Source organism: Rutidosis leptorrhynchoides, chromosome 1 (assembly GCF_046630445.1).
Source record: "Rutidosis leptorrhynchoides isolate AG116_Rl617_1_P2 chromosome 1, CSIRO_AGI_Rlap_v1, whole genome shotgun sequence".
Taxonomy (NCBI): Eukaryota; Viridiplantae; Streptophyta; class Magnoliopsida; order Asterales; family Asteraceae; genus Rutidosis; species Rutidosis leptorrhynchoides.
The window spans coordinates 198164171-198236259 of record NC_092333.1 but is presented as its reverse complement, the minus strand read 5'-3'; the positions used below and the strand labels follow the sequence as shown (position 1 = coordinate 198236259).

Sequence of the window (72089 nt, the reverse complement as noted above, 5' to 3'; positions counted from 1 at the left end):
GTTGCGTACATAAAGTACCGTGTTGTCAAATGACTTGTTGCGTACAATCATGAGGTCTTATGATTAATCTTCTCGTGTTGTCTACGGGTGGTCCTGAAATATATAAAATCAAATCATAAGTAATTATATATAAAATATCATATTAATTAGAAAAGATATGATTAATTTACTTTATCTCCAAATATTTTCGTAGCTAAACTAGCTTCGGATACCCAATCTTGTTTTAGTCGTAGTTTCTTCATTACAACTCCGTTTTTGTTGGTTCAACTTGCCACTTCCTTGGATCGAGTCAAATTTTAAGAATATGAACTGAAAATACCTTAGTTTGTATTCGAAATCACAGGTTATAGGTCAAACTTTGGTAAAACTTATGAAAGTGATCATTTTCCATCATAAAAATAACATTTAATGATCATTTTTCTAAAAATACTTACACTTTGAGTTAAACCATGAAATTTTTATGTGTTAACATATTCATAAGAAATATCATTTTTCCAGAACATGAACTTCCAATTCAAAGTTCAAGATGGTTTTAAATTATCCAACCCAAAACAGCCCCCGGTTGCACTCCGACGACGTAGATTCAGTTTTTAAGGTGTTCTTTGTAAAACCAAGTTATATCTTGTTAAGTTAGCATATCATTATGATATATTACAGGTCTTGAAGTGTTTTAAAAGTTAATTTAGAAGGATCTATTTAGTTTGCAAACAAGTTTGAAATCATTCAAACTATGTTCTTGTTGTTAAAATTTTACAACATAAAATAAGATAGCTATATAATTATGAATCGAACGAGATTATGAACAAGGTTACTACCTAAAGTTACTTGGACAAAGTTACTGTAAGAGATAAGAAAAAATCTTGGAATCAAAGAGTGGTGGAGTTAGATCAAAAGGTTGGAAGTATACTTCTTCAAATGGGTGGTTATTTTGATATGTTCTTGAAAGAGTTTTCTTATGGTGTTTAAGGCTTGTAATTGAAGCTAAATGATGGGGAAAATGCTTGGAGATGATCAAGTATGAAGTTAGGAGTTTTTTGAGAGATAAATGAGGGTGTAGGTATGAGAAAATGGAGTGAAGAAATGGTGTTCATTCATAAAAACGTTTTTAGTTTATAAAGAAAGAAAAGGATTCCTAATTTTGTTTTCTTACTAATAATTCATGCTACTTGACAAATCCTAGTTACCTCATATCTAGGGCAGTAATAATGTTGATTAGGATGTTGATTTGATGTGTATATACCAATAGTAAATACATATAGAAGCTGGGTATGATACGGGTACATATACCCTAGATATACGTATAGAAATCTTGAGGAAACGGAATGAGAATTCAAATATAGCTATCTTTTGTGAATATACTTATATTGTTTTATGTATTTAAGTCCTTAAAAAGTGATTAAATACATTATATATACGATACATGTATAAGCATTAGAGGTTATAAGTATATATATCAAAGAATGTTACGTATAGTTATCGTTTTGAAAACTTAAGTTAGTAGTTTAAAAATATACTTATAACTCATTGTCATTAGTACACAATGAGATGTTAAACCATCCTTAGATCATGTTAAATATATATAAATATATATATATACACAAACGTATAATTATCGTATGTTATATAGTTCGTGATATCATCGGTTAAATTGGACGGTCAAACGTTGTGTAAAACTCTTTTCAAAAACACAAGTCTCAACAATTTGGATTGCTTATCATGTTGGTAAGGTTTAATTTATGTAAATATTAATCTCATAAGTATAAAACGATTGGAAAAATCTGGGTCGTTACAGTACCTACCCCTTAAATAAATTTCGTCCCGAAATTTGAATGGGATGGTCATGGCTGACAATAAGTATGTTTTCATGACGTATACGAGTTGGAAATTAGAGTTTTATTATCATCAAGTAATATTGATAAAGCAATTTGATTTTTTGTGAAGAGTACGAGTGAGGCTATCACCAAAGGGTGAAATGAGTAGGTATAGATTCGTCATATCTTTTGACGTAGATAGGATTGATTTCCAAGTTCAAGAGATTTGGAGTAAAATCCTCATAATGAGATTTGATTCTTCGATAATCAAGGAAATTAGAATCCGCTTTAAATGCGATCATCTATTTTGATTGCTCTGTCGGATCTTTTACTATAAATCCACCTCCCTTCATTTCCTTACAACTCATACCTTCTATTCTTCCTCCCTCAATTCATACTTTAAAACATTTATCAGTATGCTTCATCCAGTACTGATCCTGGATATACTCTTAACTTTCATCTCTGTCATTCTTCTTTTTCATCTACCTCCGGAGGATTTTATTTATTTCTTCTATTACCTTGGGGTTATAGTATTGTTAATTCTCCCGTGCCTTTACGTTGCAATACGTATTGATATACACGGTTTGTAATTTATTTGTTGTTGTCGAGCTTTATATTTTATTTTATATTCAACAGTTCCATACTTTTGTTTCCTCTTCCCGACTTCGAGTCAAGCGAATAATGGTCCGGAATTCATAGGTATGGATTTTGAAATAAACATAGTTAATGTTCTAAGAAGTAAATAGTAATTGCTCGATCTTGATTTGGTAAGTTACCAGAATGTCCGAAAAGATAGAATTATCAAGGAGATATGTTCTTAATATGTTTGGAGATTGGGTAGAATGTAAGAGTTGTGTAACATGGCACATGATGATGTTATGATCTGTGAATCATTATGTTCCATTTAGAAACTCAGCATGAATTACTATAATATAATCAAGTTGATCAAGTGTCATTATATTATACTAATTCATGCTTCAGTTTCCAACACTACTTCAAAACATTCATATTTTAAACTTGAATTTTTTTTCAGAATTTAGAAACTAACACAGTTTCTTTTATGTTGTAACGCAAATATTGTGAAGAGATAAATGAATTTTGATGAGGATAGTTGGGAATATATCTTCAGGAATATCGGAGATATTTATAATGAAAAATACGATGATATCTTAGAATATCTAAGATCAGGGAATGACGCGGAAAATCTGTCTGTGAAGGTTTAGAATAAGGAGTAAGGTTTACTAACGGTTTCAGCAGACACTGAATCATTTGAATCCTTTGAAGGTAGATTTTGTCATTGTGATTTGCCCACGACCTCCTTTATACTTTGCTCAATCCGTTTTCCAGTACCAAATTTTTCGTTCGAGCTTTTCCAATCTATTATTCTTTATTGTCAAACTTCTGACCGTAATTGTTGTCTACTGTCTTTACCACTTTATCAGTCTTTTCAAAAAACTTAATAGCACTAATTCGTAGACTGGAGCATTTTTCAGAAACTTCACATTTGAAATATGTAATTTTTGGGGATAGACGTTGTATATATATATATAACTGCCGAAATAGAAATGCTGCGAGATTTCAAAATACCAATTGTTGATTCCGCCAAAGGGGTAACGAGTTGCTGGTACATCTGCTGATAATGTCGTGGAATATAAAAGGTTCTCTCGTAACAAAAAGGTAATCGTATGTATTACAGGTTATAATAAGGCTACTTCGAATGGAAAGTCGAGGTTGACTTGCTGAAACTGTGACAAAATTTGCTATTTTGAAAAGGAATCGCAAAGTTATTTTTGCTAATAAATGCTAAAAGATTTAACACTTATACGTGTTAAATTATGTCCTTGGTTTCGAGAGCTTTTCAGGTGCAAGACTGCGGGTAATGTGTGGTTGGATCATCATCTCGATTGTCCATTATTGGAAGTGTCTTCAGGAATTTCGAAGGGTTTGATCATAGATTGTAATCATTAATATACATATGATGTTTTAGGACTTTGAATGATACAAATATTTTTCTGGGTTCCAAGAATCGAATGATGTTCTAGCATAGTTTTGAAGTCAAAGTATAGTTTTGAAAGATGTAAGAGTCCTAAGAGTGATGCCTTCTGTTAAGTCTTGACTTGGATTTCATTTTGTCGTAATCCAATTTGGATGAGAATGGTTGTTTTGATTTCTATGAAAGAATGTATATTATTGTGAAGGTAGTGAGTATAGTTGATGATTGTTGAATCAGAGTCGAAGAATATAATCATATTAATTGTGAATTTATATATCTCTCGGGTATTACCTACCCGTTAAAAAAAAAATTTCACAAGTAATGTTTTGTACCAGAGAATTTTATTACAATCTTTATGAAAATATATGTACATATATATCTTCTTCAGATGTAATCATGAATTTAATAAGTCAATATAATATTAGACTCATTTGATTTTCGGTTTGAGCTAGAATAAGTAATCTCTAAAACGATTAGGAACCACATATTCTTCACAGAATATTAATGAAGTTATGGATCAATACTTCATTATTTATTCTTATATATATTTCCTTATTGAATCATGCTGATACTTATTGAACTCTTGCTAACTTCGCAAGATATGAATGTTGTTTCCCAGTAAGCTTCGAGTACATTGAAGATGAAAGTGTAAAATCAAACATATTATTGAATAATACACTTGGTTTATTATAAAACGAAATTCATTGAATTGAAACAGGGATTGTAGTTAACGATGATTAAGTTGGTGACGAAGGATGTACATCATTGCATATTTGTAATATGAATTTAAACGAGTAGTATCTACCTTTTTTTAATTCATACTTAATAGCTTAGTACGAAAAGATTTATTTTGGTTTCCGAATTCATATATATAAAATATTTATATAAATTATTCAGAAGAATGAGTTAATACTTCATAACTCGTTGATGCAATATACGCGTTATTGATGATGTCCACGGTGATTCTTGAACTGGTGGAGCTTGTGATGTTAAAGTTGCTGACGATTCTAACGATGTTGACAGCACTGACTGTGTTGGTGAGGCTAAGGGTACTGCTGATGCTGTTGGTAAAACAAGTCTAGCTTGTACCTTATGCGTCATTCTTGTCAGGGTTTCTACTCTTCCTTTTATCATTTCTGTCCACTCATCTGATTTATGGTTAAGGCAGAAATAGGTAATCTCTATGTCTTTAGAGATTACATTATCACCATAGAATGTTTCTCCGATGAAGTTATGAATCAATACTTCATCGTTTGTTGTTGTTGGTACTTCTTGGTATCTATGGTGCGTGTGACGTTGATATCCGAGGTACGGATGGTGATATTGAAGCGTGTGATGCGGATGTGATTGTTGGTGGTGGTAATGATCCTGTTGATGTTGATGATGGTGATAACGTTGATGCTGGTGATGATGCTGGTGCTTAAGGTATTGAGGCTTGCGATGTTGATGTTATTGACGGTACTGGTTATGCTGCTGATGCTACTGATGGTGTTTGTAACCTTCGTACCGTATTCTCCAAAGCCACTACTCGAGTGCAAAGCTCGTTGACTTCTTCTATTACACCGGGGTGATTGTCGGTTCGGACGAGCGGATAAATAAAATCTAGAATTTGATGTAGTATATAATCGTGATGAGATACTCTGGAAATGAGAGAGAAAATGGTTTCTCGAACAGGTTCGCCGGTAAGTGCTTCAGGTTCATCGTCAAGAGGGCAATTTGGTGGATGGAAGGGATCACCTTCTTCTTGTCTCCAATGATTGAGGAGGCTACGAACCCATCCCCAATCCATCCAACATAGATGATGACTGATTGGTTGATCCATTCCGGTCACACTGCTTTCGGAGCTTGAGTGGTATTCCATATCGGAATCCGAGGGACTTCAACTAGTGACGAGTTCCATTTCGTATGATTGAATAAAGGATTTTTCGATATGAAATAATTTTCCGGCTATCGGGTGGTATTCTAATTATATAGAATATCCACATATATAGAACAAAAGATCTCATAGATTACGGAGGGATTTACGGAATATGTCAGACAAAGTTTACAGTAACAGATACGCGTAGATATGAATTAGCAAATATGCTAAGATATGAATTTTGTCTATACACCATTCATGCAATGAATGCAGTAAGACGCGTTTAGACTTAAGATGATAAGCAGGTAATTTCCAACAGATGATAAGTAGATGATTTTTGACACAAAATGATAAGCAAAATTTTGACATACAGACACGGTCGAAGTCCAGACTCACTAATGCAACCTAACGACTTATTAGTTAGACACACTAATGCAGACCTGGTTCGCTAAGACCACCGCTCTGATATCACATGAAACGACCCGACCCAATCCATAGGGACGAATACAATAACATATGATTACATCGCGAGGCATTTGACCTCTATATGATACGTTTTATAAACATTGCATTCTTTTGAAAAGATATACCATAAATGAATATTTAAAATTCAATGTTTTTGACATCTGATAATTTCTACATGTAGACAATCACCGTAAATAACAGTTTACAAGAATACTTCCGTTGACAATGCAGTCAAAATAAATACACGGTGATGATTTTGTGAATGCAATGCTTCCTCGAATAAAACATGTATGACTCCATGCACATGGTTTCTCTAACATATATTCAAACAGTGGAAGACTTCTAGGAACCTGAGAATAAACATGCTTTAAACGTCAACATGAAGTTGGTGAGATATAGGTTTAATGCTAGCAGCGTTATAAATATAGACCACAAGATTTCATATACATAAACGTTTTAATAAAAATATTATAAGTTGTTGAGCACTTGATAACCATACTTAACATTTAATCAACGTCGCATATTCCCTTTATTAGGAAATCTCACTACACTGTACCAAGTGTAGTCACTGAAATGAAGTACTGTGCAACCGTTGAATACTGGTCGTCCAGTCCGGTTGGGGTTGTCAGGCCCGATAGATCTATCAACAGGATTCGCGTTTACAATACCACATGTAAATTGTAGTTACCAAGCTACAGGGAAGTATGCCAGTGGTACAACTCAATGTAGAATATATTTTTTATCACTTGTGTCCATAACGTAAATCATAAAATGCATGTATTCTCATCCCGAAATATTTAGAGTTTAAAAGTGGGACTATATACTCACCTTTGCCTTGAAGGTATTTAACTCGACTTGGTCTCCGATAGATATCACGAACCTAACCATATATATATAATATATCAACATATTTTCTTTTCAAGTAATCGTTATATATATATATATATATATATATATATATATATATATATATATATATATATATATATATATATATATATATATATATATATATATATATATATATATATATATATATATACTTATAATACTTTTAATATTTTCTTAGTCCGTAGTTAGCAGTCCGATGTTAGTGGTCCACAATTAGTTGATCAATAAAATAAATAAAGACTCCATCGCATTCGTATTGATCAGAATTAATCTTGACCCATGGTACCATGTTGTCAAATGACGTGTTGCGTACATAAAGTACCGTGTTGTCAAATGACGTGTTGCGTACAATCATGAGGTCTTATGATTAATCTTCTCGTGTTGTTTACTGGTGGTCCTGAAATATATAAAATCAAATCATAAGTAATTATATATAAAATATCATATTAATTAGAAAAGATATGATTAATTTACTTTATCTCCAAATATTTTCGTAGCTAAACTAGCTTCGGATACCCAATCTTGTTTTAGTCGTAGTTTCTTCATTACAACTCCGTTTTTGTTGGTTCAACTTGCCACTTCCTTGGATCGAGTCAAATTTTAAGAATATGAACTAAAAATACCTTAGTTTGTATTCGAAATCACAGGTTATAGGTCAAACTTTGCTAAAACTTATGAAACTGATCATTTTCCATCATAAAAACAACATTTAATGATCATTTTTCTAAAAATACTTACACTTTGAGTTAAATCATGAAATTTTTATGTGTTAACATATTCATAAGAAATATCATTTTTCCAGAACATGAACTTCCAATTCAAAGTTCAAGATAGTTTTTAATTATCCAACCCAAAACAGCCCCCGGTTGCACTCCGACGACGTAGATTCAGTTTTTAAGGTGTTCTTTGTAAAACCAAGTTATATCTTGTTAAGTTAGCATATCATTATGATATATTACAGGTCTTGAAGTGTTTTAAAAGTTAAGTTAGAAGGATCTATTTAGTTTGCAAACAAGTTTGAAATCATTCAAACTATGTTCTTGTTGTTAAAATTTTACAACATAAAATAAGATATCTATATAATTATGAATCGAACAAGATTATGAACAAGGTTACTACCTCAAGTTACTTGAACAAAGTTACTGTAAGAGATAAGAAAAAATCTTGGAATCAAAGAGTGGTGGAGTTAGATCAAAAGGCTGGATGTATACTTCTTCAAATGGGTGGTTATTTTGATATGTTCTTGAAAGAGTTTTCTTATGGTGTTTAAGGCTTGTAATTGAAGCTAAATGATGGGGAAAATGCTTGGAGATGATCAAGTATGAAGTTAGGAGTATTTTGAGAGAGAAATGAGGGTGTAGTTATGAGAAAATGGAGTGAAGAAATGGTGTTCATTCATAAAAACGTTTTTAGTTTATAAAGAAAGAAAAGGATTCCTAATTTTGTTTTCTTACTAATAATTCATGCTACTTGACAAATCCTAGTTACTTCATATCTAGGGTAGTAATAATGTTGATTAGGATGTTGATTTGATGTGTATATACCAATAGTAAATACATATAGAAGCTGGGTATGATACGGGTACATATACCCTAGATATACGTATAGAAATCTTGAGGAAACGGAATGAGAATTCAAATATAGCTATCTTTTGTGAATATACTTATATTGTTTTATGTATTTAAGTCCTTAAAAAGTGATTAAATACATTATATATACGATACATGTATAAGCATTATAGGTTTTAAGTATATATATCAAAGAATGTTACGTATAGTTATCGTTTTGAAAACTTAAGTTAGTAGTTTCAAAATATACTTATAACTCATTGTCATTAGTACACAATGAGATGTTAAACCATCCTTAGATCATGTTAAATATATATAAATACATATATATACACAAACGTATAATTATCGTATGTTATATAGTTCGTGATATCATCGGTTAAATTGGACGGTCAAACGTTGTGTAAAACTCTTTTCGAAAACACAAGTCTCAACAATTTGGATTGCTTATCATGTTGGTAAGGTTTAATTTATGTAAATATTAATCTCATAAGTATAAAACGATTGGAAAAAATCCGGGTCGTTACAGGTGCATTTACTAATTATCCTATTAGTTATAAAAATATTAAAACTTATATAAGTTGTCCAATTAATAGACTTTTCTGCATTTGCCCACGTTTCGAATAGCCAAAAGATACAGCAGGGAGCCAGAACCCTTTAAATCGGAAGCTCACAACTCAGCCACTAACAAATCCAACTATTACTACGAAGCAGAAAATTGTCAACGTCCATTAATTTAACCACTTAAATAATTTTTCTTTCCGTTTGAGATAGTAGATAAGAAATAGAGAAAATTTCTAAGTCCTAAAAACTAAAGCGTCGAGAAATAAGAAAGAAAAAGAATGCGCGTCGAAAAACGTCGAAAAATAAAAATAAGAAAGTAGCGAGTCGTGACTTAAAAGGCACTAAAATTTTAAAATCGTCGCAAAATTCTAAAGCACCTAAATCTTAGTCTAAAGAAATAGCACTTAAGGGATTTAACGGCAAAGCCTAAAAATCTAAAAATAAAAATAAGCTACGGCAAAATACTAGAACTTAAAACTAGCTACGAACAATAAAGATACAAATATTACACTAAAAAAAAATACAAAATATAAAAATAAACTTAAAGTTGTAAAAAATACAATTTTTATAAAAATATTATTTTTATATTTTTATTTTATAAAAGTATTAATTTTTATATATAATAAAACTAATTAAAGTAATTATTACAAATTTAATTAAAACTAAAAATTAAATATTAAATTAATTAAACCTAATTAGGGTTTTAAAATAATAATAATTAATATTATTCCGTAATAAATGCGAAGTAGGGTTCCTGGGTGCGCCTGTCAGGGTGGCTCCGCGAGTCGTGGAGTTTTAAGCCTGCAAACTCCGCGAGTCGTGGAGTTTGAAAAACGTGTTTTTTTTTTAATTTTATATTGTTTTTCTAAAAATATATATAAATATATTTATACAAAAATAAATTAAAAATATAGCGTTTCGCCGAGTCCCTGGCAGCGGCGCCAAAAACGTGATGTTAAAGCTAAGGGGTACGTGATAGTACTATATTTTACTACGAAATACGTTACAAATTATTACACAAGTTTTAATTATTTATTTACAAATGGGATATACCTAAGCCTTGCTACAACACTTATAGGCAGTGTACCTAATCGTAGAGTAGTATAGATTTTTGTAAGTCCGGTTCGTTCCACAGGGAGCTGGCTTATTTTACACTATATTTTAAATAACTATATTTGTACAAAATATATATAATTATATATAATAATATATAAAAGGGGGTTTACCGTTTAATGACCGGTTTGTCGATTTTATATTTTAAGCGAAGCGTAAATTAAATGACGATATTTAACCAATATAAAATAAATAACAATAATTAAAATGACAATAAATAAAAGTACGAGGAAATATGAAATAAAATATATTATGCTTATTTAAACTTCCGTAACTATGATGTTTGACGTTTTGATTTTAATTTATTGTCCTGGGTTAATTGTCCTTTGTCCTGGATGTATTTGAAACCTATCTGGTTTTTGTCCACAATAGTTCATCGATCATAATTATAAAATGCTCGGCAAATTTAACCTTATGCCCGAAGTCAAATATTCCAACTAACTGGGGATTCGAACTATAACAAGGTCTTAATACTTTGTTTAATGAATACACCAGGTTATCGACTGTGTGTAATCCAAGGTTTTAATACTTTGTTAACAATTACACCAATTACCCTTGAATGTAATCCACCCCTGTTTTAATGAGTCCATTGACTATTAATCCATCCCCGTGTCCGGTCAAATGAACAATTATTAGTATTTATAAATATCCCGCCCATCGTGTCCGATCGAGCATATGTGGTTATTTATATCTACGTCAAATTGTAAATCTCTATATTAATTTAATGAGGTATCATTTAGTTAATATAAATCCCATTAATAGCCCATAGTCTAATTTCCACAAGTGTCGTTCTTTTGTCCAAACCCCAATTATGGTACAAAGCCCAATAACCCCATCTTTAATATTTAGCCCAACATCATAATTACTTCGGCTCAAATAAGCATAATAATAACTTAGTTACGAGACATTAATTTAAAAAGGAGAACATAACTTACATTGAGTATTTATCGCGTAGTGTTACACGGACAGAATTTCGACTTCAAAAACCCGTAAAATAACCTTTACATAACCCGAACTAATCTAATATAAAACTACCCTATACTATATATATATATATATATATATATATATATATATATATATATATATATATATATATATATATATATATATATATATATATATATATTTATATATATATATATATATATATATTATATATATATATTTTTATTTATTATTTATTACAGAGTATTATTATTATTTTTTATCTTTTTACTCGGCAGAATGCATGGCCTTTTATAGGCGTTTTGATTTCTGACAACTCCGCGAGTCGTGGAGTTTGAAAATCCAGCTCACATAATTCTGGAACCTTGCTTGTCGACATAATTTATATATAAATATAAAATATAAATAATTAATATAATTATTTATATATTATATTATATTCTTGTGCATAGTAGACTTGTAATTTTTAGTCCGTTGCGTCGGGCGTTGATAGTTGACTCATGTCCCGATTTCGGATTTTCGAACGTCCTTGCGTACTATTTTATATCGTGTACTTTGCGTTTTGTAACTTGTACTCTTGTCATTTTTAGACGTTTCTCATCAATAAATTGAACCTTTTGAATTGTATCTTGTACATTTGAGCTTTTTGGACGTTTGTGTCTTCAAATCTTCGTTTTCGCCTTTTGTCTTCGCACTTATTTAATATAAACGATTAAAACTTACAATAGGAAAATTACAACTAAATAATTTACATATTGGGAGGATATTGCTACTAAATATATGTTCATTTGGAGCACTATCATCCCACCTGATGGACATCATTTACCCACCTTCACCCTAGGACTATTACATTAGATTTCCTTATGTATTCCATTTGTAGTTTCCTAATTTTCATTAATGTAATGTACGAACCTCATGCCATTGTATACAACTTTCTTATTATGAATGGAATTATTGTTGCTTAATTGTTGTACAGCGTTTTATTACATGTTGGCTTTTGTGCTACCTGCTGCTTGTTGCCATACTTAGTTATCGTGTGTTGTGTGGTTTCCGTACTGTTTACCTTCTGCTATGACGTTACCGATTGTGGGATTTTGACTTAAGTCGAAAGCTTTGTTTGCAAGATCGATAGCTAACGGAAGAGGTCCGCGAGAAATCCCCACCGCAGCTCAGATCGAGGAGATGATAGCTACTCGAGTCGCTGCGGCTATAGCAAATGCCAACCCTGCTCCAGCTCCACCGGCTAACCCAGCTTTTCATAACGGGTGTACTTGCAAAGAGTTCCAGAGCTGCAAGCCCCACAATTTCAGTGGAGCAGAAGGGCCAGTTGGGCTGACGAGATGGTTTGAGAAGTTGAAATCTGTGTTCCGTGTGAGTAACTGCTCTGAGGGGAATAAGACTAAGTTCGCATCCTACACTTTGTCGGATGGCGCTTTGACTATATGGAATACGCTCGCTGTAATACCCCGTCAGAATCCACTAACGGAATATTAACTCCTGGTCCCACAGTTAGCGGTCACGCCCTCTATATGAGACGTTTCCGAAAAGTATTCGCATTAATCATGAAAATAAGTCATTTATTTAAGAAAATGTAACTAGAAACATTTGACATCAATGACTAAAGTATATGAACCCAAAACATCAGAGAAAACTGTTTAAATGCAAATATTTATTCTTGAAATAAAAATATAAATCATGCTGGACGCCATCCAGTTCTAGCAGCAAACAGCACATAACTTCAAATAAAGCGGAAGCACTAGCTCTATGTACCTGAGATGAAACATGCAAAACGTCAACGAAAAACGTTGAGTGAAACTACAGGTTTAGTAAATCATTTGGTAAGTTAGGCCACAAGATTTTCTTGAAAAACATCATAGAAAAAGTATACTTTATCATGAGCACTTGATTATAAAACTTTAACCTTTGCGTAGGCCGAGCCCACGTCTTTCGTTTACCCTATACTGGCAATACACCGATCAAGTGTGCGTGTAACAACTACCTAAGCACCTGTTTAACGTTGCGGTGAGGTTTGTCAAACTTAACGGTACCGTCCCTATATGTCGAGCTTACAAAGTAATTAATATGATCAAGCTAAGGGATTTTTGATCTGAACTCATATGTATAATCTTAGTAAGTTACTTGTGCCAAACACGTAAAACATTTGTAAAAAGCATGCAACTCATCCCTGTAAAAAGGTAGTAGGGGCTGTAGACTCACCTTAGCAAAAGCACTCGCAAAGATCTTAGCAAACTGTACCGTAGTCGAACACTCTCGACTGAACAACGCAACCTAAATAAGTAAATCATCTTAAGTATACACTAATAGGTCAAACTTGGTCAATCCATAGTGTACATAAAGTTCTAGTGCTCAGACTGACTCAACACACATGTAAAAGTCAACTAATCCAAGCAAGTCAACGAAAGTCAACCAAAGTCAAACCAAAAGTCAACTCGGTCAAATAGGTCAACTAAAGTCAAACATCTCAGTAAGTCACACAAACATAGTCAATGAATCATACTTAAGTCATATAACATGTTATCGCTCGTAATTTAGTAAATCGCATTTTCCACATCTTAAAGTAAACCTTAGAAAATCATACGTCGTAAAGAAATACACTCATAGCGCATATCACATAATTCATAAAATTATGATCAACTCCAGATCCTAACTAGACTTCAAATCAATTCCAAAAAGTACAGCCAGGGCCTTATACGATAAATAAAAGTCCAATATCAGAAAGGCTCAAATTCAGGTTCATTACAGAAAATTCTGCTCGCAAGTCAGTTTTTAAACATTTTTCATAAAATATAGAAAATAGATTTTAATGAACGTCCAATTGGTGTCATCTCAAGACATCTCAAAATTTTAGTGATAAAATAATCAGATGCATTGCTTTAGCCAATTCCTACAGATTTGCAAAATATTACAGACTCATCAGTTTTTGAATATCAACCGGACACATCACAAAGATTAGCATTTATCTCATGGCAAATCACGTTCTCGCAAGTTCGCTAAAAATGAAACATGTCAAGGAATATCTAAAGTAACATATTCGAGAATCTCAAAGTCTAATACAATTTCTAGTTCATTCTAGCAATTTTTATGTAAACTTAAAAACAGATTCAGCATTCTTTACGAACCAAAACTTCGTTTAATCATATCGAAAGCATTACACAACCTTTTAACGCAAATATTGAGTCTAAATTGCATAACTTTTCACAAAGAATACAGTAGCACAACTTTCATAAGCTAAAACACAAAGCATGCAACTCAGAAAATTCGGATTTCATGCAAACCCTAACGTAAACTTCGATTACGCATATCTTGAGCATACGATAACGAAATCACGCAAAATTGGAGTCTAAAATTAATAACTTTTCGATATCTTTCTAATTAAACATATTAAAAAGTCAGTTCTCATATCAATTTAAACAGATCATCAATAAACAAATTCGTTTTTCAATCATACAACGTTAATTTCGCAATCAACCAACAATTAGCAATACTAGACACCATTAATTGAGCACTAGACTCTAATACACCATGTAATTGATCAAAAAACTGAATTAATGAAATTAGGGTTAACAATTAATAACTTTTCGATATCTTTCTAATTAAACATATTAAAAAGTCAGTTCTCATATCAATTTAAACAGATCATCAATAAACAAATTCGTTTTTCAATCATACAACGTTAATTTCGCAATCAACCAACAATTAGCAATACTAGAAACCATTAATTGAGCACTAGACTCTAATACACCATGTAATTGATCAAAAAACCGAATTAATGAAATTAGGGTTAACAATTATACCTCAAACAATCAAATTGCTTATACTATGCGTAGAGAACGATGCGTAGAACAACGTTCGTGTATGGGGTTTCTTCAAATTTCAACTTTTGAAGGTGGTATGGTGGTGGTGATGGCCGACGGCTTCAAGGGGGGAGGGAGAGGGAGATGTCGATTGATTTAGGAGAATTATGAGGCTCATAGCTTTCTAATTTTCCTTTTATACCTAGGTTATTGTCTAATTACACTAAAGGGCCACTAGTAACAAATCATAGGTCCAAAATAAGTCCAACAAGGGGTGTTGGGGAAGGGTTCGGCCGAATGGCCCTTTTATGCGTGTTCGGGCTCATTTTTGCTTAACTCTTGGAACGCGCGTGGTTCGTTTCAAGTGCCGTTAACCGTACCGGGTCTCCGGAACGTTAACTAGTCGTTGAAACGCAATCACCGAGTTTATTTCATTAACTAAATAATAAATTAAAAATAATTTTCTTAAAGTCAATAATTATCGAAAATAATTATTGTGTTGTTTTTCTGAGTTCCGTAAACTGAAAAGTCTCCTAGACGATAAACTTAATCATAACGTTTTCTTGTTCTTTCACTATCTGAAATAAATCGTAAATTAATATAACATATTAATTTAAACATTTCACTATTAAGTATGTATTTAATTTAATTAAACACACAAGTCTAAGTAACCACCGTTAAATACTTAATGGACAACTAATGATAGTAAACGGAAAAAGTTGGGTTGTTACATTACCCACCTGTTATAAAAAAATTTCGTCCCGAAATTTTTAGTGGTCATCCGCCGTAGTCGTCTCTTCGGGAAGCAGTTGCGGATACTTAAGCCTCATCTGATCTTCACGCTCCCACGTGAATTCTGGTCCTCTTCGGGCATTCCATCTAACCTTAACCAATGGAATTCTGCTTTGCTTTAGTTGCTTAATCTCGCGATCCATAATCTCAGCAGGTTCTTCAATGAAATTAAGCTTAGGATCTACTTGCACTTCATCTAATGGAATCACTAATCTTTCATCTGATAAGCATCTCTTCAAATTGAAAACATGAAAAGTATCGTGAACCTCGCTAAGTTCCTGCGGTAGTTTCAATCTATACGCTACCGGTCCAATTCGTTCGGTAATCTCAAACGGTCCAATATACCTCGGACTTAACTTTTCTCTTTTTCCAAAGCGCACTACACCTTTCCAGCGTGACACTTTAAGCATAACCTTGTCTCCAACCTGAAATTCCAAATCTTTCCTTTTAAGATCTGCATAGCTCTTTTGACGATCTCGTGCTATTTTCATTCTTTCTCGAATCTACACGATTTTCTCAGTCGTTTCATGTACAATCTCCGGACCAGTTAACTGACTATCTCCTAACTCAGTCTAACATAAAGGCGATCTACACTTTCTGCCATACAGTGCTTCAAAAGGCGCTGCCTTTATACTCGCATGATAACTATTGTTATAGGAAAACTCTACTAACGGTAGATGTCTATCCCATCCAATTCCAAAGTCAATCACACAAGCTCTTAACATGTCCTCTAGTGTCTGAATCACTCTCTCACTTTGACCATCAGTCTGAGGATGGTATGCAGTACTCATGTCTAAACGAGTTCCCATAGCTTCTTGCAAAGATTGCCAAAATCTGGACGTAAATCTACTGTCTCTCTTGGAAATAATAGATAGCGGCACTCCATGTCGTGAAACTACATCCTTTATGTAAATCAGTGCCAACCTCTCCATCTTATCCGTTTCCTTAATCGGTAGAAAATAAGCAGACTTCGTAAGACGATCCACGATAACTCATATCGTGTCATAACCCCCTACCATTTTAGGCAACTTAGTGATAAAATCCATCGTAATATTCTCCCACTTCCATTGGGGAATATCTGGTTGTATCAGTAGTCCTGACAGCTTCTGATGCTCTGCCTTAACTTTAGCACAAGTCAAGCACTTACCAACATAAGTAGCGATATCAGCTTTCATATTAGGCCACCAATACAGTGCCTTAAGATCTTCGTACATCTTGTCGGATCCAGGATGAATAGAATACCTCGTCTTATGTGCCTCTTCTAGCACTAGCTCCCTTAATCCGCCAAATTTCGGTACCCATATTCTGTCGATAAAATACCGGGTTCCATCATCTCGAGTGACAAACTTCTTATCGATTCCTTGAAGTGATTCGGTAGCAACATTCTCTTCTTTTAACGCCTCTAGCTATGCGTCATGTATCTGGGAAGTAAGGTTCCTTCGAATAGTCAAGTTCAATGCTCTAACTCGAATAGGCTTAATTCTCTCCTTCCTACTCAAAGCATCTGCCACTACATTAGCCTTACCAGGATGATAGCTAATGTCGCAATCGTAATCGTTTAACAACTCAATCCAACATCTCTGTCTCATATTAAGCTGTTTCTGATCGAAAATATGTTGCAAACTCTTGTGATCTGTGAATACAGTGAACTTCGTACCATACAAATAGTGTCTCCACATCTTCAATGCAAAAACTACAGCACCAAGTTCTAGATCACGAGTTGTATAATTCAATTCGTGTATCTTCAATTGTTGGGATGCATATGCAATCACTTTTGTACGTTGCATTAACACACAACCATAACCTTGCCGTGAAGCATCGCAGTAAACTACGAAATCCTCGATTCCTTCGGGTAAAGACCAAATCGGTGCAGTCGTTAACTTCTCCTTTAACAACTGAAATGCAGCTTCATGCAATTCTGTCCACTCATACTTCTTACCTTTGTGAGTCAAAGCTGTTAACGGTTGGGCAATAGTAGAAAATCCTTCAATGAATCTCCTATAGTAACCAGCAAGACCTAAAAATTGTCGTATCTGAGTTGGCGACTTAGGAGTCTCCCATTTCTTCACTGTCTCTATCTTTGCAGGATCAACTTGAATACCATTAACACCTACAATATGACCCAAGAATTGCACTTCTCCCAACCAAAAGTCACATTTTGAAAACTTCACGTATAACTGCTCCTTCCTGAGCATCTCTAATAACAAACAGAGATGTTGTTCATGTTCTTTCTCACTTTTAGAATATACCAATATATCATCGATAAATACTATAACAAACTTGTCTAGATATGGCTTACACACACGGTTCATGAGATCCATGAACACAGCCGGTGCGTTCGTTAATCCAAACGGTATTACTCTAAATTCATGATGACCATAGCGTGTCCTAAACGCTGTCTTTGGTATATCTAATTCCTTCACTCTCATTTGATGATAACCTGACCTTAGATCGATCTTAGAATAACATGCTGATCCTTGCAATTGATCAAACAAGTCATCAATCCTCGGCAATGGATATCTATTCTTGATAGTTAACTTATTCAACTCTCTATAATCAATACAGAGTCTCATAGATCCATCCTTCTTCTTCACAAACAGTACTGGAGCTCCCCACGGTGATGAGCTCAGTCGAATGAATCCTTTATCTAAAAGCTCTTGCAGTTGACTAGATAATTCTTGTAATTCGGGTGGTGCAAGTCTATACGGTGCACGCGCTACTGGTGCCGCTCCGGGAAATAAATCAATCTGAAACTCTACGTCTCTATGCGGAGGTAATCCGGGTAACTCATCTGGAAAAACATCGGGAAATTCTCTAACAATGGCTATATCTTCGAGTTTCTTGCCTTCAGATTCAGTTTTACTTACATGAACTAACATAGCAAGACAATCCTTCCTCGTGTGTTTTTGCACCTTTAAACAATTAATAAAATGTAACGGCGTATTTCTTCGCTCTCCATACACCATTAAAGGTTCACCTTCAATAGCAGGAATACGAATCGCTTTCTGGTGACAGACAATGTCTGCTCTATTCTCGGCTAATTAATCCATTCCAACCACAAGGTCGAAACTTCCTAGCTTAATAGGTATCACCTCTATCTTAAATGACATTCCAGCCAAAGTCAAAGTACAATCACGATAAACCTTATCCGTACTCATTAGATTACCATTTCCTAGTTCTATAGAATATAAATTTTCTAATGACGATACAACATTTTTAAGATTATGGCAAAAATCTCTAGACACAAAGCTTCTATCAGCTCCGGAATTGAAAAGTACATAAACATATTGATTATCGAGAAGAAACGTACCCGTGACTAGCTTAGGATCATCACGAGCTTCACTGGAGTTAATGTTGAAAGCCCTTCCTCTTGCAGGTTCATTAGTCTTACTAGCAGTTGGGCAATCCTTCCGGAAATGACCTTCTTTTCCGCACCCATAACACATATTCGTACCAGTCTTATACTCGGTAGCCAAATGTCCATTCCTCTTACACTTATCAACTTTTTCAAACAATCCTCCGGATGATGCCTATTACACTTAGCACACAATGGGAACTTTCCCTTATAACCAGAATTAGAATTTGGGATTGCAGCATTACTCTTAATAGTATCTTGTTTCTTAAAGGGCTGCTGATTGTAATTCTTCCCTGAGTTATTGTTATTATTCCATTTCCTCTTGTTATCATGAGTTTTAATCTCATTTGAGGTAAGAGTCTTTCCTCACTGTTCGGCCTGATCGATTAACTCACTAGCCATCTCAACAGCTTCTTGTATAGTTCTCAGCTTCGAAGTAGTTACACCACTTTAAATCTTCTCGGTTAAACCATTCACATAAAGAGTGATCTTACGGTGTTCGGGAGTAACCATATGTGGACACATAAGGGCAAGTTCAAAGAATCTCTTATTGTAACTAGTTAAATCAGTACCCACTAGCTTCAAGTTTTAGAGTTCTCACTCCATCTTAACAGTTTCGGCGTAGGGACAATACTCTGCGATCATTCGTTGTTTCAAATCCTCCCATGAGGTCTCAAATGCATGATCCATACTACTTAGTTTGCATAGGTATTCCACCGTGTCAACGCACCATTAGATAGCTTACTAGACGCAAACTTCCTTTTATCCGCCCCTCTACAACCACTGATACGGAAAACTGACTCAAGCTTCTCAAACCAACGAGTCAAACCAACTGGACCTTCGGTGCCATTAAACAAGTGTGGTTCAGAACTCAAGAAAGTCTTGTACGTACACCCTACTTGTCCATTATTTTGAGTATTAGTCGTATCTTGATTTCGCTGATTTGTAGCGTTCACATTGTTACTATTAGTTCCGTTTCGGAGTTTTGCCGCAGCTTCGGTTATTCCTTCGGAAATCCACCGACAAACATTAGCTTGGGAAACTGGCTTGGGTGGCATTATCTTTCTGTTCAAGATAACACATTTGGTTAGTGTCAATGAAATTGACATAGAAAATATACTAGCAACGGAACGATGCATAGTAACTAATATTAAATCGTAGCGATTCTAGTAGCACTAGTGATATATAATAGCGATACATAACGTTTAGTAGTAGCAGTAGTAAGAACAATGTACACTAGTAACATTATCACTAACACAAATTGCCATTAGTAAACCAACACTTAAAGAAATAAACTTCTTGTTCCAAAATTCATGCATAACCAGTAAAAGCAATATATTCCTCATGTCATAAGCAAAACCACATAAGTAAAGCCACAACTAATAATGTATGTGTGAACATCATATAATAAACAATAATAATCAAATAATGTTTGATTGCGAGGAACAATCTAGTCGAGCGATCTCTATTTGCGTTTCTGGAGTTCCTTCAACAAGTACTCGACCATTTTCTTCAAATTTTCAACTCGCACGGTGAGATCATTTGGGTTGTTGTCATTAGTAGTAGCAGTGTACTAGGCTTAGGAGTAGACGTAGAAGCATCATAGGGATGAAAACGGCGACACATCTCAAGTGACTGATTATCATAACGAAAACTCTTATAAAATGGGTTATTCCGCTGAGCAGGTCCTTTCGGTATCCTACGTGGCCTCTCAGTCCATAGGGGTTAACATAATCGGGTTTAACAAAAGGTGTTCGGAGTGAATCGGGTACATCAGATTCGAATTCGGATTCGGGTTCCGATTCTTCTCCGGAATCCTTTGCAGGTTCCTTTCCTTTAGGCTCATTCTCATGCTCGGTCTCCATCTCGGGTTCCGATTCGGTATCATCCACAAATTCGAGTATCGTGTTTCCTTGCGCTTGCACGGTTTCCTCGAATTCCATGTCGGAGTCGGTAAGAATGATAGGATTAGAAGAAGTTATCTAGCAATCAAAGAAAACAAAAAGTTAGTAACTTAGTAATCATATCATATTAGATACCAAGTAATCATAGAAATTTCATCTATTAGGGTTCATGCAACTTAACGAGTCTACGGTTACAGTCTAGACACACTAGTTGTCCTAACGTTCGACTCTCTAATGCAGCCTAGTCCTAGGTAACCGATCCGCTCTGATACCAAATGTAATACCCAGTCAGAATCCACTAACGAAATATTAACTCCTGGTCCCACAGTTTAGCGGTCACGCCCTCTATATGAGACGTTTCCGAAAAGTATTCGCATTAATCATGAAAACAAGTCATTTATTTAAGAAAATGTAACTGGAAACATTTGACATCAATGACTAAAGTATATGAACCCAAAACATCAGAGAAAACTATTTAAATGTGAATATTTATTCTTGAAATAAAAATAGAAATCATGCTGGACGCCATCCAGTTCTAGCAGCAAACAACACATAACTTCAAATAAAGCGGAAGCACTAGCTCTATGTACCTGAGATGAAACATGCAAAACGTCAACGAAAAACGTTGTGTGAAACTACAGGTTTAGTAAATCATTTTGTAAGTTAGGCCATGAGATTTTCTTGGAAAACATCATAGGAAAAGTATACATTATCATGAGCACTTGATTATAAAACTTTAGCCTTTGCGTAGGCCGAGCCCACGTCTTTTGTTTACCCTATACTGGCGATACACCGATCAAGTGTACGTGTAACAACTACATAAGCACATGTTTAACGTTGCGGTGAGGTTTGTCAAACCTAACGGTACCGTCCCTATAAGTCGAGCTTACAAAGTAATTAATATGATCAAGCTAAGGAATTTTTGATCTGAACTCATATGTATAATCTTTGTAAGTTACTTGTGCCAAACACGTAAAACATTTGTAAAAAGCATGCATCTCATCCCTGTAAAAACGTAGTAGGGACTGTAGACACACCTTAGCAAAAGCACTCATAAAGATCTTAGCAAACTGTACTCTAGTCGAACACTCTCGACTGAACAACGCAACCTAAATAAGTAAATCATCTTAAGTATACACTAATAGGTCAAACTTAGTCAACCCATAGTGTACGTAAAGTTCTAGTGCTCAGACTGACTCAACAAACATGTAAAAGTCAACTAATCCAAGCAAGTCAACGAAAGTCAGCCAAAGTCAAACCAAAAGTCAACTCGGTCAAATAGGTCAACTAAATCAAAAATCTTAGTAAGTCACGCAAACATAGTCACCGAATCATACTTAAGTCATATAACATGTTATCGTTCGTAATTTAGTAAATCGCATTTTCCACATCTTAAAGTAAACCTTCGAAAATTATACGTCGTAAAGAAATACACTCATAGCGCATAGCACATAATTCATAAAATTATGATAAACTCCAGATCCTAACTAGACTTAAAATCGATTCCAAAAATTCTGGCCAGGGCCTCATACGATAAATAAAAGTCCAATATCAGAAAGGCTCAAATTCAGGTTCATTACAGAAAATTCTGCTCGCGCGTCAGTTTTTAAACATTTTTCATAAAATATAGAAAATAGATTTTAATGAACGGCCAAATGGTGTCATCTCAAAACATCTGAATATTTTAGTGATAAAATAATCAGAAGCATTGCATTAGCCAATTCGTACAGATTTTCAAAACATTACAGACTCATCAGTTTTTGAATATCAACCGGACACATCACAAAGATTAGCATTTATCTCATGGAAAATCACGTTCTTGCAAGTTCTCATACAAATGAAAATGTCAAGGAACATCTAAAGTAACATATTCAAGAAGCTCAAAGTCTAAAACAATTTCTAGTTCATTCTAGCAATTTTTATGTAAACTTAAAAACAGATTCAGCATTCTTTACGAACCAAAACTTCGTTTAATCATATCGAAAGCATTAAACAACCTTTTAATGCAAATCTTTAGTCTAAATTGCATAACTTTTCACAAAGAATACAGTAGCACAACTTTCATAAGCTAAAACACAAAGCATGCAACTCAGAAAATTCGGATTTCATGCAAACCCTAACGTAAACTTCGATTACGCATATCTTGAGCATACGATAACGAAATCACGCAAAATCGGAGTCTAAAATTAATAACTTTTCTATATCTTTCTAATTAAACATATTAAAAAGTCAGATCTCATATCAATTTAATCAGATCATCAATAAACAAATTCGTTTTTCAATCATACAACGTTAATTTCGTAATCAACCAACAATTAGCAATACTAGACACCATTATTTGAGCACTAGACTCTAATACACCATGTAATTGATCAAAAAACTGAATTAATGAAATTAGGGTTAACAATTATACCTCAAACAATCATATTGCTTATACTATTGCGTAGAGAACGATGCGTAGAACAACGTTCGTGTACGGGGTTTCTTCAAATTTCAACTTTTGAAGGTGGTATGGGGGTGGTGATGGCCGACGGCCTCAAGGGGGAGGGAGAGGGAGATGTCGATTGATTTAGGAGAATTATGAGGCTCCTAGCTTTCTAATTTTCCTTTTATACCTAGGTTAGGGCCTAATTACACTAAAGGTCCACTAGTAACAAAGCATAGGTCCAAAATACGGCCGAATGGCCCTTTTATGGGTGTTCGGGCTCGTTTTTGCTTAACTCTTGGTACGCGCGTGGTTCGTTTCGAGTGCCGTTAACCGTACCGGGTCTCCGGAACGTTAACTAGTCGTTGAAACGCAATCACCGAGTTTAATTCATTAAATAAATATTAAATTAAAAATAATTTTCTTAAAGTCAATAATTATCGAAAATAATTATTGTGTCGTTTTTCTGAATTCCGTAAACTGAAAAGTCTTCTAGATGATAAACTTAATCGTAACATTTTCTAGTTCTTTCGCTATCCAAAATAAATCGTAAATTAATATAACATATTAATTCAAACATTTCACTATTAAGTATGTATTTAATTTAATTAAACACACAAATCTAAGTAACCACCGTTAAATACTTAACGGACAACTATCCGAAATTACCATAGGAAGCTTACGCTACACCATGGGAAGAGTTTAAGAGTGCCATGATCGAGGAATATTACCCCAGAACCGAAATTCAGAAGATGGAAGCGGAGTTTTGGGAACTGAAAGTTGTAGGAACTGACCTTGATGGCTATAACCGAAGGTACTTGGAGTTAGCTTTGATGTGCCCCACAATGGTTACTCCGGAGTACAAGCGGATGGAGAGGTATCTGTGGGAACTCCCCAAGGACATTCAAGGAAATGTCACTTCATCGAAACCAGCGAATGTCCCAGAAGCTATGCGTATGGCACACACCTTGATGAATCAAATTACCCGCCAAGAGCAAGAGACGGCAAAATCAGAATCGGGAGCTAGTAATGGGAAACGTAAGTGGAACGGGAGTAAGGGAAAAGGTTTTGACCAGAACCCGACTAAGAGGTATGAGAATTTTAACGGAAACAAAGACTGGAGGAATCCTAACCCGAACCCTAGCTCTAATCCTAACTACAAAGGTACCCTTCCTCAGTGTAAGAGATGCTACAAGCATCACACTAAATACTGCAACTCAGTGTGTGAGAAATGCAAAAGGATTAGACACATCGGCAGAGACTGTAAGAGCACCACCCCAGCTGTGAGGACAAACCCAAATGGACCAAGGAAGTGCTATGAGTGTGGACAGAAGGGCCACTTCATGAATGAATGTCCTAATAAGAAGAAGGATGGTGGGCCCGCACGTGGAAGAGCCTTCAACATGAACGCAAGAGATGCCCGCGAGAATCCTGACTTGGTTACACGTACATTCACTATCAATAACCTATTAGCTTCTGTTCTGTTTGATACTGGTGCCGATAGGAGTTATGTATGTAGACACTTTTGCTCTAAGATAGATTGGCCATTCATGCGTTTGGAGGAGAGTATGTTGGTTGAGGTAGCCAATGGAAAACATGAGAAAGTTGACCGAATTGGCCGAGGAGGTATTATCAACCTATCCAGAGTGGATTTTGAGATTGATCTAATACCCATCAAGTTGAGAAGCTTTGATGTGATTGTCGGTATGGACTAGTTGTCCAAGGTAAGAGCCGAAGTTATCTGTGGTGAGAAGATTCTTCATATACCACTCGAAGATGGTGAGCCTTTTATTGTTACGGAGATAGATGTAGTCCGAAGTTGAACCTTATTAGTTGCTTGAAGGCACAAAAGGTTATGAAGAAGGGACGCTTTGCTATTCTGGCACATGTGAAGAAGATAGAAGTTGAAGAGAAAAGCGTGGATGATGTATGAATAGTGAACGAATTTCCGGACGTCTTTCCAGAAGAGTTTCCTGGATTACTGCCGCCGAGATTAGTAGAGTTTTAGATCGATCTAGTGCCAGGAGCTGCACCCGTAGCTCGCACATCTTATCGACTTGAACCTTCCGAACTGCATGAGTTGCAGAGCCAACTGCAGGAACTGCTAGACCATGGATTTATCCAACCGAGTTCATCGCCTTGGGGCGCACCTGTTTTGTTCGTGAAGAAGAAGGACGGAACTTTCCGCATGTGTATCGATTATCGTGAACTGAACAAGTTGACGATCAAGAATCGGTATCCCCTTCCCAGAATTGACGTTCTTTTCGATCAGCTGCAAGGATCCAGCGTCTACTCCAAGATTGATTTATGATCCGGTTATCACCAGTTGAGGGTGAAGGAGAGCGATGTGATGAAGACTGCGTTCTGAACTCGTTATGGTCATTATGAGTTTCTTGTGATGCAATTCGGTTTAACCAACGCACCTGCCGTGTTTATGGATCTCATGAATCACGTATGCAAACCGTACCTGGATAAGTTCGTTATCGTCTTCATAGAAGATATCCTCATCTATTCCAAAAGTGAAGAAGAACATGAGCAACATCTTCGACTCGTGCTAGAACTCTTGAGACAAGAGCAACTTTATGCCAAATTCTCTAAGTGCAAATTTTGGTTGAAGGAAGTTCAATTTCTTAGTCATATCGTGAGCGATCAGGGTATCAAAGTCGATCCCGCGAAGATCGAAGCTATCAGCAAGTGGGAAACCCCCACTACTCCTACTCATATCCGCCAATTCTTAGGCATCGTCAGTTACTATCGTATATTCGTCGAAGGTTTCTCTTTGATTGCGCGTCCTTTGACTGCATTAACTCATAAGGGGACGAAGTTCATTTGGGAAACCGAACAAGAGTCGACATTCCAAACCCTGAAGCAGAAGTTAACCATCGCTCCAATTCTATCCCTTCCTGAAGGCAGTGATGACTTCGTTGTGTATTGCGATGCCTCCCGACAAGGTTTTGGGTGTGTATTGATGCAACGGAAGAAGATTATTGCGTACGCCTCCCGACAACTGAAGATTCACGATCGAAACTACACCACTCACGATCTCGAGCTTGGAGCCTTTGTCTTTGCGCTCAAACTATGGAGACACTATCTGTATGGAAGCAAGAGTACTATCTTCACCGATCACAAAAGTTACCAACACATTTTTGATCAGAAGCAACTGAACGTGAGACAGTGTCGATGGATCGAGACATTGAACGACTATGATTATGAACTTCGTTACCACCCTGGAAAGGAAAATGTTGTAGCCGATGCCTTGAGCTGAAAGAAGAGAATGGTACCACTTCATGTCCGTGCCTTGAACATCACCATTCAGACGAATCTCAACAGCCAGATCCACGTAGCTCAAGAAGAGGCTCTCAAGGAGGAGAATATTTCTCAATAGCACTTGAACATTCTTGTTTCTCGATTTGAGGTCAAGGAGACTGGACTTCGATACTTTGCCGGAAGAATTTGGGTACCTAGTTATGGAGATTTACGGATCCTTATTCTAGACGAATCTCATAAGTCAAGGTATTCGATTCATCCAGGAGCTGGTAAGATGTACCACGACCTCAAGGTTCAATATTGGTGGCCAAACCTTAAGAGGGATGTTGAAGCATATGTTGGAAAGTGTTTAACTTGTTCCAAGATCAAAGCCGAACATCAGAAGCCGTCTGGGTTACTTCAATAACCTGAAATCCCGCAATGGTAGTGTGAAGGAATAACGATGGACTTCATCACGAAGCTACCGAAGACGGTAGGCGGTTTTGATACCATATGGGTTATCGTTGACGGTCTTACCAAATCTGCACACTTCCTAGCCATGAAGGAGACTGATACGATGGAAAGACTAGAGCAGCTATACATAAAGGAGATTATATCTCGTCAAGGTGTACCCTTATCGATTATCTCAGATTGCGATACCCGTTTTTGCTTCTAGATTTTGGCGTTCTTTACAAGAAGCCTTGGGAACACGTCTAGATATGAGTACAGCGTATCACCCACAAACCAAAGGACAGAGCGAGCGCACTATTCAAACCCTGGAGGACATGTTACGTGCTTGTGTTATTGATTTCGGGAAAGCTTGGGAGAGACATTTGCCTTTAGCCGAATTCTCATACAACAAACGCTATCACGCAAGCATTAAGGCCGCACCTTTTGAAGCATTGTATAGCCGTAAATGTCGTTCTCCTATCTGTTGGGCCGAAGTAGGTGAAAAGCAACTCACCGGTCCCGAACTCGTCCCTGAAACAACCGAGAAGATTGTCCAAATTCAAGAGAGGCTCAAGACGGCCCGTGATCATCAAAAGAGCTATGCCGATCTTAAACGTGGAGATCGCGAATTTCAAATCGGTGACCACGTTATGTTGAAAGTCGCACCTTGGAAAGGTGTAATCCGTTTCAAAAAGCATGGGAAGTTGAATCCGCGATATATTGGTCCTTTTGAAGTCTTGGATCATGTTCGACCCGTTGCTTACCGTTTAGATCTTCCGACTCAATTGAGAGCAGTTGACCCCACTTTCCACGTGTTGAATCTGAAGAAGTGTCTTACTGAACCAGAACTCGTCATACCTCTCGAGGAGCATACGATTGACGACAAACTCCATTTTGTGGAAGAACCTGTCGAAATTATGGACCGTGAGGTCAAGACCTGTCGAAATTATGGACCATCCGAGTACGATGGAATGCAAAACGAGGATCTGAGTTTACTTGGGAGCGAGAGGATCACATAAAGCAGAAGTATCCTCACCTCTTCACAACTCTACCATCTACCTCAGCTTAAAATTTCGGGACGAAATTTTCATTAACAGGTGGGTAATGTAACGACCCGACTTTTTCGACTTGCTTTTGTGCTTTTTGCTTTCACGAAACTGCGTATTTGTGCGTACTGAGCTATACTATACTCTGGGATCTTACTATATGTGGATTACTTTCGTTTATATGTTTAAACGTTCCTTTAAGTACGTAGGTTACTTAACTTGATCCCCGGAAGCCTTTATGACCGTTGGTGTCACTTGACGTTTCGAACGAACTGCGTACTGTGTACACGTTTAACTTGTGACGACCCGGAAATTTCCGACCAAATTTAAACTTGATCTTTATATGATTTCGACACGATAAGCAAAGTCTTTAATGTTGAGTCTCAAAAATTTTGGAAACTATGTTCATATATTCAAATTACCCTTCGACTGTTCTCGGCGATTCACGAACAACAAATTGTAAATAGATACATATATATCTAAAAATATAAATATATATATTAATTCGAAATATAATTTGAAATATATTATATTAGAATTAACTCGGTAAAATAAAACAATATATAATAATTATCATTTAAAACATATCTATATATATAAATAAGGTATATTGAATATATAAATATAGTTTCAGATTTATTTAGTAAATAAAAGAAGCACTCGTTTATCATTCGATGGATATTTAAATAATGGTATATTCTATCGTATACACGCATAAAGGCATAATATTCGCATGAAAATAGCATCAGGAACACTGAGAACAATGGTTTTGTGAAACTGTCCATCAAGCATTCTCTGCTGTACAGGCTGCTTCCGTCATGCATAAGCCCTGAAGGCCGCCTAGCGCTTAAGCCCTGGATGGAGAGCGCCACATTCAGCGTAAACTTCGGATCACGAATAACAGAACGTATCATCATCTGACACGTGTCCCCGAACAATCCGGTGGATCTGTCACTATAAATAGACCCCTTAGGTCGTCATTTTATACATTCAGACATCCTGACAATTTGTGAGCAGAGACTTCACCTTTCTCTCTCACAAAGTAATTTCTCTCACCAGAAGTCATCCAGCTAACAGCTAAACGCTAAACGGACAACGGATTGATTAAGCCACCCCACAGATTTCCAGATCTGTGTGCTGGGTCTGCAGGGATTATTTCCCAAGGGTAAAAATCAATTGGAAACACTCCCCTATCTTTAGCTAGATCACTTCTAGTGTTGTGCTAACACACTAAGCCTTACCTCATAAGGAAATAGGTGTTAACAATGGCGCCATCCATTATTAAGACGAATCATCTCACCAACTGTAGCGACCCCGACAAATCGTCAAGTGACGGCGTCAGCTACGTGGGTCCCATTACCTGATTATAAGTCTTTAAGATAACGTTTGACCAAAATATGTCGCCTTCATTTCAAAATAAATATTGTTTCAAAGTTTACAAGAATTGTTCAACCAAAAGTTAAGTTACAACGTTATAAGTACGATTGAAATCTTGGCGACACAGTTTAAAGTAAGGTCAAAAGACGCTCCATGAAAAGCATGTATACTCGACATCGGATGCAAGTATCAAATAGTAAGCGGAAGCATGTTTCACATATCGTGCAAGACCTGAGAAAAACATAGAAATCTGTCAACGAAAACGTTGGTGAAATCATAGGTTTAGTAAGTAAATACAAGTGAACCACAAGATTTGCATCAATGAAATAATAGTAATACATTCCAAAAGTTTGTTTCACGAGCACCCAATTATCAAAGCTTAACATTCCTTCCATTGTATACCCCATCACTTAGTGCTAGAACAAACACTGATTCTCGAAAATATATTTCATCCGTAGACGGTAGCGAACCGTCAAAGATGAGGGTTGTCAACCCATATGGCCATATAACATAAGTTCTCGCTTACACCCGGCAAGTGTAACTAATGATAATCGAATTGAGGATTTTTGTTCTAAACTCGTATGTAGAATGTTTGTTTTCCCGTTCTTGTGTTCACTTAGTTCAAAAGAATCGTTTATGTTTTCTCATCCCAATATAAGTTCAAAAAGAGTAAAAGTGGGACTATGATCTCACCTTGAGTGCAAGAGTTAATAAAGTACTTCAACAAGTAGACGCGTGCAAAGACAAAGCTAGTCTTGACCTAAACATATAGGTTGTATCAATAACGGTAAACACAAACGGTCAAAGATGTTCAATTAGTCCTATGGCTCAATACGACTCGATTATGTAGCATGTGAAGCAAATTGTCAAGTTTCATGCAAGATACAAGTATAGAATCATGTTAGAAAGATTGCATAATTAATTGGTTAAGTTTGACAAAAAGTCAAACTTGGTCGGGTCAAAGTCAACAAAAGTCAACACGTTCGGGTCGGGTCCCGGACAAATTTTCTATGCTAGTTATTCATATACAAGTATATTAAAACAAGTTTCATGTGAATCGGAGGTCCGTAGGTCATCAAACATTTCACGTGAAATGGGACGAGGAGGTCAGAATCTGACCAGGCACATCCGCGCGCCGCGCGGGGATGGGGCGCGCCGCGCCACCATCTGTGCAGGTCTGTTTCTGTTTTTCCCAAGTATGCACGAGCCAAAATCAATTCTAACACAACAATTGACCCGCAAACACTTATAATGCCTATCATATATCGTTGGAAAGGTATTTTGACGAGGAATACAACTAAGCACATTTCATCAATCAAACTTCCACTTACAACAACCAAAAACCGTAATTAAACGTTCATAATCAAAGTTCAAGTTCCAAAAACGCATTTTATGATTCGGGCAACCAATTTACATGTATGTTATGCCGTTTCGAAGGTAATCAAACACACATTGCAACAAAACACTTAACAACAATATCTCATAGCATTTGACGCATCAAAAGTTCATGTAAAGCTCATCAAACCCTAATCCAAGTTTACAAAATCATTAATCATGTTCTTGGAGTTTCCTTAATCAACCTATACATCAAAACGAAGCTAATGATACTAGTAACACTTTTAAAACATGCACTTTAACAATCTAACAACATTTGATCATCCAAAATCAAGGATTTAGCAAGTAATTTTCATATTGAACTAGTTACACCAAAAATAACGAATCGAGCATACAAATTACATACACGACATCACAATGAGCCATAGACACTAATTAACAACATTTCAAGTCAAAAACACGAATTTAGAGAAATCTAGAGTTTTAGAAATGTTACCCAAACGAGATGAAGTTGGTATCAAATTGTAGAGGATGAAGAGAGGATTCCAAATATGTAATTTGTTTTGTTGTAAGCCTCCTAGATCGGATTTAGATGATGAATGATTGAATTGGGTGTTTGTGTGTGTGTTCTTGCTAGAGAGAAAGAGAGAGAGATGGAGGTGATTGAATGGTGGTGATTGGGGTGGACTAGTTAACCTAGTCAACTAGTTTGCCCCGTGTCAATTTTAGTCCCTCGAGTTTAGAAGCGGGTGCGGGATTTAACCGATCGAATATTTTTAAAACGCAAGTTAACGAGAGGTGTTATAATTAAATGACGGAATTATTATGAACGTTAGTCAACGGAAACTACGAATTTAAATAACGAAAGGTATTATTTTAAAAAAAAAGACGGGCGTTAAAATAATTTAACGGAAAAATGCGGGATGTTACATTATCCACACCTCAAAAGAAATTTCGTCCCGAAATTTAGTTGGAAGTAATAATCAGTATCTCTTACTCGGGACCTAGTGTAGTAACTCTACGAATGATTGAAGGTACTTTCTTAGACATTCCACGAATCCGGATAGTCGGGGTGTTACGTTGTATTAGGGCTTGGTTTTACGATCCACAAGTTCAGCCGGTTTTTCCTATGAGGAGGAGTTTGTCATCAATAGTTGGTGCATCTAGAAGGATTGCACGTTCCTGTTCCGCAGGACACGTTTCTAAGTTTGTTACACGAAATGTAGGGTAAACGGAAACTTAATTGAGTCGGAAGTTCTAAACGATAGGAAGCGGTTCCAATACGCCCCAAGGTTTCAAAAGGTTCAATATTGCGGCTATAGCCTTTCTCGATTTCCTAAAATGGATTTTACCTTCCCAAGGTGCGGTTTCTCAATATTACGCGGTTACACACTGGGATTTGTGAGGTTTTCATCTAAGTTTGGTATAACTCTTTTGGGCGACTACGGGTCGTCTCGAGCCCTTCTCGGACTTGAACGATCTAAATTGTTGTTTCTTGATGGAGTTCAGATTTCGGTGGTTGATGCTTTGGTTAAATGAACAGGGGTATGACATTAGCGGTCATATAGGGTTTCGAAAAGTGCGTGTGAACACACGAGTGGTATCTACTGTTGTAAGAGTGATCTACTAAAGGTGACAATACGAGTTTGTGACATGTCTTTCCAAGACGTAAATCGTTCGTTTGCTCGGTTCGTCGGTTTGTGGGTGGTACGCGGTACTCATGTCTAAACGGGTCTCCAAGGTTTCTTGTAAAACTAGAAGTGAAACGAGTATTTTGATCCGAGGTAATTGGCATTGGCAATGGTACACCATATTAGAAAAAGAATTCCTTAAGATATGTTTGAACAAGTTAGTTAGGGCTCAAAAATGTTCGTTAGGACTATTCACCCTCGTGGCGAATACTAATGTAATATGAAGAGTTTCTCTATCCATTGAGAAATGTTACAAAAGTTTCCTTAAACGGAAATGCGAGCGATGAGGATAGGAGTGAAATGAGGACTTTGAATAGGATGAGCTTACATCTCGAGGTTGCCATAACGTGCCTCTAGTTGTCAAAAGTTGAAGTCTGAAAGAGAAACGAGATAGTACACGTAGTTGTATAGTTCGGGGTTGCATAATAGTTGGCCGATTATCAGAAACACGAGGGCGTTAAATCAAAGAAGAGTGAAGTATCGTTGGATTGTGTGTTATCTTAAATTCCAGTAATATCAGACGGTGACGGTGAAATAACAGAGGTATGTAGTGTGGTACGTGATGACGAGAAGTTTGATCGGATCCACAATTTAGTATTCGAATTCTTCGTGTAAAATAACGAATTTTAGTTATGTTGATTTTTTTTTTTTTTTTTTTTTTTTTTTTTTTTTTTTTTTTGAGACGAGAGAGTATGCCTTTCGGCGTTCAAGTAGAAATATTTCCATGTTTGAGTTCCATCTAGTGCTATACGAATTTAGCTAGGAAGGTTGGTGTGAAGAATCACGTTCAAGGCTCAGACATGAAGAGGTTTAAAGTTTTCCTTAGTGAGTTAACGAGTTTAAAAGTCGTGTAACACGAGAAAAGTCAGAAATGAATCTTCGGTAAAAATAGACGAGATCTAAGATTTTACCAATACAAGTCTGAGTTGGGAGAGTTTCCTGATTACATGTGGCTTGATTTCGAGATTGATTGTAATGCCTTGACCTTTAACATCATGGTCTAGAAAATTGGACTTCGTTCAACAGAAATTCTCACTCGGAGAATTTGGTATAAAGTTGCTCTTTTCTCAAAAGTTCGAGCTTAAGATGGTGATGTTGTTCGTTTTCCTTCTTTACTTGAATAAGTTAAGATGTCATCTATAAATACAGGTTAGTCTATATGAATTTGCATACGCGGTTCAAGAGGGTTATGGATACGGGCGAGCCCTAAATAAATCAAACGGTACTAAGAGAGATTTACAACTAACGTAGCGAGTTCGGAAAGTGGCTTAGGAGACATCGTCTCCCTTAACCCCCAATTGGTGATAACCGGAACGGAGGTCGATTTGGAATATACGGGATTCGTGCAAATAATCATGAGGTCATGGATGCGAGGGAGAGGGTATCGGTTTACAACCGAAAATTTCTTAGTTCACAATAATCTATACATAAATGTAGGGCAACAATTTCTCCTTAATGAATAGGTTTTGAGTTCCTTAGTTCTATTGGTGTCGAGTTAAATTTCTTAACGTATGTCCTCCGATAATATTTATAGGCACACAATATTTTTCCGTTGGTCGCTTAAATTGCCTAAGTAGTGTCTAGGGAAAAAAAGTAGAGTGCAAAGAGCACGAGTCAAAGACTTGGTTATAAAACGTCTAACGGTAATGAAATCGAATAAGTATGAAGTATACGGTTTGTTGTGAAGAAACGTACCCGTTACTAGTCCATCGTCGTTCCGGGCATCCTAGGTGTCGATGTTGAAGGTTCAACGGCGTGCGTTGGGGTTGATTTTCTTATTTGGGCACACATTCCTAAAATGACCCAGTTGGCCACATTCGAAGCAAGCACCCGTTCTGTGTGCGTTGGGCATCTTTCGAGCGACGGGTCCTTGGCGCCGGTGGTGAAACCTGCCACATCCTTCAAAGTGATGCTTGTGGCATTCGTTACAAAAAGGTAGTTTTCCGGTATAGCCTTTCTTGTCGTTGGAGGCGAAAGGCTTCTTGGCGGGGTTGTTGTTATTGTTGTGGTTGCTTGATTGAGAGGCTTCCCATGTTCTTTTGTTGTTACTCGGGTGGTTCTCGACCATTGGTGCCGGTGCTTCCATTTCATTCACGTTTCTAAGGCTTGGCGGGCCATTGTTAAAGCCTCTTGTAGGTTAGTGGGTTGAGATGTCATTACCTTGTGTTGAATGCTCTTAGGGAGGCCATCCATGTAAAGTTCGACTCTTAGGGATTCAGGAGTCATGAGATTTGGACACATCGAGACTAGTTCGGTAAACCGTTGATTATAAGCTTTGAGGTCATTTCCGACTGTTTTTAAATTCCTTAGACCCTGTTCGAGCCTTCGAGTCTCGTTGCGCGGAAAGTATTCGGTGATCATTCTTTCTCTTAATTCGGTCCAAGAGAGTGTGTGGGCTTCATCGCTCCCCACCAATTGTACATACGTGTTCCACCACGAGAGAGCAATGCCGGTGAAGGTGAGGGTGGAAAACTTGACCTTATCTTGGTCTCGACAACCGCTTGTGTTAAAAACGGTCTCCATTTGTTCAAACCATCGGGTGAGAGTAACCGGTCCTCCGGTTCCATCGAAAGTGGGAGGATTGTACTTCATGAAGTTCTTGTAGGAGCAACCCTCGATTGAATTACCGGATCCATGATTGTTGTTGTTAGAAAAGTGATCGGCCACGGCCGTACCCACGGCGGTGGTTATCATTCGTTGAAGAGCTTGTTCTAGAGTTTCGAGAGGAGTATTGTGTTGACCTTGGTGAGCCATTGTTCCTTCATGAGACAAGAATATCGTTGGTTAGTATTTTCAACAATACTAACCGGAGTATGGAAATAGGATAGAGAGGAATTTTTTTTTTTTTTTTTTGTTTTTTTTGTTTTTTTTTCCTTGACTCGCCTTAAATTCTTTACGTCATAATGTCGGAACGTCCATGTGAATCACCGTAATATAATCCCGAAAATTATATTACCCTGATTCTCATGTGCATTTAACATTACTTCATAAAGTCAAGGTGGCGCATCAACAAAATTTATCAACGTAAGATCAAGATCGAATACGAGTTAGATATGATAGAAGAGTTCGAGTATAAATGCACAATTAGTCAAATAATTCCTACTTCAGTCTATATGCCGGTTGTAGTCTAGATTCACCTATGTACCCTATGACTCGGGGTGGACACAAATGAACTCTAAATCCCTACAACCAAGGCTCTGATACCACTTGTAGCGACCCCGACAAATCGTCAAGTGACGGCGTCGGCTACGTGGGTCCCATTACCTGATTATAAGTCTTTAAGATAACGTTTGACCAAAATATGTCGCCTTCATTTCAAAATAAAGATTGTTTCAAAGTTTACAAGAATTGTTCAACCAAAAGTTAAGTTACAACGTTATAAGTACGATTGAAATCTAGGCGACACAGTTTAAAGTAAGGTCAAAAGACGCTCCATGAAAAGCATGTATACTCGACATCGGATGCAAGTATCAAATAGTAAGCGGAAGCATGTTTCACATATCGTGCAAGACCTGAGAAAAACATAGAAATCTGTCAACGAAAACGTTGGTGAAATCATAGGTTTAGTAAGTAAATACAAGTGAACCACAAGATTTGCATCAATGAAATAATAGTAATACATTCCAAAAGTTTGTTTCACGAGCACCCAATTATCAAAGCTTAACATTCCTTCCATTGTATACCCCATCACTTAGTGCTAGAACAAACACTGATTCTCGAAAATATATTTCATCCGTAGACGGTAGCGAACCGTCAAAGATGAGGGTTGTCAACCCATATGGCCATATAACATAAGTTCTCGCTTACACCCGGCAAGTGTAACTAATGATAATCGAATTGAGGATTTTTGTTCTAAACTCGTATGTAGAATGTTTGTTTTCCCGTTCTTGTGTTCACTTAGTTCAAAAGAATCGTTTATGTTTTCTCATCCCAATATAAGTTCAAAAAGAGTAAAAGTGGGACTATGATCTCACCTTGAGTGCAAGAGTTAATAAAGTACTTCAACAAGTAGACGCGTGCAAAGACAAAGCTAGTCTTGACCTAAACATATAGGTTGTATCAATAACGGTAAACACAAACGGTCAAAGATGTTCAATTAGTCCTATGGCTCAATACGACTCGATTATGTAGCATGTGAAGCAAATTGTCAAGTTTCATGCAAGATACAAGTATAGAATCATGTTAGAAAGATTGCATAATTAATTGGTTAAGTTTGACAAAAAGTCAAACTTGGTCGGGTCAAAGTCAACAAAAGTCAACACGTTCGGGTCGGGTCCCGGACAAATTTTCTATGCTAGTTATTCATATACAAGTATATTAAAACAAGTTTCATGTGAATCGGAGGTCCGTAGGTCATCAAACATTTCACGTGAAATGGGACGAGGAGGTCAGAATCTGACCAGGCACATCCGCGCGCCGCGCGGGGATGGGGCGCGCCGCGCCACCATCTGTGCAGGTCTGTTTCTGTTTTTCCCAAGTATGCACGAGCCAAAATCAATTCTAACACAACAATTGACCCGCAAACACTTATAATGCCTATCATATATCGTTGGAAAGGTATTTTGACGAGGAATACAACTAAGCACATTTCATCAATCAAACTTCCACTTACAACAACCAAAAACCGTAATTAAACGTTCATAATCAAAGTTCAAGTTCCAAAAACGCATTTTATGATTCGGGCAACCAATTTACATGTATGTTATGCCGTTTCGAAGGTAATCAAACACACATTGCAACAAAACACTTAACAACAATATCTCATAGCATTTGACGCATCAAAAGTTCATGTAAAGCTCATGAAACCCTAATCCAAGTTTACAAAATCATTAATCATGTTCTTGGAGTTTCCTTAATCAACCTATACATCAAAACGAAGCTAATGATACTAGTAACACTTTTAAAACATGCACTTTAACAATCTAACAACATTTGATCATCCAAAATCAAGGATTTAGCAAGTAATTTTCATATTGAACTAGTTACACCAAAAACAACGAATCGAGCATACAAATTACATACACGACATCACAATGAGCCATAGACACTAATTAACAACATTTCAAGTCAAAAACACGAATTTAGAGAAATCTATAGTTTTAGAAATGTTACCCAAACGAGATGAAGTTGGTATCAAATTGTAGAGGATGAAGAGAGGATTCCAAATATGTAATTTGTTTTGTTGTAAGCCTCCTAGATCGGATTTAGATGATGAATGATTGAATTGGGTGTTTGTGTGTGTGTTCTTGCTAGAGAGAAAGAGAGAGAGATGGAGGTGATTGAATGGTGGTGATTGGGGTGGACTAGTTGACCTAGTCAACTAGTTTGCCCCGTGTCAATTTTAGTCCCTCGAGTTTAGAAGCGGGTGCGGGATTTAACCGATCGAATATTTTTAAAACGCAAGTTAACGAGAGGTGTTATAATTAAATGATGGAATTATTATGAACGTTAGTCAACGGAAACTATGAATTTAAATAACGAAAGGTATTATTTTAAAAAAAAAGACGGGCGTTAAAATAATTTAACGGAAAAATGCGGGATGTTACACCAACACTGATAAAGAAGGCGAGGGTAACGAATTGGTACCCATAGAAGTAGGCATGATACATCCATGGAAAGCTGGACAATGGAGGAAGGCAGAAGTGTTAGAAGATTGGGAAGAGCAATTATATCATTTCCTTCTATGTTCAACACAAATCCATCCGATGGTCCAGTGGTTATCAAAGCACGAGTTGCTAATTGCTTAAAACGCAATATTTATACTGACACAGGAGCTGGAGCAGACATTATGTATGAACATTGCTTCATACAGCTTCCCAAAGATGTGAAAGAAAAAATGAAGGAAACATATGTGCAGTTACCAAGTTTTACAAGTGAGCCGTCTTGGTCGAAAGGAAGCATTCTGCTTGAAGTAACCTTAGGCAAGTCACCCTTAAGACGCACAACCAACATTTAGTTACTGGTAGTTAAAGCAAATTCACAATACAATATAATTTTAGGACGAACTGCTTTAATGACGTTTGGAGCTGTAACATCAACTGTGCATGGCATGATGAAGTTTCCAACACCAGGCGGAATATCAACGTTGTATGCAGAACGGCAGAAGTTGATTGAGTGTTCTCAAGTAACAAAAGCAATAATTAAGCCAATAATACATGATGATGGGTCAATTTCGCCAAATTCACAGTTTCCAGATCAAAAAATCATAATTGGGCATACGTTATCTACTGCATGTAAAGAAAAATTATACAATATCTTGGCAACAAATTTAGACATTTTTGCATGGCAACCGTCTGATATGACCGATGTCCCAAGGGAAGTGGCAAAACATAGGTTAAATGTGAATCCTAACATGCATCATGTTTGTCAAAGGAAATGAGGCATGGCGCCAGAAAGAAGCAAATTCCTCCGTGATGAGATACAAAGTTTGGTAGATGCTGGGATCTTGCGAGAGGTAAAATATCAGACATGGGTGGCCAATCCAGTCATGGTTAGGAAGCCGGATAACTCATGGAGAATGTGTGTGGATTTCACAGATATCAATAAAGCATGCCCAAAGGATAATTATCCCTTACCTGAAATCGATTGGAAGGTTGAATCATTGGCAGGATATCAATTTAAATGTTTCTTAAATGCAGCTAAGGGGTATCATCAAATACCTATGGATTTAAAAGATGAAGACAAAACGGCTTTTCACACGACGGAAGGCATATTCTGTTACATGAAAATGCCTTTTGGACTGAAAAATGCAGGAGCAACATATCAACGACTTATTGATATGGATTTTAAGGATCAAATTGGGTGAAATCTAGAAGCTTATGTGGATGATATTGTTATAAAAAGTCATACTGAAGAAAAGATGTTACGAGATATACAAGAGACTTTTGCATCTTTGGTGTGGAGGAAGGAAAGTTTGGTGTGGAGGAAGGAAAATTTTTAGGTCACATAGTTACAGAACGGGGTATCAAAGCTAATCCTAAGAAAATTCAAGCAATTGAAGACATGAAATCGCCGGTCAGCAAGAAAGACGTTCAAAGATTGCATGGATGTTTAGCAGCATTAACAAGATTTCTGTCTAAAGCAGCTGAGAAGTCGCTTCCATTCATGAAAGTGTTAAAAGGTTGTTTAAATAAAAAATATTTTGTATGGACGGCGGAAGCCGAAAATGCATTCCATGAGGTTAAGCAGTTGTTGAAAACGTTACCAACATTAACAGCACCAAAAGAAGGGGAGACCTTAATTTTGTATTTAGCTATCTCAAAATAAGTAATTAGTTCTTTCTTAATCGCAGAACGGAACGGTGTGCAAATGCCTATATATTTTGTTAGCAAAGTATTGCAGCTCGGTGAAACGAATTATCCACCACTTCATCGCATGGTTTATGCCCTTGTGCATACTGCACGACGTTTACGAAGGTATTTTCAAGGTCATCCTATCTTGGTGTTAACAGATCAACCGTTGAAGCAAATACTCCGGCGTCCGGAATCATCTGGCTGTCTAGCAAAATGGGCCATCGAGTTGGGGGAATATGAAATCAATTTTGCTCCCCGGAATGCAGTTAAAGGACAAATTTTGGCAGATTTTCTCCTGGAAACAAATGAAAAAGTGGAATACGACAATAAAATGGCACCAAAACAGCATGTATGGGAATTACACACTGATGGGGCCTCCAGTGAAGAGGGAACAGGTGCAGGGCTGGTTTTAACAAGTCCATATGGAGAGGAGTATACTTATGCATTGAAATTTTGTTTTTATGCGTCCAACAGCGAAGCAGAATATGAGGCATTACTCTCCGGCTTGTGCATAGCAGCGGAAATGGACATAACAAATTTATGAGCATATGTTGATTCTCAAATTGTGGCCCAACAGGTTAATGGAACATTTGATGCACGGGATACATCAATGAGGCAATATGTAAAGTTGGTGGAGACAATTTCAAAGAGATAACTTTGAAGTTGTGAAAATCCCTCGAAATAAGAATAAGAAGGCTGACGTCTTAAGCAAACTGGCTACTTTAACCTTTGATCATTTGCACAAACGAATGTTGGTTGAAGAGCTTAAAGAAAAATCAATACATGAAAAACCAATTATGGCAATAGTTGAAGGTACCAAGGAAACTTGGATGACGCCATATTTGAGGTATTTGCATGACGGAGGGTTACCCATTGACAAGACGGAAGCAAGAAGAATAAGAGTAACGGCACCAATGTATGAAGTGATTAATGGTGTTTGATAATGCTAAAAACGAACATATATTTCATAGCATTATTCCTCAAGAAAGACAAGCTTTTAGTTGCAATTGTTCTATTTAAAAGTGATATTCGTTTAAATAATAAAAGATGAAGACAAAAGACAGATTCGACGAATTGAAGACGCAAACGACCAAAAAGCTCAAAAGTACAAAAGACAATCAAAGAGGTTCCAATTATTGATAAGAAAAGTCTCGAAATTACAAGAGTACAAGATTCAAAACGCAAAGTACAAGATATTAAATTGTACGCAAGGACGTTCGAAAATCCGGAACCGGGACATGAGTCAACTCTCAACGCTCGACGCAACGGACTAAAAATTACAAGTCAACTATGCACATAAATATAATATAATATTTAAATAATTCTTATAATTATTTAATATATTATATTTATTTATAAAACCGTCGGTAAACAAAGAGCCAAACTTGTGTGAGCTGTAAAAGCAAACTCCGCGACTCACGGAGTCTGAAGGCCAAAAGGGCCGCGAGTCGCGGAGCCCCAATTTCTGAAACTCCCTATAAAAGCAACCTAATTCTGATCGCAAAAACATTCCTAATCTATCTCTCTTTCAATATATACGTAAAAATATATATATAATTTATATTTTAATTTTAATTTTAATTTTAAATCCTAATAATAAGGGTATGTTAGCGAATGTTGTAAGGGTGTAAGTCGAAATTCTGTCCGTGTAACGCTACGCTATTTTTAATCATTGTAAGTTATGTTCAACCTTTTTACATTAATGTCTCGTAGCTAAGTTATTATTATGATTATTTAATCCGAAGTAATCATGATGTTGGGCTAATTACTAAAATTGGGTAATTGGGCTTTGTACCATAATTGGGGTTTGGATAAAAGAACGACACTTGTGGAAATTAGACTATGGGTTATTAATGGGTTTTATATTAATTAAACAATACCTTGTTAATTTAATATACAAACTTATAATTCGACGTATTTATATATAACCACATACGCTTGACTGGGTACGGTGGGCGGGATATCTATAAATACCAATAATTATTCATTTTACCGGATACGGAACTGGATTAATAGTTAATAGACTTGTTGAAACAGGGGTGAATTACATTCAAGGGTAATTGGTGCAATTGTTAACAAAGTAGTAAAACCTTAGTTTACACGCAGTCGATAACCTGGTGTATTCATTAAACAAAGTATTAAAACCTTGTTACAATTCGAATCCCCAATTAGTTGGAATATTTGACTTCAGGAATAAGAATAATTTGACGAAGGCTTTCGCTCTTTATATTTATGACTGATGGACTATTATGGACAAATCCGTATGGACATATTAAATAATCCAGGACAAAGGACAATTAACCCATGAGCATAAAACTAAAATCGACACGTCAAACATCATGATTACGGAAGTTTAAATAAGCATAATTCTTTTATTTCATATTTAATTTCCTTTATTTTATATTTAATTGCACTTCTAATTATCGCATTTTTATTGTTATTATATTTAATTGCACTTTTAATTATCGTACTTTTTAATTATCGCAAGTTTATTTTATCGCATTTTTATTATTCGCAATTTCATTATTGTTATTTACTTTACGCTTTAATTTAAGTCTTATATTTATATTTATTATTTTACATTTGGTTTTAATAATAATAATATTACTTATATATATATTTATATTTTTATAAAAGTAAACTAATATAGCGTTAAGCTTTGTTTAAAAAGATTCCCTGTGGAACGAACCGGACTTACTAAAAACTACACTACTGTACGATTAGGTACACTGCCTATAAGTGTTGTAGCAAGGTTTAAGTATATCCATTCTCTAAATAAATAAATATCTTGTGTAAAATTGTATCGTATTTAATAGTATTTCCTGTAAAAATATAAACTATTTTGTACCCCTTTGCTTTAACATCAAGTATTTTTGGCGCCGCTGCCGGGGAACTCTTAAACACCGGAAGCGCAACGCTAATAAGAAAGAAAAAAAAAAGATTTTTAGTTTACTTTTATTAAAATTCGTTTTTATAAAAATACGTTTTTAATTATTCGAAAATATAAAAAGAAAAACAAAAATATAAATACTTTTAGGAGTTTGATAAATATTTAAGTTTTATAAAGTTTCTTTAGTTTGTAAAAATATAAGTTTTATTTAATTTATTTTATAAATATATTTTATAAATATAAAAGACCGAAAAAAATAATAATATAAATATATATAAATCTATTTTTTTTTAGATTGTTATAAAGTATTTTATTTTTATCTTAGTTATTAAAGATAAGTTTTATTTAAATTATATAAATATTTTAATTAGATTTTAAAACAGAAAATATAAAAACAGAAAATAAAAAATAAAAAAAAACGCGTAAAATAAAAAACTGTTCCAGAGTTGAAAACTGGAACCCCGCGACTCGCGGGGTTTGCTGCATCGAATACCGCGAATTGCGGAGTAACTCTGACACCGACAGAAATCCTAACTGCAATTAATTACGGGTAATTAATTATTATTATTATTATTTAACCCTAATTATTATTATTATTATAATTAGTTTTATTTTAAGTTTTACTTTTTATTTAATTTGTTTTATTTAGTTAAATTAGTTTAATTAAATTGTAAAATTAATAGTTTTATAAAATAAATAATATAAAAATAATATTTTTATAAAAATTGTAATTTTTACAACTTTTTGTATATTTTTATATTTTGTCCCTTTTTAATATTTTTAGCGTAACTTTTGTATTTTTTGCTCGTATTTAATTTTAATTCATAGTTTTTGCCATAGTTATTTTTACTTCTAGATTTTTAGGCTTTGCCGTAAAATCCCTTAAGTGCTTTTTCTTTAGACTAAGATTTAGGTGCTTTAGAATTTTGCGACGCCTTTTTAAGTTTTAGTTTCTTTTTAAGTTATTTCCATTTGGGATTTAGTTTTTCCTGTAAGGTTTAATATTTTTAGACGACTTTTACCTATGTATCAATTATCATTCCAATTAGTAATCTCAATTTGCGATTATAATTTTAAGTTAGTTGTAGTAATAAGGTTAGGTTAGTCAAGTGTTTTTAAGTTTTATAAGTTTCTTTTATTTTTCCGTCACCTTTTATTTTTCAACCATTTTTCTTTTTCGACCTTTTTCGACGAACTCTTTTTCTTTCTTATTTCTCGCTATTCTAGTTTTAGGACATAGATTTTTATTCTACTTTTTATCTAAATTTCTTAAAATTACGAAAATTTATTTTAAGTAGTTAAATTAATAGACATCAAAATTTTCTGGTTCGTAGTAATAGTTGGATTTGTACGTGGACCGGGTTATTGGAGCCAAACAGTCCTCAATTATATTGAGACCAAACGAATCCTGCCCCTCTGCTGCATCTTTTGGCTATTCGAAACGTGGGTAAAATCAGAAAAGTCTATTGATTGGATAACTTATTATAATTTTTCTTTCCTTTTAAAAACTAATAAGATATTCAGTGAATGCACCGAGCAAGACGTTCACCACCTTTTGTACGTTCACCACCTGTAACTAGATCAAGACATTTAGCAAATATTACTGCCGTGGATTTTTCTTTAGAATCGTCATCCAGTCGACCAAGTACTCCAGTTCAAATTTCCGATAATCCATTTTTTGAACCCAACCTCACAATTGAGAATCCGGAGAATATTCAAGAACGATTCGTAGATCCTGAACCACTAAACATTCCTCCAGAACCACCAATCATTCAAACAGAGATTGTTGAGGAACGAACCATTAAATCAGAATCCTCTAGTGATTCCGATTCAACAAGTTCAATTATGGAGAATTTGGAACCTTTATGTATGGAAGACCGAATGAGAGCTAAACGCACTGGCCAAGGTCACGCAATTACTCATCCAGACTTTAATGCGCCAGATTATGAAATCAAAGGACAAATTCTACACATGGTGACTAATCAATGCCAATTTAGTGGTGCGCCGAAGGAAGATCCAAATGAACATTTACGTACCTTTAATAGGATCTGCACACTATTTAAAATCCGAGAAGTGGAGGATGAACAGATATATCTCATGTTATTTCCCTGGACTTTAAAGGGAGAAGCCAAAGATTGGTTGGAATCGTTACCTGAAGGGGCGATTGAGACATGGGATGTTTTAGTTGAAAAATTTCTTAAACAATTCTTTCCTGCATCTAAAGCCGTAAGACTTCAAGCAGAAATTGTTACGTTTACACAGAAGCCAAATGAAACTCTATATGAGGTATGGACTAGATATGGAAAGTTATTAAGAGGATGTTCGCAACATGGTTTAGACACATGTCAAATAGTACAAATATTCTACCAAGGATGCGACATCACTACAAGGAAAGACATAGATATAGCAGCTGGTGGTTCTATTATGAAGAAAACCGAAACTGATGCTTACAAAATTATTGATAACACTGCTTCCCACTCACATGAGTGGCACCAAGAAAAAGATATCGTTAGATCATCTAAAGCAGCTAGAGCCGATTCTAGCCATGACTTAGATTCCATTTCCGCAAAGATAGATGCTGTCGAGAGACGAATGGAAAAGATGACTAAGGATATTCACTCAATACGAATTAGTTGTGAGCAGTGTGGAGGACCACATTTGACAAAAGATTGTCTAAGTATTGAATTAACAATGGAATAAAGAGAGAATATTTCATACATAAACCAAAGGCCTGGAAATAATTATCAGAATAATTATCAACCGCCAAGACCGATTTACAATCAAAACCAGAATTATAACCGAAATATTCCATACAACAACCAACAAGGTCCTAGCAATCAACAAGTATCCAATAATAATTACAATCAGCAAAGACCTAATTTTCAAAACAAACCACCACAACAAACCGATGATAAAAAGCCGAATTTAGAAGATATGATGACGAAGCTAGTTGAAACTCAAACGCAGTTTTTCACATCTTAGAAACAAACTAATGAACAAAATGCTCAAGCATTTAGAAATCAACAAGCTTCTATTCAAAATCTGGAACAAGAAGTAAGTAACCTAGCAAGGTTAATAGGTGAAAGAAAACCGGGAAGTCTACCTAGTGATACAAACGCTAACCCCAGGAATGAAACAGCTAAAGCCATTACCACAAGAAGTGGTACAACACTTAAACCACCTGAAATACCTGTAACTTCTGATGAAGCTATTCCTACTCCACAAGAATCACAACCTGATCAAGATAAGGAAAAAGAACCGGTAGTTGAGAAGGTTAATGAAGATAACACAGCTAAGGATAAACCTTATGTTAAACCATACCAACCACCACTTCCTTACCCGAGTAAAATGAAGAAAGAGAAACTTGAAGCCGAGCAATCCAAATTCTTGGATATGTTTAAACAGATAAATGTAAATCTTCCTTTCATTGATGTGATTTCAGGAATGCCTAGATATGCTAAATTCTTGAAAGATCTAATCTCAAATAGAAAGAAAATGGAAGAACTCTCGGCTGTTACTATGAATGCTAATTGTTCAGCAGTGCTGTTGAATAAGATACCAGAAAAATTATCTGATCCAGGAAGTTTCACAATTCCATGTTTTCTGGGTAGTCTTAGTTCAATAGAAGCATTAGCAGACTTAGGTGCTAGTATAAATCTAATGCCATATTCACTATACGCTAAACTAGACCTTGGAGAATTGAAACCAACCAGAATAAGCATACAACTACCCGATAGATCAATAAAATATCCTAGAGGGATAATGGAGAACATGCTAGTTAAAGTTGGTACTTTAGTATTTCCAGTAGATTTTGTTGTTCTGGATATGGAAGAAGATTCTCAAGTTCCTCTCATATTAGGAAGGCCATTCTTAAACACGGCTAAAGCAATGATAGACGTGTTCGGTAAGAAACTGACCCTAAGTATAGAGGATGAGAGTGTTACCTTTTCAGATGATAGAGCAATGCAACAACCACAATCTGCAGATGATACATGTTATTATATTCAAACTATAGATGCACATGCAGAATTATTAGAAGAATTTCCAGAATTACAAGGAATAGGAGAATGTTCTTTAGGAGAAGGTAATGAACCAATTGATGAAGCTGAAATGTTAGCTACACTTATAGCTAATGGATATGAACCAACAACAGAAGAAATTCAAATGCTAAAAGAAGAAGACAGATATCGATATAAATCATCGATAGAAGAACCTCCGAAATTAGAGTTAAAGCCACTTCCAAACCATTTGGAATACGCTTATTAACATGGTGAATCTGAATTACCTGTAATAATATCGTCTTCTCTTATTGAAAATGAGAAATCACAACTCATTTCTGTGTTGAAAGCTCATAAACCAGCCATTGCATGGAAGATTCATGATATTAAAGGAATAAGTCTTTCGTATTGCACACATAAAATCCTTATGGAAGAAGGTCATAAAACGTATGTGCAACGCCAACGAAGACTAAATCCTAATATGCAAGATGTAGTTAAGAAAGAGATTATTAAACTGCTAGATGCAGGTTTAATTTATCCAATTTCTGATAGTCCATGGATAAGCCCAGTTCAATGCGTGCCTAAGAAGGGTGGCATGACTGTCATTACAAATGAGAAAAATGAGCTTATTCCTACTAGGACTGTAACAGGATGGCGTGTATGTATTGATTATAGAAAATTAAATGACGCCACCAGAAAAGATCACTTTCCCTTACCTTTCATAGATCAAATGTTGGAAAGATTAGCCGGAAATAGTTACTATTATTTTCTAGATGGATTTTCCGGATATTTTCAAATTCCAATAGCACCCGAAGACTAAGAGAAAACTACATTCACATGCCCTTATGGTACTTTTGCTTACAAACGCATGCCATTTGGACTTTGTAACGCCCCTGCAACCTTTCAAAGGTGTATGATGGCGATTTTTCACGACATGATAGAAGAATGCATGGAAGTTTTCATGGATGACTTTTCAGTCTTCGGTGATACATTTGAATCATGTCTAGTTAATCTTGAACGAATGCTTATTAGATGCGAACAATCAAATCTAGTACTTAATTGGGAGAAATGCCATTTTATGGTTAAAGAAGGCATCGTTCTTGGTCATAAAATTTCAAAAGAAGGAATTGAAGTGGATAGAGCTAAAGTAGATGTAATTGCTAAACTTCCACATCCCACCAATGTTAGAGGAGTTAGGAGTTTTCTAGGGCATGCCGGTTTTTACCGACGTTTCATAAAAGATTTTTCTAAAATTGCCACTCCTATGAATAAACTCCTAGAAAAGGATGCTCCATTCATCTTTTCAGATGAGTGTATCAAATATTTTAATATTCTTAAAGAGAAACTCACTAATGCGCCGATCATGATAACACCAAATTGGAATCTACCATTTGAACTAATGTGCGATGCAAGTGATTTTGCAATGGGAGCCGTTTTAGGACAAAGGATTGAAAAACGATTTCAACCTATATATTATGCTAGTAAGACGTTACAAGGAGCACAAACGAACTATACAACTACTGAAAAAGAACTCCTTGCTATTGTCTTTGCTTTTGACAAATTTCGATCATATCTCGTTCTAGCAAAAATGGTGGTCTATACCGACCATTCTGCTCTTAGATACCTATTTTCAAAACAAGATGCTAAACCAAGATTAATCCGTTGGATCTTACTCTTACAAGAGTTTGATATTGAAATCCGAGATAAAAGAGGAGCAGAAAATCTCGCCGCTGATCACCTTTCTCGTCTTGAAAATCCTGAATTAGAAGTTCTAAATGAATCGGCCATACAAGACAACTTTCCTGATGAATATCTATTGAAGATAGATTATAAAGAAATTCCATGATTTGCAGACTATGCAAACTACTTAGTTTGTGGATTCCTTGAAAAAGGATTATCGTACCAAAGATGAAAGAAATTCTTCAGTGATATAAAACACTATTTTTGGGAAGATCCACATCTGTTTAAAAGTTGTCCCGATGGAATAATACGCCGATGTGTATTTGGAGATGAAGCTAGTAAAATTTTAAACCATTGTCACACAGGACCAACAGGAGGGCATTATGGGCCTCAACTAACAGCAAGAAAAGTTTATGATGCTGGATTCTATTGGCCTACAATTTACAAAGACGCACACCTTCTTTGCAAATCCTGTGATGCTTGTCAAAGGGCCGGAAAAATAAGTCAACGTGATGAAATGCCACAAAATGTCATCCAAGTATGTGAAGTATTTGACATTTGGGGTATTGACTTTATGGGTCCATTTCCAAAATCTCATAATAATCTCTATATTCTCGTAGCCATTGATTATGTATCTAAATGGGCGGAAGCACAAGCTCTCCCAACTAACGATGCACGAGTTGTAGTCAACTTTTTAAAACGTCTTTTTGCAAGGTTTGGAACACCGAAAGCTTTAATAAGTGATCGGGGAACTCATTTCTGTAATAATCAACTTGAGAAAGTTCTTAAAAGATATGGAGTAACTCATAAAATCTCCACCGCATATCATCCCCAAACAAGTGGACAAGTTAAAAATACCAACCGAGCTTTAAAACGTATTCTAGAGAAAACCGTAGGATCAAATTCGAAGGAATGGTCCATTAAATTGGAGGATGCACTCTGGGATTTTAGAACAGCCTATAAAACTCCAATTGGAACCACACCTTTTAGACTTGTTTATGGAAAAGCATGTCATCTTCCAGTAGAAATTGAACACAGAGCATTTTGGGCTTTGAAGACATGTAATCTTGATTTACATGAAGCCGGACGTCTACGATTAAGTCAACTAAACGAATTAGAAGAATTAAGACATGAAGCATACGAAAATTCGTTTATCTATAAAGAAAGAACGAAGAAATGGCATGATAAAAGAATCAGAAGTTCAAAAGAATTTAAGGAAGGAGACAGAGTTCTTCTTTTCAATTCACGATTCAAGCTATTTCCTGGAAAATTGAAATCAAGATGGTCTGGACCATTCATAGTCAAAAGAGTTTTCCCATACGGAACGATAGAATTAATAAATTCAAATGGGATTGAATTTAAAGTTAATGGTCACAGAGTTAAACATTACATACATGGTCCGATGGAAGTTGACAATGAAGTTAATCATAATTTCACCACCCAAGAAAACCTTCAAAATGAAAACATAAATATGTTATCAACAACATATGAAAAATCAAAATTGGAATATAGGGAGGATTTAAATTTGAGTGATGAAGAAGAATTCCTATACAAACCTCCCATTCCAAGAAACGAAGAAAAATGTGAACAAGAAATTCAAATAGAAATGAAAGAACCAAGGAAAGAACACCCGAAAAAGGTTTACAAACCAACTCGACTTACTAAAGCAGGAGACCCGGGTGAATTTATCATTTCTTGCTTACTTAATGATGGTGCTGTATATAATGGACTCGCAGATTTAGGAGCAAGTGCAAATATTATGCCTCTTTCCTTATACAAAAGATTAGGCATGGGTAAATTAAAACCAGCCAAAATAGGTGTTCAATCATTTGACCAAACCATTAAACACCCGGTTGGAATAGCAAATAATTTACATGTTAACGTGGGAAGTTTGACCTTTGTTGCAAACTTCATAGTGATTAATATGGAGGAAAACCTTGATATTCCTCTAATTCTAGGTCGCCCATTTTTAGCAACCACCGAGGCATTCATTGATGTAAGAGAAGGTAGAATGACACTTAGGGATGGTGATACATCGATCACCTTTGTGAACCGAAAGTTTAGATCTCCACAAACCAAAACTGTTAGACCAATAAAAACGCATAAGTGTGGGGAAGATGAAGAAACACTTAATGATGATCCAATCACAAAGAATGCCGTTGATGATACGAAATTAGATGAACCCATTTTTAACAGTTCAACGAAGAAACTTTATAAACGGATTCACGATGCTAAAATTAAAGGAAACTTTAAGTTATATAACCGATTAATATCCAATTTATCGTCAAAAGAAAAGGCAATGTTAGTTGAATTTGTAAAAGTTACGGAGGAAATCAACAAATGGATTGAAGTAAAAGTCAAAGATATACAAGTTGTTGATGATTCAATTGAAAATAATGCTAATCACAATTTCGATACCACAGCTGACTAAGTATGGGGAGAATCAAGGGGTTTATGTATTTCTGTTAGAGTTAGATTGTCTGTTTTCGTGTAGTTCTCGAAAATGGAACCCGGATGGTCTTTCCCTAGCAGACCCTAAAGAACTAGTCTTCTCCCCCCATTCTGAATTTTTATTTTTTTTAGGTTTTTACAAAATGAAGACTGCCTGTGAACTAAACCATGGTCTAATGCTACACGCTTTGATCACTAAACAAAATAATGACATACTACCAAGTGAAATAGTATCAGTAATCAGAGAAAGAATGGACGGAGTTAGAAAAGAATCCAGATGCGAAGATAATAAGTTACAATTTGGTAAAGGAAAATCAAAATCCGCAGCGAAAAGAAGAGCACGACACCTAGAAAGATGTCACAAATGCGGAAAATGGTCACATGGAGGTAAATGTTCAAATAATCAAACCTATTCAAACACCGAATTTGTTACTTTATGCAGAGACGGACCGTTCATATGTTTAGAAGAAAAGACACTGAATGCTCGAGGTTACGCCTATGTAGCTATGGAAAACCAATTAAACTGACTATCTTATGAATGGGATAGATCATATAACTAAGAATACTATCTCACAGGTAAGTCTGTACAGTTTTTATTTGTTATTTTTATTTTTTAACCTTTTGATAATAAACGCTAATTTGTTCGCTATAAAGTATTAAATTGGTATTGAATAAAATTAGGTTTGGCGACCGAAATTATTGATATCATTCAAAAATTTATTACATCACTGCGAAATTTAACGTTTATTCTTAGGGTATAAATATCTTTAAACAATCAACCCAAAATATTTCAAAAATTCGTCATGAGTTAAATTAGGTCTTGGAACCGAAATTACTTTACCGAAAAGAGGGGCGCATATTTTTGATAATATTTGATTGATTAAAGTGGGATAAAAAGCCAAAAAGATTTTTAATTTTATTTTAACCATGTTTTTAAAATTAATATTTAAATCTTAAATTAATATTGTAAACTTTATAAAAACAATATATTTAAAATTGTAAATATTTGAAAAATTAATATAAGTTTGGTGTGAATTTATAATATGAATTTTTAAATTAAGTTTGGTGTGAATTTTTTTTATTTTTAAAATATGAATTTTTAATTTTATGCATTTCAAATTTTAAAGTTTGGTGTGAATTTTTACTATTAATTTTGAATTTTATATTTAAATTGTGTGAATTTAAAAACAAAAATTTACTTTATCTCATTAAGTTGAAAATATGATTTTTAAAATTCGTCGTAAGTTGAAGACTAGGTCTTTGAACCGAAATTGTTTTACCCGAGGGAGGGACGAGAACTTTTATTATCATTATTTTTAATCTTATTGAATTAAAGTATACCAAAAACATTAAAAAAACCCCAAAAATCTTAGCTTTTAAAACAATCGCTACAAAAAGACAAATTTTAAAATTTTGTCGAGGGACGGACTAGGACATCAATCCGAAACGACCTCGTCCTAAATAACAAGGGAAACAAAATTTTAAAATTAATTACTTAATTGTTTTAATTAGTATAAGATATATAAAAAAAAAAAACAAACTCCGCGACTCGCGGAGTTTGAAGGGGAAATCTCCGCGAGTCGCGGGAGGACCAAAACCCAGAAAAAAATAAAACGTAAAAAACAGATCAGTTCACTCCCCACACCAAATACTGCGAAGAACACAGCGAAAAAACCCGAAAATACACGCAAAAACACCCCCAAAATCACAATTTTTAACCGTTAATCATCAAATCTTTTACTAAAATCATGTTGAGAAGGATGCTATCAAGGAATTACTCAAGAAAAACGGTAAATTTCTACACCTAAACACCATTTAATCCGAAAATTAGTGTTCTTGAGCAATTTTTTCCCCAATTTGATTTTGATGCTTTTTAGTGTAATTATGCTTAAATTGTTTATGTATTATGCTTGTATAACCTAGATAGATGCTATTTAACATGATTAGAAGCCTTAAACTTCAAATTTTGAGTAATCTAGGGTTTGTGTTCTTGAGCCAATTTGGGGCTTTTTGATATAAACAGGTTATGGCCGATTTTTGTCATGAATTGTTGCTAAATTAAGTAGTGTAATATGTTTAGGTAGTTAAATGATCCAAACTTTGAGCCTAAACATGATTTTGAGAATTAAAGTGGACTTTTTCAAGTCTAAAAATTCATGAACTTGATTTTTGAGAGATAATGACATTTGAAACTTGTTTAATTGCTAGTAATGATTATTTTGACATGTTATTTGAGTTGAATGCTTATGAACTTGGCGTACATTTTCGTATATGCTTATTTGAAAAAATGTAGATTTGATGAAAATCTGAAAATGAGCTTAAGTTTGATATAAATTGATCATGTCATTGTAATTATTTTGATTGATGATTTTGCTGACACTAATGCATATTTGGATGCACAAAAAATTGTGTTTGATGTGTTTTGCAGACTGAAAGGGGTGAATCTTCATCCCAAGCTCGCAATGCTCCTGCTGAGAATGCGGAACAACAGGAGGTGGATAACTACTACAAGCAAGATATACCGCATCCAGTCATGACATTTTCTGATATGCACTTGGAAGATTTGCACCCGAACCTGAGATTTGACAGACTTTGGATAGATTATCCTAAATACCAAAGGGGTTTGCATACTCTTCATTCTAAAGTTGTTGAGGTACCTAGGGTCATAGAATGGGGACCCTTAGAAGCTGTAGAATTGGCCGGGCCAATTAGGGAATTACTTGCACAGAGGTATGGTAATTCTACTTTTAATGACTGGGTACGTTTATTCACCATGCGTAGACCTGTATATAAAGTATGGTGTGAAGAATTGTTGTGTAGTATAGAATTAAATGATCGGGTAGCTAGTTTAACCGATCGATCTTTTATTAGATTTTTGTTAGGACGTTCGATGCGCCACATGTCTTTACTAGACATGGCTCAGGCTTTACGTATATATACGCCTAAGGAGTTAGCATCTGCCGATTGTAGAGGGTTGATACTAAATGGTAGAAAGATAGATGAAAATTTTGATACACACGGTGTATGGAGTCAAATGACAAGCCATCACCGATTCAGAGGGGGAAATTACTCTTATTTGGATATAGATAGAGCTGAATTAAGAGTAATTCATAGGTTTTTAGCAAATTCGATTACACAAAGAGGTAAGAACAAGGAAAAGGTAAATGAACAGGATTTGTTTTACCATATGTGTATTCGAGACCCACAAAGCGCTGTAAGTATACCTTATTGTGTGGGTTATTATTTATCAGCTATGGTTAGGGGGATGAGACCGTATAGCATAATAGGAGGTGGTATTTTTATTACTTTGATTGCTGAATATCTCGGTGTGGATATAAGTCGGGGGGGATTATTAGTCGAAGAACCAGAACCCCGCGATACTATAGGTTTAAATGTATACCATGGTGCGAAAGTTTTGAAGAGGCGAAATAACGCCGCAGTACAATACCATGGTAGACATCCACAGGTTGAGAGAAACCAACAACAAGGTAATGTAGGAGGGGGAAATGAGATGCAAGAAATGCAAAGGTTTATAGCTGCACAGGAGTACGAAAATGCTAGACAGAGAGCATTTGAAGATTGGCAAGTTCATCAAAACCAAATCATAGCTTATTGCCAACATATAGGTAGAAACTATATTCCTACTCCAAAACCCATATTCCCTCCATGGTCTATAGAGATGCAACCACCGTATCCTACGTATAACCCTGCCGAAGCATTCTATAGCACCTATGGTTATGCTTGGAACCCCTATTGGTATCAATATCATCCCTAGTCTACTTAGTTTTATTTATTTTGTAATTTGTAATGTTGATACGTTTAATACTTATGTTAATATTGTAATAGTTTTTATAATTTTCTAACTTTTATTCTTAGATTTTAATAATTTTTGAATGTGGGGTAATATACCAAACTTCAAAAATATGTATATATGTTTGCAGTTTATCTTATGTACACAACAGGGTAAAACAACGCATTTTCAAAGACTGGCATTAAGTTCAGCAACAGCAACTAATTTTGACGACAAGATGCAAAATATATGTGAAATAACAACAAGACGGAATGAACAAATGATGTGCACCATTTATCATTCAGCAAACAAACACCAATATATTTGGAAACTTTGGTATAAATTTAATCATTTTCACACAAATCACCCTCAATAATTTAAATTGTTACTGATTTCTTGCAAATGAGGGCATTGCAAGATCTTAAGTGTGGGAAGGGGTTAAATTCTTTCGGATTTTATAATTTCTATCTTAAACACTTGGTTACCATTAAAAATACTAGTAAAGCAGTAGTTGTATTAGAATTTAGTGCTCTCTGATAATAAAGAACAGCCCTAGTCTTATATACTGACTACCCAATTCTAGTAAAATTTTTCAAAATTTTCAATTAAATGAACTCAAAATCATGTTTATACATATTTATGAACGATAAAACTAGGTTTTAACACCGAAATTATTGTAACCTCGGAAAGGAAATAAATTGAGAAACAAACCAAAATGTTAAAATTCATTTAAAATGGAATAGAGGACGATAAAAAGGAAAATAAAAGCCAAGTGTGGGAAAATTTACCAAGTTATCTTAAACATATATCACATATTTTTGTACAAATAACTGAAAATACTTTTGCTTTGAACTAAACTAAAAAGTTTTACCTGATTTACTGTAAGAAAGATGGATCTACACGATGAATCAATTCCATCATTAAAAGGAAGTAAAGTCTTCCGAAAAAGAAACGCGCTTCTTGATTTAGGTCATGAAGTTGTCGTCCTGACTAGCTGTAGGTTGACGAAAAATCTAGAAAAGTCATCACTAAAATCAGCAGGAAATCCACGGACCTCGGCATTAAACAGGGTCGCCAAGTGGTCAGATTTATCCTAACCATGAGAAGGATTTATCTCGTACAATGGGGGGGTACCATGCAAATTAGCTTGATAAGACTAATGAATCAGATCCCCAGAAAGGATAATCTCCTTAAAGATTAAAAATCAGCTTTTAAGCCTGATATTACTCAATCCTTGAGATTGACCTTAAAGATTGAGAATTACAAACTCATGGAATTCAATGATATCTAAACTCGAGCTTGAACGAGAAAATATTTTGATAAAAATTACAAACCGATTTGTTTTCTGAAAACCCTATTTTCAATGCGTTCATTACCATTGAACGTGAAATCCTAGGAATTCACCTGGAATTCATTAGGTCACCTGAACTAAATTGGGTGTCAACCGTAAGAACGGTGGTTGCATAGTGGTCAAAGACAGGACCTTGTGCCAGACCGAAAAATTATAAGGGTGACCTTTACTATTGCTCCTACCAAGGATAGTAATTGTGTCCGACACGTTATAGACCATAATTAAAAGCATGTTAGGGGACATTGCCTTAACAGTTGCTTGTTCAACGCTTTCCTTTACAACCGGACGGTAGTTTACCAAAAGGTAATATACGGGACAAGTAAACTGGACGTGTTGCTTTCCAAATACAAGGTTAGCAAGTGGGTGACACAAAACCGCAAGTTTTGAGCTAAAATTTTCAAATCTGAAACCCACCAAACCCACAAAAATATTTTGCAAACACCGGTAAAGGGTTATTCCGGAAAACTTATCTAGGGTAAAAACTAGATTTAATTTTCAAAAGATCAAATGTTTTCATAAAGATCCAATTTCCTTAATGGATCTAAATTTTTATAGTCATGTGGGACTGTAAACCATATCGTTACTACCATTGTTTATACCGCCGTATAGAAATCACTGATGTACAAAGTGTGAAGAATAAAGAAGTGATTCTTGTATTCCAAGACGATATTGCTTGAGGACAAGCAACGCTCAAGTGTGGGAATATTTTATAATGCTAAAAATGAACATATATTTCATAGCATTATTCCTCAAGAAAGACAAGCTTTTAGTTGTAATTGTTCTATTTAAAAGTGATATTCGTTTAAATAATAAAAGATGAAGACAAAAGACAGATTCGACGAATTGAAGACGCAAACGACCAAAAAGCTCAAAAGTACAAAAGACAATCAAAGAGGTTCCAATTATTGATAAGAAACGTTTCGAAATTACAAGAGTACAAGATTCAAAACGCAAAGTACAAGATATTAAATTGTACGTAAGGACGTTCGAAAATCCGGAACTGGGACATGAGTCAACTCTCAACGCTCGATGCAACGGACTAAAAATTACAAGTCAACTATGCACATAAATATAATATAATATTTAAATAATTCTTATAATTATTTAATATATTATATTTATTTATAAAACCGTCGGTAAACAAAGAGCCAAACTTGTGTGAGCTGTAAAAGCAAACTCCGCGACTCACGGAGTTTGAAGGCCAAAAGGGCCGCGAGTCGCGGAGCCCCAATTTCTGAAACTCCCTATAAAAGCAACCGAATTCTGATCGCAAAAACATTCCTAATCTATCTCTCTTTCAATATATACGTAAAAATATATATATAATTTATATTTTAATTTTAATTTTAATTTTAAATCCTAATAATAAGGGTATGTTAGCGAATGTTATAAGGGTGTAAGTCGAAATTCTGTCCGTGTAACGCTACGCTATTTTTAATCATTGTAAGTTATGTTCAACCTTTTTACATTAATGTCTCGTAGCTAAGTTATTATTATGCTTATTTAATCCGAAGTAATCATGATGTTGGGCTAATTACTAAAATTGGGTAATTGGGCTTTGTACCATAATTGGGGTTTGGATAAAAGAACGACACTTGTGGAAATTAGACTATGGGTTATTAATGGGTTTTATATTAATTAAACAATACCTTGTTAATTTAATATACAAACTTATAATTGGACGTATTTATATATAACCACATACGCTTGACTGGGTACGGTGGGTGGGATATCTATAAATACCAATAATTATTCATTTTAACGGATACGGAACTGGATTAATAGTTAATAGACTTGTTGAAACAGGGGTGAATTACATTCAAGGGTAATTGGTGTAATTGTTAACAAAGTAGTAAAACCTTGGTTTACACGCAGTCGATAACCTGGTGTATTCATTAAACAAAGTATTAAAACCTTGTTACAATTCGAATCCCCAATTAGTTGGAATATTTGACTTCGGGAATAAGAATAATTTGACGAAGGCTTTCGCTCTTTATATTTATGACTGATGGACTATTATGGACAAATCCGTATGGACATATTAAATAATCCAGGACAAAGGACAATTAACCCATGGGCATAAAACTAAAATCGACACGTCAAACATCATGATTACGGAAGTTTAAATAAGCATAATTCTTTTATTTCATATTTAATTTCCTTTATTTTATATTTAATTGCACTTCTAATTATCGCATTTTTATTGTTATTATATTTAATTGCACTTTTAATTATTGTACTTTTTAATTATCGCAAGTTTATTTTATCGCATTTTTATTATTCGCAATTTCATTATTGTTATTTACTTTACGCTTTAATTTAAGTCTTGTATTTATATTTATTATTTTACATTTGGTTTTAACTGCAACTAAAGTTTTAAAATCGACAAACCGGTCATTAAACGGTAAAAACTCCCCTTTATAATAATAATATTACTTATATATATATTTGTATTTTTATAAAAGTAAACTAATATAGCGTTAAGCTTTGTTTAAAAAGATTCCCTGTGGAACGAACCGGACTTACTAAAAACTACACTACTGTACGATTAGGTACACTGCCTATAAGTGTTGTAGCAAGGTTTAAGTATATCCATTCTCTAAATAAATAAATATCTTGTGTAAAATTGCATCGTATTTAATAGTATTTCCTGTAAAAATATAAACTATTTTGTACCCCTTTGCTTTAACATCAGTGTTCTTTATCGAAAGTCTTACAATGGTTCGTTGTTAAGATGTTTAACCAATGATGAAGCATTGAAGGTAGTCAAAGAAATGCAAGAAGGAGTTTGTTCTCAACACTCCGGCTTCCGTACTGTGGCATCACGAAATTATGCGGCAAGGATATTTTTGGCCTTCCCTTTATCGAGATGTTGCAGAGATCATAAAAACATGTGAGAATTGTCAGAGGCATGGTACAGTACAGCGTCTCCCAAAGTATGACTTGATACCAGTGTCATCCGCTTGGCCGTTCTGCAAGTGGGCGATAGATATTGTAGGACCATTCAATAGAAGTACTGGCAAAGCTAAGTTCTTGGTGGTAGCAATTGATTTTTTCATAAAATGGGTTGAAGCAAAGGCTTTAGCAAAGATTACAGGAGAAAATGTCAAGAAGTTTGTTTGGAATGATATAGTGTGCTGTTATGGGGTTCCAAATGAAATAGTCAGTGACAATGATAAACAATTTGCAGATAATCCATTTCGAAGCTGGTGTGAAGAGCTAGGAATAAAGAAAAACTTTACATCTGTTGCTCATCCTCAAGCGAATGGACATGTGGAGGTTACCAACAAAGAAATTGTTGCTGGCATTAAAGCACGATTAGGATTAAGTCAAACTGGTTGGGTGGACGAATTGCCAAATGTGCTATGGGTACACTGGACAACTCCAAAGCGGAGCACGGGGGAAACACCCTTTAGTCTGGTATATGGTACAGAAGCAGTAATACCAGCTAAAATATGTGTCCCAACACAACACATTATGGCATTTGATATTGAAGCTAATTCTGAAGCATTAAGGGACAATCTCAATTTGTTGGAGGAAAGGCGATTGATGGCCGATATCCGGCAAGCAGATCACAAGTATAAAATGGCAAAATATTATAACAAGAAAGTAAAGCATACTCAATTTGCAGTCGGTGATCTGGTGCTACGGGATAATGAGGCAAGTAGGAAAATCAAATTTGAAAAGTTAGCACCAAAATGGGAAGGACCTTATAAGGTCACAAAAGTAAATCAGAACGGATCATACATGCTTGCTGCGCCATCCGGCGAGCAATATGAAAGAGCTTGGAATACAATGAATTTAAAGAAATTTTATGCGTAGTACTATATGCATGGGCAGCTTGATCACCTGTCAAATGCATGAGATGTAGCCATAAATGTAAAAATTTCTTTATAAATATGAATAATAGCAATTATTCTTATGGCAATATTTTTTCATAATTTTTATCCGGCCAAGGATTTTTTAGCCCAGGTGTCACATAGATGTGTGTCATCCCTACCTTCAGAAAGAAAGATAACCTTTCGGTGGTAGAAGTGAAATCATACTCAAAATGGTTGTATCGATAGTGAGTCATGTAGAACTCACTAAAACATCGAAGCGTTAAAGCGAATCTACAAAAATGTCATGACACAAAACTTATATACACAAGCTACAAAGCAAAACGGATAACGGACAATAGCGTCCTGCAAGATATTTGAAGGCAAAAATAGTTCACAACTTTTCCTCATGAGTTTCAAGACGGAAAGCGTATAATGGAAAATACAAATCCAATGTATGAAAGCATAATGGTTGCAAAGTAACATATTCATATTACATGCATTTTTCTCTCTGAAAGTGTTAAAAGCTTCAGACATTTTACTAGTAATTATAGCAAAAACAATATTAGAAGATATACAAAGCATATATAAACATAATATTTCATTCATTTTGTGGGGTGTAATTCAGTACATCATCTATAGTTACATCCGGATGTTTGCAAAGATTTTCAAGATCAGAAAACCTCATATTTTCTATTGAAGCATCGGCTACATCAGCCTCTAAGATAACATTTTCATTAATCTTTGATGTGATCACCTCAGGCAGAGGATTTGGAAGTTCTGGTAGTTTTCACTTCATAAAATTGAAAAAATTTAATCGTTCAGCAGATTTCGCAAGGCGGACAAACTCATGGATCCTGTGAGATAATGCCTGGCAGTTAAAAATACGATTAACAAGGGCAGGAATCCCAGCAATTATACATCTTTCATTCTCTTCTTTGGCTTTAAGTTGTTCTTTCAGAGCATTATTCTCCTTTACCAATTCTTCAATCTGGCTTAAGCGCTGATTTTCTCTGAAAGATAGTTCTTTCACTTGTTTACTATACTCTGCCCTCTGCGTGTTACAGTGTTCATAATGCCTCTTCATCATATCATAATCTCTCTTTAAAGATGTAGCTACTTGTTCCAGCTTGGTTATTTTCTCTTTTTCAACTGATAGTTCCTTCTTGGTGGTAATTTCATGGCTTTGTAACTCAGATAGGCGTTGAAGATCATTTAACCCAGAAGCAATGTTAAGAATAATACTTTGCGCCTTAACTTTCTTAGCATTTGCATCAGAAAGGCTGTTGAAAAATTGGGCAAGTGAAGGACATACCATGGCATTCAAAAAATTCATAAAGTCCTCGTAAGAGTGTGGTGGTCCCTTTAGAAAGGAGGAAAGTGTATTTGTATCAAGGTTAGGAAGCATAATTTGTCTTTGAGAAGAACTAGTGCCGGCTTCTTGTTGAGCGGATGGCGGAGCGTTTTGACCAGTTCTTCTTCTTTTGGTGGAGGGAGGAAGAGTCACTAGTGTAGTGCCTTGGTGGGATGCAGTAGCTGTTGGAGATAAAGGGAAATTGTTACTTATAAACGAGTTCCAATACGATTCACAAGATTTCAAAGGTGGCATAATGTATAAAGAGGGGTTTGGATTATAAAAACCACCAGTACTAGGCCTAAAAGAAAACAAATTCAGGTTTTGGTCTAGTATTTTACATAATTTAGTCCTATCATTCTCATTACCAGAGGAATGACGTTCTCTAGAAGCAATTCGGTTCATACCTATGTCCGTTTCTTCATCTTCTTCTTCTTCCTCCTCCCTTGCACCACCCTTTTCAGGAATGGGAGTGTCATCAATAATTTTTAGGGTGGTAAACTTAAGTTGTGAATAAATTGATGATCGCATGGCGGTAAGCGGAGTAATTTCTGCAAAAGTTTTGAAGTCACAGTGATTAGTTGGGTAAACAAAAAGAAACATCTTATAAAGCATATGTAGCAAAAATAAGCACTTACTCTTTCTCCCAGCAAGAACGCAGGAAAAACCATGAGAAATATCCCAATCCTGGCTTACAGATGTCAGTGATAACATATGTTCTTCATACTTGACATCGTTAATTTTTTCAGACTTCAACTTTTTGAGCAGAGCAGTCTCTTTGTTGTTTAACCGTGGAAATATAATTCATACGGGATGAATGTTTTGACGCCAAACTCGAACAGATGAGTACTCGTTATCAATTGAATCTTCATTTATAAAGATAAAAGAAGCGTGCCAATCATGGGCAGGATGATCAAGTGCAGGTCTTAGAAATCCATCAATCTTATTGAACGTAAACCACCCCTTTTCGTGAGAGGTTATACTTACCAAGGAGAAAAAAATCCGAATATATGGAACTATATTACTCGCATTGCAGTACATTTCAAAAATGAGAATTTTTTGAATAGCTGTTGGTTCGAATTGACCAACAGCAACCCCATAAAACTTACAGACCTCTAAGAGAAAACAAAAGGATGGAACTCCAAAATATAAAAGAAATGAAGAGGGTGGATTTATAGTGAAATATCCAACAGAACAATCGAGACAGATGATCGCTTTTAATTAAAAGAGATCCTAATTTCCTTAAATCCCGAAGAATCAGATTTTATTCAGATTTCAAAGATTTCCTTAAATCCCTTGAATTCCAGAAATCCACCGTGACTACGTCAAAAGTTAAATTTCTATCACAATCTGTTGTGACAGCTTCACTCGTACGCTTCACATAATCGAATTGTTTTATCTATATTAGTCAATAATGATAAAACTCTATTTATCAACTCATATTCGTCATGAAAACATTTTTATTGTTAGCCATGACCACCTCACTCAAATTTCGGGACGAAATTTCTTTAACGGGTAGGTACTGTGATGACCCGAAAATTTCTGACCAAATTTAAACTTGATCTTTATATGATTTCGACACGATAAGCAAAGTCTGTAATGTTGAGTCTCGAAAATTTTGGAAACTATGTTCATATATTCAAATTACCCTTCGACTGTTCTCGGCGATTCACGAACAACTAATTGTAAATAGATACATAAATATCTAAAAATATAAATATATATTAATTCGAAATATAATTTGAAATATATTATATTAGAATTAGCTAGGTAAAATAAAACAATATATAATAATTATCATTTAAAACATATCTATATATATAATAAGGTATATTAAATATATAAATATAGTTTCAAATTTATTTAGTAAATAATAGAAGCACTCGTTTATCATTCGATGGATATTTAAACAAGTTAAGTTCAAACTTAGGTGATTTTAAATTAAACGTTGGTCCGTAAATAGGTAATGTAAATTTTAGATTTGTAAAATATTAATACTCCAAAGATATTATTTGGGAGGGTGCCACATATTTCAACATGTTTCAATTATCGTATTTAATTATTATATTATTATTATTGTTGTAATATATAGATAAGATAGATAGATTCATGCACCAAACACATCACTTTTCTTTTTCTTCTGCTTTTGACTTCGAGTACCATCATTAACCATTACCAACTCCATCTTATTTCTCCTCCTCTTGTTATTATTCTAGTTTTATGAATTCTATCAATTTCCAAATCCAACAAAAAGTCACGGATATATTCCTTTATTTCAATCATACGTTGGATAATTTTGTTTTTATATTCAAGACATGCATGTGGGTTATATTAAATTATTTATATATATTAAAATTTTGGAACGGTAGTCATTTGTATATGTATATGAGTTTATTTCTTCAATCATACCAAGCAAATATCAATCACCTTTACCCTTTTGTTTCTTTCTATTTCCTGCTCTAATCATCATCATCATTTGGACTACCTACAACTCATAATATTATTTCGATAGATAACAACAATAAACATTCACAAGTTAGAAATATGTGGGGATAAAACAGGAGAAAGGTGGGAACTTGGGTTATATTATATTTTTACGTTGAATTTGTATATATACATGGAGTTTTACTTACAATTAACAAACCCAATTATCTATATCTCTCATTTCTTTTCTAGCCATGATCTCTGCTATTATTTTTCCTTTCTCTGCAACCGGTACACAAACACACTACATCTTCTTCACATCATTAAACCGGTACGATTCTTGTTCTTGATCGACCCACACCATAAATATTACCTTCGATCACCTACTACTTTCTTACCCGAAACCACACCCGAACAACCTGCTACTACTAATGAGTGTTATTGCAGCTACACGCCTTTTGTTTCTAATTCGAACGAGACCCAATATCCATCGTGACTACTACTACCATCACTATTCAGTACGACCTAATCCCACTATTAAAAACCCATTTAACAACCTACACCACTATGCCACAGATTGCTCGCCTGCTTTGTGTTCTTTCCTAACCAAACACAGTCACCACACATCTCTCTCCTATCCTAGACCGAGAAACACCGCCTGCAACTATTTTACTTAAAGTCTTTTTATTTATGTTACGCTGTTTCCAAATTTTTTTTTTTTTTTGAAACCAGTTCATCCTTGTTATTTGCTTCTGCAGTCTAGTTGCTGTTTAAACACATCAAACTAAACAACCATGAAACCACCACACCCGCTGCCAATTAACGGTTACTTTCAAGCTTTGATTGCAGCTACAAACTCACGTTAAACATAAGTAGATGTCACTAACCATCTCCTGTTCTGTTTCTATTTTCCTTCATCATCATAAAACCACAAGACCCAGATCAATTTTCTGTTTACTGTTATGATCCTACTGCTATGTTGTTTTCTTTATTTTGTAATCGATCGCCCAATAACAGATAACCAAATACCCATCGGTTATTATCTGATTACTGTTACAGTTTAATTATTGTTTCAGCCGGTTAATAAAGAAAAGAAAAGAGGAATGAAAACCTGTCTGTTTTCTTCCTGATCGAACAAAACAAAACCCATCTCTTACTCCCTTGATCTTTTCTCATGAAAGTGGTGATGAGCAATAACGATAATGGACATGATAATTGATAAGGGTTAAAAGTCAATGTTGATGTTGTTAATTGACACAGCTGTTTTCTTTCTGTCAATCTTCAAGAACCCCACACAATCTCTTTATTAGGTATAAATATCATTATAATTATTAATATTTATCTATATCTGTATTACGATTATGATATTTATAAAAATATATATATTATCGAAGGGTTTTAAAGCGGTGATTGCAACATATATCAGAAAATCAAAACAGCTCAGATGGTTAAGATCCTCATTTACATATGAAGTGACTCAGGTTCGAATCTAGGCGCCTGCAAATTTTTTTTTTTAAAAGATGTCTTAAAAACTTGGGCATGTTGGACTTTTAAAATAAAAACACTGAATTGGAATGCTACTTAAAATCCGATACTGGGCTGCTGTTGGGCTGTTGATTAATGAAGTAGATTTACAAATGGATTTGCTAGTTGGGCTAATTAAGTTATTCTAGTTGGGCTTCAAGTATTAATATTATTGGACTCATATTAAGTCCACTTATTTTAGTTAAAGGTAGTAATATTTATTACTTATATTATTATTGTTATTAAAATTATTATTATTATTATTATTATTATTATTATTATTATTATTATTATTATTATTATTATTATTATTATTATTATTATTATTATTAATTATTATTATTATTATTATTATTATTATTATTATTATTATTATTATTATTATTATTATTATTATTATTATTATTATTATTATTATTATTAAGTATTATTATTATCATTATTATTATCACTATTATTGTTAATCTTATTTTTATAAAAATTATTATTAGTTTTATCATTATTAATATTATTATCATTATTAATATTTTTATTATTATTTTTTTAAATCTAATTATTATTATTTTCATTAATTTATTATTATTATAATTATTATTTTTACAAACAAAAGATATCTATATAAAATATATATTTATTACATATATCATAAGTATACTAATATTAGATTTTTAATATATTAACTAATATAATATTATTTATATTAATCTCACATTTATTTAAGTATATATATCATATAAGTATTATAACAAATAATAAGGATTAATATAATAATATATAAGGATATTCATCTATATATATTATAAATTATATATAAACTTAGCTGATTAATATTACAATGTGTTAATATATATACTTGATATAGGTTCGTGAATCTGAGGCCAACCTTGCATTTGTTCAATGCCGTCATATGTATTTTTACTACGAAATACAGTATAGTGAGTTTCATTTGCTCCCTTTTTAAATGCTTTTGCAATATATATTTTTGGGACTGAGAATACATGTGCTGCTTTTATAAATGTTTGACGAAATAAACACAAGTACTTAAAACTACATTCTATGGCTGGATTATTAAACTGAATATGCCCTTTTTTAGTCTGGTAATCTAAGAATTAGGGAACAGACACCCTAATTAGCGCGAATCCTAAAGATAGATCTATTGGGCCCAACAAGCCCCATCCAAAGTACCAGATGCTTTAGTACTTCGAATTTATCATGTCCGAAGGGAGTCCCGGAATGATGGGGATATTCTATATGCATCTTGTTAAGGTCGGTTACCAGGTGTTGACCATATGAATGATTTTTATCTCTATGTAGTTTGCGAAATGCCTGATATGAGAATGATGTTTATGAAAATATGAAATCTTGTGGTCTATTAAAAATGATGGAAATGAATATTGATGATAAACTAATGAACTCATCAACCTTTTGGTTGACACTTTAAAGCATGTTTATTCTCAGGTATTAAAGAAGTCTTCCACTGTGCATTTGCTCATTTTAGAGATATTAATTGGAGTCATTCATGACATATTTCAAAAGATGTTGCATTCGAGTCGTTGAGTTCATCAAGATTATTATTAAGTCAATTATAGTTGGATATATTATGAAATTATATGGATGCCGTTAACTTTCGATGTAATGAAAGTTTGTCTTTTAAAAATGAATGCAATGTTTGTAAAATGTATCATATAGAGGTCAAGTACCTAGCGATGTAACCAAGTGTAATGTACTCGTCCTGATGGATTAGGACGGGTCATGAAAGTTGGTATCAGAGCTGGTTTAAGCTGTGTCATCAGCTTAATCGTAGAGGGGGTTCTCACAGTGTTACCTATGACTAAGCATTGGCTCTTACTCCTCGCGGTCTGAATATGGTTGGCTTTGCCGAGAGGCATGGTCGTAAAATCAGTGTCTGAGGTACGCTCAGTGGTCACCAGGCGGTTAGCTGAGAAGGTACTGAGTGGGATGCGTCTCCACTAATTAGAGTTGGTATTAGAGTGGTGGTCTTAGCAAAACAGGTCTTGCATTAGTGTGTCTGACTGATAGTCGTTAGGATGCATTAGTGAATCTGGACTTCGACTGTGTCTGAATGTCCAAACTTTTGCTTATCATTTTTGTCAGAAATCACTTGCTTATCATTCTTAGTCTAGAAACATCTTACTGCATTGACTGCATGAATAGTGTATAGAAAAAATTCATATCTTAGCGTATCTGTTACTGTAAACTTTGCCTAACATATTCCGCAAATTCTTCCGTAATCTACGAAATCTTCTGTTCTATATATACAGATATTCTATATAATTACAATACCATCCGATAGCTGGAAATCATATCATATCGAAAAACCCTTTATTCAATCGTACGAAATGGAATTCACCACTAGTTCAAGTCCCTTGGATTCCGATATGGATATTCACCTGAACTCCGAAGACAGTGTAATCGGAATTGATCAACCAATTAGCCATCACCTATTTTGGATGAAATGGGGATGAGTTCGTAGTCGACTTAATCAATTGAGATGAGAAGAAGGCGATCCTTTCCATCAACCAAAATCACCTCTTAGCGAAGAACCTGAAGTACTTACCCGCGAACCTGTTCATGATACTATTTTCTCTCCCATTTCCAGAGTATCTCGCCACGATTATATTTTATCTAAAATTCTAAACCTTATTCATTCGCTCGTTCCGACCGACAATCATCCCGGAATAATATAAGAAATCAACGAACTTCGCGCTCGAATAATCAATTTGGAGAATATGGTGCAAAATTTACCAGCTTTAACAACATAATCGGCATCAACGATACCATCAATAAACAGCACCAGTACAATCAACAATCCATGCCTCAACATCTCATTCTGTACCTCGAGTATAATCATCGTTCTACGTATCGATCTACATCAATTATCTTCGTTCTTCACGGCGATTATGTAATCTCTAAAGTTTTAGAGATTATTCATTCTAGTTCCAACTGAAAACCAAATGAGATTAATATCATAGTAATTCATTAAATCCATGATTACATCTGAAGAAAATATATATGTAAGTATATTTTCATAAAGATTGTAATTAAAATTCTTTTGTACAAACTGTTAATGGTGAAAATATTTTAACGGGTAGGTAATACCCGAGGAATATTTAGATTTCACATTAATAAGTTACACTGTACATTCTTCGAATCTGATTCAACAGTCATATACTATCCTACTTACATCCACAGATATACGTATCCGTTCACCGCAGAATAAACATTTTCATTCAATTTCATATTTGGATTTGGACTTATCAGAATCCAACAAGTGGCATAAAGAAGAAAACATTGGACAAAATAAAATTTGTTAGGAACCAACAAATTAACTATGAGAAATTTTGTTAAGAATTCACGCTAACAAAATCCTAGCTAACTGTTCCTAGCTAACAGTTAATTCCTTATTACATTTTATTTATCACAATTTAATTATCGCAATTTATTTATCATAATTTTAATTCTCGCAATTTTATTTGTCGTCATTTAATTTCTGTTATTTATTTTACGCACTTTAATCTGGACACGTGTACAAGGTTTTGACATATCATATCGACGCATCTATATATATTATTTGGAATAACCATAGACACTCTATATGCAGTAATGCTTGAGTTAGATATACAGGGTTGAGGTTGATTCTCAAATAATATATATACTTTGAGTTGCGATCGAGTCTGAGACATGTATATAATGGGTTACGACACGTATTAATTAATTCGAATATTATATATATAACTATATATGAATTGTTGAACTACTAATTGTGGACTACAAACTGTGGACTAATGACATTGGACAATTAAAATGAATTAAAATATTGATTATAACATATGAAACTAAACATTTCTTCAAGTTTTCCACTTGATTTCATCTTAAACCTCATTTGTATCTTGACGATCACCATCTGCGTTTAAACCTTTCATGATTCTTGAAAACACCTCACTCGAGAGGATGAACCAACCACACTTCATCTACGGAAGAAAAGATTGATGTATATAGTTATGCACCTGAAAACACTTGGAATTTGAGTAAACGTTTAACACGTATCTGTGCTAGCCCCTTTGGCGTTGTTATTACCGAAATAACTTTATAATCCCTCTCAAAATTAGCCAATTTTGTCACAGCTCCAGCAAATCAACTTCGACTTTCAACTGAATAAGCCTTGTTATAACCTTGATATATAAGTCTACCTTTCATCATCATTACCGGAGAACCGTTTATATTCCACCACATTAGCAGTAAACTTACCAGCAACTTTATTACTCTTTGGCTTCAATCTTTCTGAAAAACCATTTTTTTTGTTCATTAAAACTCTATCATAGACTCATCCGTATCTTGTAATAAGAATTGTCATACCAATTACTGAGAATTAGCAATCAGTCTTTTGAATCTCGCAACATTTTTACATCAATAGTTATATGTATACATATAACATTTATCCCTTAGAATTATGATATTCCATTCTAAAATTCTGAAATGCACCCAGTCTATGAACCAATACTCTGAATTTTGAAAAAGCTGAATGAAGCAGCAGAAACTGTAGACAACCATAAATGACCTTAACAGTCGAAAGTTTGATGATAAAGAATAGCATGGTGGCAAAGCTCAGCAATGTTGGAACTGAAAAATGGATTGAGCAAACCATGAAAGAGGCTGTGGACAAGTCACAAAGACTAAACTTGCCTTCAAAGAATCCAAATGATTCAGTATCTGCTGAAGTCATTAACGAATACCATGCTCCTAACTCTAACCCTTTACGAAAAAAACCTTCATCATTATCCATCGATATTAGAAATTCTAAGATATCATCGTATCTTTCATTATAAATATCCTCGATATTTCTGAAGATATTTTCATAGCTATTCTTAGCTGAAATCATTTATCTCTTCGCGCTATCAATGTTACATCAAAAAGGAAACTAATTTAGTTTCTAAATTCTAAAAAAAAAAATCGAATTTAAAATATGAATGTTTTTGAAGTAGTGTTGAGAACTGAAGCATGAGCTAGTATAATATAATGACACTTGATCAACATGATTATATTACAGTAAGTCATGCTGAGTTTTTAAATGGAACATGATGATTCACAGATCATAACGTCATCATGTGCTATGTTACACGACTCTTACATTCTATCTAATCTACAAACATACCAAGAACATATTTTCTTGATAGTTCTATCTTTTCTCTTGAATTCTAGTAATTTAACCAATCAAGATCGTGCTATTACAAATTATATCTTAGAGCGTTAGTCATGTTCATTTGAAACTTCATACTTATGAATTCTAGACCATTATTCACTTAGCTTAAAGTCAGAAAAATAAAACAAAAGGATGGAACTCCAAAATATAAAAGAAATGAAGAGGGTGGATTTATAGTGAAATATCCAACAGAACAATCGAGAAAGATGATCGCTTTTAATTAAAAGAGATCCTAATTTCCTTAAATCCCGAAGAATCAGATTTTATTCAGATTTCAAAGATTTCCTTAAATCCCTTGAATTCCAGAAATCCACCGTGACTACGTTAAAAGTTAAATTTCTATCCCAATCTGTTGTGACAGCTTCACTCGTACGCTTCACATAATCGAATTGTTTTATCTATATTAGTCAATAATGATAAAACTCTATTTATCAACTCATATTCGTCATGAAAACATTTTTATTGTTAGCCATGACCACCTCACTCAAATTTCGGGACAAAATTTCTTTAACGGGTAGGTACTGTGATGACCCGGAAATTTCTGACCAAATTTAAACTTGATCTTTATATGATTTTGACACGATAAGCAAAGTCTGTAATGTTGAGTCTCGAAAATTTTGGAAACTATGTTCATATATTCAAATTACCCTTTGACTGTTCTCAGCAATTCACGAACAACTAATTGTAAATAGATACATAAATATCTAAAAATATAAATATATATATTAATTCGAAATATAATTTGAAATATATTATATTAGAATTAACTAGGTAAAATAAAACAATATATAATAACTATCATTTAAAACATATCTATATATATAAATAAGGTATATTGAATATATAAATATAGTTTCAAATTTATTTAGTAAATAATAGAAGCACTCGTTTATCATTCGATGGATATTTAAACAAGTTAAGTTCAAACTTAGATGATTTTAAAATAAACGTTGGTCCGTAAATAGGTTATGTAAATTTGAGATTTGTAAAATATTAATACTCCAAAGATATTATTTGGGAGGGTGCCACATATTTCAACATGTTTCAATTATCGTATTTAATTATTATATTATTATTATTATTGTTGTAATATATAGATAAGATAGATAGATTCATGCACCAAACACATCACTTTTCTTTTTCTTCTGCTTTTGACTTCGAGTACCATCATTAACCATCACCAACTCCATCTTATTTCTCCTCCTCTTGTTATTATTCTAGTTTTATGAATTCTATCAATTTCCAAATCCAACAAAAAGTCACGGATATATTCCTTTATTGCAATCATACGTTGGATAATTTTGTTTTTTATATTCAAGACATGCATGTGGGTTATATTAAATTATTTATATATATTAAAAATTTGGAATGGTAGTCATTTGTATATGTATATGAGTTTATTTCTTCAATCATACCACACAAATATCAATCACCTTTACCCTTTTGGTTTCTTTCTATTTCCTGCTCTAATCATCATCATCATTTGGACTACCTACAACTCATGATATAGATAACAACAATAAACATTCACAAGTTAGAAACATGTGGGGATAAAACAGGAGAAAGGTGGGAACTTGGGTTATATTATATTTTTACGTTGAATTTGTATATATACATGGAGTTTTACTTACAATTAACAAACCCACTTA

General features: G+C 34.7%; 1 protein-coding gene across 1 annotated transcript; it reads left to right on the top strand.

Moving 5' to 3' along the window:
* Positions 1-39029: 39029 nt before the first annotated feature.
* Positions 39030-59970, top strand: LOC139893573 (uncharacterized). Its single transcript, XM_071876748.1, has 7 exons — positions 39030-39101; positions 39184-39239; positions 39502-39767; positions 40227-40446; positions 40568-40752; positions 59290-59677; positions 59940-59970. Exons 1-7 carry the CDS (start codon positions 39030-39032, stop codon positions 59968-59970), a joined length of 1218 nt encoding a protein of 405 aa, XP_071732849.1.
* The last annotated feature ends 12119 nt before the right edge of the window (positions 59971-72089 follow it).

What these genes read in the sequence shown, in the direction of transcription:
- LOC139893573 (XM_071876748.1), top strand. Translation starts at nt 39,030, where the DNA reads ATGGCGCCAGAAAGAAGCAAATTCCTCCGTGATGAGATACAAAGTTTG. An exon ending in TACCTGAAATCGATTGGAAG is followed by an intron (nt 39,240 to 39,501) that starts GTTGAATCATTG and finishes GTCATACTGAAG; the next exon opens with AAAAGATGTTACGAGATATA. An exon ending in ATTCATGAAAGTGTTAAAAG is followed by an intron (nt 39,768 to 40,226) that starts GTTGTTTAAATA and finishes AAATTTTGGCAG; the next exon opens with ATTTTCTCCTGGAAACAAAT.